This window comes from Rousettus aegyptiacus, unplaced genomic scaffold (genome assembly GCF_014176215.1).
Source record: "Rousettus aegyptiacus isolate mRouAeg1 unplaced genomic scaffold, mRouAeg1.p scaffold_m13_p_2, whole genome shotgun sequence".
Taxonomy (NCBI): Eukaryota; Metazoa; Chordata; class Mammalia; order Chiroptera; family Pteropodidae; genus Rousettus; species Rousettus aegyptiacus.
Genome location: NW_023416295.1, coordinates 129,024,946 through 129,095,579, shown reverse-complemented (window position 1 = coordinate 129,095,579; position 70,634 = coordinate 129,024,946). Strand labels below are relative to the sequence as shown.

General features: G+C 45.1%; 3 protein-coding genes and 1 pseudogene across 4 annotated transcripts; all 4 read right to left on the bottom strand.

The window, feature by feature from the left end:
• Positions 1-665: 665 nt before the first annotated feature.
• On the bottom strand, positions 666-12,833 carry KRT73 (keratin 73). The gene is made up of 9 exons (XM_016142674.2): positions 12,360-12,833; positions 10,621-10,835; positions 9,750-9,810; positions 9,006-9,101; positions 8,123-8,287; positions 5,163-5,288; positions 4,588-4,808; positions 3,271-3,305; positions 666-2,459 (listed from the first exon to the last, which is right to left on the bottom strand). The coding sequence occupies exons 1-9, from the start codon at positions 12,804-12,806 to the stop codon at positions 2,209-2,211; spliced, it is 1,617 nt and encodes a 538-aa protein (XP_015998160.2). The 5' UTR covers positions 12,807-12,833; the 3' UTR covers positions 666-2,208.
• A 19,106-nt stretch (positions 12,834-31,939) lies between these two features.
• On the bottom strand, positions 31,940-39,556 carry KRT2 (keratin 2). 2 transcript variants are annotated; one of them, XM_016142580.2, is made up of 11 exons: positions 39,208-39,556; positions 38,870-39,156; positions 37,713-37,927; positions 37,269-37,329; positions 36,341-36,436; positions 35,553-35,717; positions 35,125-35,250; positions 34,051-34,271; positions 32,883-32,917; positions 32,515-32,787; positions 31,940-32,478 (listed from the first exon to the last, which is right to left on the bottom strand). In XM_016142580.2, exons 1-11 carry the CDS (start codon positions 39,491-39,493, stop codon positions 32,345-32,347), a joined length of 1,899 nt encoding a protein of 632 aa, XP_015998066.2. In that variant the 5' UTR covers positions 39,494-39,556; the 3' UTR covers positions 31,940-32,344. The 2 variants fall into 2 exon arrangements, with proteins under 2 accessions (XP_015998066.2, XP_015998065.2); XM_016142579.2 differs by having other exon boundaries at positions 31,940-32,787; positions 38,870-39,493.
• Positions 39,557-58,459: 18,903 nt separating this feature from the next.
• Positions 58,460-63,707, bottom strand: KRT1 (keratin 1). Its single transcript, XM_016142581.2, has 9 exons — positions 63,061-63,707; positions 61,730-61,944; positions 61,361-61,421; positions 60,880-60,975; positions 60,514-60,678; positions 60,253-60,378; positions 59,459-59,679; positions 58,917-58,951; positions 58,460-58,818 (listed from the first exon to the last, which is right to left on the bottom strand). Exons 1-9 carry the CDS (start codon positions 63,649-63,651, stop codon positions 58,460-58,462), a joined length of 1,869 nt encoding a protein of 622 aa, XP_015998067.2. The 5' UTR covers positions 63,652-63,707.
• Positions 63,708-67,431: 3,724 nt separating this feature from the next.
• LOC118614352 lies at positions 67,432-67,550 on the bottom strand (annotated as a pseudogene).
• Positions 67,551-70,634: the final 3,084 nt, after the last annotated feature.

The window sequence follows — 70,634 nt, the reverse complement described above, 5'->3', positions numbered from 1 at the left end:
AGCTTCTCCCATGAGCCCTGTAGCATAAAATCCCAGCCCCTTAGCAGACTCGAAAGGGCCTCTCTGATGTGGCTGCTGCCTGCCTCCCCAGCTCCAGGTTCCACTGCACCCTCCTTCTCCACCCACTGAAACTCCTGGGCCTTCCACCTCACACCACAGCAGTCGTGACCTATGGTCGCCATGCCAGTGCCTCTGGCTACAATGTTCATTCTTTCCTCTTGTCTACCTGGTAAACTCCATCCTCTGAAAACTCTGCATATGTTATGTCCTCTGTCAGCCTTCCAGAACCTCCCTGAAGCTCCCCACTCTCTTCTGTGTTGCCAATATCTCACCGTGTGGCAGTTACATTTTTATGGTTATGTTTTCATTAAGGACATAGATGAGGTTTATACATCAGTAGAGCACTAATGCGTGCCAAGCACATGATAAGATAATAATAATAATAATGTTCGTTGAACCGACCACAAGAGTGTACTTCTCAAGAGTAGTTATTCTGCCAGCCAGTTCTTCTTTGGGCAATAAATAAATTTGCATACAAGTTATAGGATGGTCCCTTTAGAGTTTGAATTTTCTGAATTGCTTTGCCAGCAGCTAAATACCTCTTTCAGTGAGCTAACGAAGTCAAGCTTTTGAACCAAAAAGACTGAGGACAAGATTCTGTTTCCACTAATCTTTATTAAGTAAGAATTTTGACCAGGCATTGCACAAGACATCTTCATGTTGTCTCACTTCAGCATGACAACAATCCGAGGGTAGTATTCTATTTATCTAATAGCTAAAGAAATGAGGGTCGAAAGGGTTGAAAGCTGTGCTCATGATCCCCAGTTAGTTGCAGTCTGAATCTGAATTCAAAGCTATTGACTTGAACTCTAGGACTCTCTCTGGACCCACAGAGATCCTGTTCAGATGCCCCTGTGAGCCCCAACCTGAATGTGTGCCAGCCTCTCGCTTGCTCTTTGAAATTTGTTGCATTCTGACAGCATCATCATGGGCTGGGGACTTATGAGAAGTCTCTCAGCACAGACTGTTTGAAAGCTGAATAATGTGTGTAACAGAGATGGCTCCACGCTTAAACACAACTCATATATATTCACATCCAGACTCAACCCAGTGAAACTTCACCAAGGACCAAGAGAACATGGTCACTACTTAAAAGAGAATCTACCTTTCACCTTTCCTCAGAGAACAGGGAACAGCCATAACTCAAGCCCCAGGCTTTCTGGAATTGCCTTCTGCTGCCTCTTGACCCATTTTAAATCTTGCCACAAGACAAGTGTTGGCTCTCTCATCCTGCTGACAATCTGAATGTTCTTAAAGATTGGCCATTCACGGGAGCATTGACCTGAGAAAAGCATGACTTAGAAGGTGTATCTGCGGGGGATGAACCCTGAGTATCACAAGTCATTGGAGGTGAAGGTGGAATCCAGCAATTGTGCAAGGATCTCTTTCATTCAGATCTAAATATACTTTGTGGCTCTATGGAACACACAGGACCTTGGATACCCCAGGTTCCAGGTCACTGACCTCCACATATAGAGGAGATGTGGCCTGAGATGAAGATTCCCTTTGAAGATAGAAGTAGCCTGATCCTGCATGACTTTTACAAGTTTATTGATGAGATGCAGGAAGCAGGGAGGGGGGTCCTGAACAAGGACAAAGACTCATATATTGAGAGCACAAATCCCTTCACTGATAGGACCAGCTTGCAGGGGTGCTCCCAGCTATATAGTCTGTAGAACCATGGGAGGTACAACCTATGACCAGATGTTTTCACCTGAGCTGGTGTTGCTCTAACAGGAGAAATTCTTACTGGTCTATCAGTGGGTTTGTAAGCTCATGTACCCACGAAGAACCCATGGCCTAAAAACTCCCTAATCAGACCATGGAAAGCGCAGCAGGAGGACTAGGGTTACCTTTGAGAGCAAGCCTTCCTCTGCAAGAAGGCATGCGGGCCAGCAAAAAGGCCAACTCTTCACCTTTGGCAAGGCTTCAGGAAGGGGAGGCTGAGTTATGAGGTCTCTTACTATGGAAGCAGAAGAATGGGCTAGAATACTGATTTCACATTAAGAAACACTAAGTCAGAGAGATGGGAGAGAGGAGATGTCCATGGTAAAGAAAAGCAAGGAGACTATGATAAATGTGACAGAGGAATTTCCTGGAGAAGGGAGTCCAGAGGAGACCAGGGCAAGGTGGACAGCTGTTTTTCTCTTATCGTGTGGTTTTCTTCGCAGGTGAGCTCAGAACTGAGGTCTTCCCTGGGAGATCCTTGAATTCGCTTGTACTCCCCAGCCTGGTTTTGGCCTCCCCGCGAGGGCTGCAGTTCCCACTGCCGGTGACACAGCCTCCAGATAGCACGCTATAGCCCACGGCGCTGGGCCGATAGCCGTAGGTGCCGGTACCGCTGAACCCAAAGCCAGGCCCTGTGCCCGCAGTTCCAGCTGTGGAACTACTGATGACAGCTGTGGAGGATGGAGGGAGGAATGATAAGTGTGTGTTCCAGGACGGGGGTGGCCCTAAGTCCCTTCCGACCTCCCAACCCCAACTAACGTAAATGTCTCCTCCTTAAGCAGCCACTTCACATCAACCATGGACTTGAATTTGGTGACACACACTCAATGCTTGGACAGCTCGAGCACCAGGAAAAACAGCCCAGATCCCAGGGGACCCCCAAATCAAGCACCTTCTCATTCTTTGAATGAAAAGGGGTACCGAGGATTCCCCTGAAGAACAGATGGTACTCACACATCACATAAGCCAACAAGTCTTGCATTTAACTTTAGAACATATCCTTAACTTTTTTCAAACAATTGCCTGATCAGCTGATTTAGGGGAGTTTTTGCTCGCCTATCTTAGACAGAGACAGCGCTGAGCCATACCACGTGGGGCCAGAGTTAAAACCAGTCACGCACCACAGCGTCTGTGCTGGTCTCTACTCTCAATGAGCAGCAGGTGCGGTTCTTCCTGGTCACAGTTTCCCTCCTGGGGGAATGCCAGGTGAGGGTGACAGGAGAGGGTGGAGCTGAGAGTTTCATCCCAGCATGGGAGAGATTTCAAGGAAAGAGGCCAATGTGAAATGTGGGCATATGGTGGGGAGCTGACTCCATGAGAGAAGAGGCAGCAGTTGTCAACAAGGGAGCTGATGATGAAAACAGAGCTCCCCCAGGCAGAGCCCAGGCTGTGCCATGGAGGTCCTGGTGGCAGGTACCCGCTTACCTTGTGTTTGTTTGTTAATAGACTAAAAATATTCCCTCAGAGGTGTGAAATACTCACAAATGCTCACAGAGTTGGTGTATTCTCCAGACATCCTGCATGGAGAGAAAAGCACAGGTGAATCTCCTTCACACGGAATCCGCGTTACCCTCATCACAGCCTGAAGTCAGCCAGACGGGCTCATGCCCAGGAGGCACAAACTGCACCTGTGTGTCTCCAAGCATCTCCTCGTTTCTCCTCCGTCTACTCTCCCCACTTCAGAGATGTGTGAACTTTTAACCTTGGTGTCCCCGTAGCAACACCACCTCCCGGGTCCTTCCTGCTGAGTTCTTAGCCTGGTTCTTCATCCCTGAGAGGCTACCCCCAGAATAAGTACACTTGTGGAAATATGAGTATTAGGAGTTACTGCTAGTGTAACTGTGTGATTTTAGGAGCAATAATGTCTTCTTTCTGGGTCTCTCGTATAAAGTGGTGCTAGGTTAGAACAGAGTTTTTCAAATGTCAGTACTTCATGGACCACCCTCCCACATGTTGCTATGATCATATATAACTCATACAGTTAGTATTTTTCATTGTCTCTGACTTTTATTTTAAAAAATGTATTTCTCTTAAAAGGAAGTTTTTGTATCAGGATAAATAAAAAAAAACAGTACGATGTAACAAAAGAAAAAGATAACAATAAAAAGAAATATAATGAAAATAAAACAATTAAAAATATCATATGATTTTACTTACATGCAGAATCTAAGAAACAAAAAGAACAAACTAATCAAAAATAGACTTATAAATACAGAGGACAATCTGGTGATGGCTAGAGGGGAAGGGGGTTGGGAGGCCAGAAGAATGGGGTGAAGGGTTAAAGAAGCACAGATTAGTAGTTGCTAGACGGGCACGGGGATGGGGATCATGGCATAGGGAATACAGTTAGCAGTAATATATTGGCTAGGTGAAGAGCCAGAGGAGAGAAAGAGTGATTAGGAGAATCACGTAAATGTCTAACCAATGTACTCTATACTTGAAACTAATAAAATAATTTTTTAAATTTTTTTTTTACTAGATATTATTGTCTCCCCAGAGACTCTAACCCAGGATTTATATCTCCTTATCAATAGTAATACTTGCAGGTGTCAGGGCAGTGTTAGAGACGTAATATCACCACACTGCGACTTTTTCTCTGTCATAGTCTGAAGACTGGAAGGAGGAGGACCTTAAAGGAAATTTATGTCTCACCAGATGCTGTTTATGACTGTTTGTGGGTGACATGAAAAGCACCTTTGGCTCCTCCAGCAGTCTGTTCCTCATACTCGGGGAAAATGAGTCAGAGCATTCAAAAAGTTCTTCCAGCTCTAGCATTCGAAGACCCCTCCCATCACCTACCGGCACTCCTCTCCCTCCAGCAGCTTGCGGTAGGTGGCGATCTCGATGTCCAGGGCCAGCTTTGTGCTCATCAGCTCCTGGTACTCTCGCAGCATCCGGGCCAGCTCCTCCTTGGCCTGGTGCAGGGCAGCCTCCAGCTCATCCAGCTTGGCCCTGGCGTCCTTCAGGGCACAGTCTCCCCGCTGCTCAGCATCGGCGATGGCTGTCTCCAGGATGGAGCACTGAGGGCCAGGAGGTAGCATCCCCCTGAGTTCTAAGGCACCCTGAGCATCACTTCAGCCCCCATGTCCTGCCCGACTCCCTAGAGCAAAGCCACACCCCTGACGACAAAGTCCTGTCAACCTGGGACTAGGAGAGGTGTTATCCTCAGGTTCTTGGCTTTCTGAAAAGACCCTTCTGATTGTTCCAGATTTCAGATGGGAGCTAAGTGTGAAGGATCTGAAAGCAGTGGCTCCATTTGAAGAAGGTTCTGGGATGGAGGGCCAAGAGAAGAAGGAGGGCCATGGAGGAAAATGTGTGATGGGCAGTTCACCCCTCCCTTGGGAGTTAGCCAGGAACCTCCAAAGCCCCTTCACCTGCTTCTTCACACTCTCGATCTCTGAGCGCAGCCTTTGGGTGAGGCGGGTCAGCTCTGATATCTCATTCTTGGTATTTTTGAGGTCATCCCCATGCCGACCTGCAGCCAGCTGGAGCTCCTGGAACTAGGAGGAGAAGGGCCAAAGAAGGACCTCAACTTAGGGCCTGACTGACCTCAGCCTGACACACCGTGCCTTTGCCTAGGAAGTGTGGTCAAGGTAGGTAGAGGTCCCCAACTTTACTAAAGCCTGTCAATAGCCTCCCACTAAACCATTTGTTCATTGGATTTATTTATTTGCCTTAAGCATAGTTGATCTCACTGATGGTTAAATTTGACCACAAGGACTGTGGTCATACTCTACAGACTGCAACTTTATAACACACAACTCCAACTATGGTAATCCTCTGCCTATAGTCCTTTAAAGTCAAGATCAAATTCAAAGTCCTAATATGACATCAAGGTGCTTTTAGATTTGGCATCCAGCCTCTCCAGACTCATTTCTCATTGCCCCTGCTCATCACCTACTTGGCTCTCCACCTATGCCAAACAGTTGCATGATTCTTAAATGTCCCACATGCTCTCAAGTATCTGAGTCTTTGCATGACCCTCTCCCTCCACCTGGAAAATCCTTCCCTATCCATCCTCCTCTCTCCCCTAGCTGACTCCAACTCAGCCAGTGCAGAGTCACTTCCTCTAGGAGGCTTTCTCTGATGCCCTGGTGGGGTGCACTTCTGTTCCCATAGTCCCTTGCACACCAGTCCATAGGTCTCCCCACAGTGTACTGTGATCACATGTTTCTATATCTTTCCAATCAGACTCAGAATGACTGGATGGCAGGGACTTTTTTTTTATTCCTGAATTCCCACTACCTAGGACAGTAGCTGGCTGGTGCTCAGAAGAGATCTGATGAGATAGAAAAGGATAAGAACCAAATCACTTCACTCATTTGTGGGATATAAAAGAGAAAGTAACAAACAAACAAGCAAACAAAACACAACAAACAAACTCATAGACATGTACAACAGTATAGTGGATACCAGAGGGGAAGGACGGTGGGTGGAGGATGATGAGAGTAAAGGGAAACAAATATATGGTGATGGAAGGAGATTAAACTTGGGTGGTGAGTATACGATGCAATAAACAGATGATGTATTATAGAATTGTATACTTGAAACTTATATAATGTTACTAACCAATGTTATCCTAATAAACTTAACTTACATGATCAATAAATACAACTGACACAGGAAAAAAAATTCTAATGAATGAATGAACAAACTAGAGAGGGAGCTGATGAGCTAGCTGCCCATCTGTATTTTCTGTGACTTCCTTCCATTCACAGCTCAGCTTGGCCCCAGGCTCCCGGCAGCTGTGTTGACCGTGGAGGGACATTTTAAGTATATGTGGTGGAGATAGATTTGGCTACACCCCAACACCACTACTCATGAATTTTGGGTCATCTACTAGTTTGGGATGATTCCTGTCTTTGATGTCATCCATTGAATAGTTAACAGAGAATAGTCCATTTCTACCTCAGAATTCAGCTTAAGGGAACACAAAAATAGGTGACATTCAGAACGCTGGTGGCTGTGCTCTGCTATCTGGGTGCTCGGCCTTGCCGGTCGTCTCGCGGAGATCCTAGCATAGTCTTCTCTTGCTTCTCTGCAAAGCTGTGTGAGCATGACGGCCCTCCCCACACACTAGCTGGGGTGGAGGCACTGGTTCCCCAGTTCGGACACCAAACAGTCTCCTGAGGCAAATGTGGAAGCAAACTCCTGCCACTCAGCTCTATGCCCACCCCAAGCCCTTATCATAAATGCTTCTCAAGCAGAGTGGCCTCCTGATTTTCTGTCTAACCACCATGGAATTGGCAGTCAGTCATGTAGATTCAAGTCCAGCTCCATCACTTACCAACTAAATGACCTTGGCAAGTTCATTAAACTCTCTGAGCCCTGGCTTCTTCATCTTCAAAAGGGGAGTAATTGAAGTAGGCCCTCATAACAGTGTTGCTGCTACGCTAATACAATTTTGTTCAATGAGTGCTTACCCCTAACTGGGGAAGTGCAGGTGTAGATAACTCCAAAAAGCAAATGATCCCTAAGTCATGTCTGTACAGACCTGCCTAACTCTCCTGGAAGGAGACTGAGGTTAAACACTGGCCACTGACAATCCAGAGTGATTAGGCCACACAGCCGTAGCTTACAGCAGTAATGTGGAGGGATTTGGGGACTGGGGAACCTGAGCTGGAACATTTGCCAAGAAACCCTGGCCTGTGTTGTCTTCTAGGTTTTGAAAGCCTCCCATCTCCACCCCTGTAGGCAAAATCTTTCTGTCTAGAGTGGCAAGGAGGCAGAGGGATGGACAAGATAAGGTCTGAAGGGTGTGGATTTCCCTTGAGAAGTAGCCTGATAAACAGGAAGGACAATTAGGAAATTGTTATCTAGATGTGAGAAACCACATTGTCTAAAGAATCATCTCTCCACCCACAACCCATTAAAGGAGTTAAAAACTAAGGGACTCAAATGCTTTGGAGTCAGACTTGAATGAAAAGGTAGGAGTTACCTGATCTCAGATCACACTCAAGAGACCCCCTAATTTATTGTAATTAATGAGGGAGTTGAGATTCTAACTACCCATGTTTCCCACCTTCCCAGACTCAGTTCAAAACTCTGCCTCTAGAAGTTGTTCCTGACCTATCTCACCTGATCCTAGTTCCCTAACCTCTGTCTCCAGGCATTCTGTTTGTGCTGCATTCATTTGCACTCAGCTGTTATGTGTCCTCCCATGGTTGCCATGGTCTAGGTGGATTCTAAAGACAGAGCTGCATCTTCTCCTCCCTTCAGTCTTTCCCTAGTGCTGGGACAGTGCTGAGCTCCCAGCCAGTATGTGGGCCACAGTGGGTCATGGGACTGAACCAGAGGCCTCAGAACACATGACTCTGGGGGACATACAGCCTACCTTAGTCTGGTACAAGGCCTCAGCTTCAGCCTTGCTCTTCAGGGCAATATCTTCATACTGGGCCCGGACCTCAGTGATGATGCTGTCCAGGTCTAGGCTCCGGTTGTTGTCCATGGACAGGATGACAGATGTGTCACTGATGTGGGACTGGATCTGAGCAATCTCCTTCATGGGAAACAAGGAAGCATGAAATGTCTTTTGTTAGTAGAGGAAGGTGCCAAGATGATGGCTCTGTCCCAGCAGGGAAGCCCCCAACCCTCCCAAATCTAGGCGAGCTATATTCCCCAAAGTTTATAAGAATAGAGCTCACCATCCCAGAGGTTTCGATACCACACCTAACACTGCTAAGTAGGTTTGATATAGCCCAGGTCACCTGAGCTGCATCAGGAGTGACGAAAGTAGAAGAGGGAACAGCCTGGCCACCATGTAAGGAACACTAAGGACATGGGAACCCACAGATGTTTGACCAACAGGCTGAAACTTGAAGCCAGATGTTTGCAGAGGCAGTAGAGGGTTTGAGGATGCCCTACCTCCATCCCTGGGGATTCCTTCCCAAGACCTAAGGAAATACTCCCAGTAGCAGAGAAAAAATAGGCAGAAATGAGAATGAGCTCTGCTGAAGGTCAATAGGAACCCCCTAAAAACCCATGGCTTCCTAAAGGATATAACAGCAGAACATCCGAAGGCCAGACTGAGGCTGATGGCACACATCATTGGGTGGCACCAGGATAGATGTCACTCTCACCTTTGATCTACAAAGCTCCTAGCATCCAAATGCTGGAGATCCCTGGGCTCTTAAAGTTACTGATGAGTAAGTAACTGCTCATTCACATATCTATCCTTCCAGAAGACAGAGCTGGGGATGGAGCTGGGGGAGCCTTACCCCCTCATACAGACACTTGAAGAACTTGATCTCTCCATCCAGGGCGTCCACCTTGGCCTGCAGCTCCACCTTATTCATGTAAGCCGCATCCACATCCTAAGGGAATCCAGAGACCCCCTGACATCGTCCTTTTTCAACCACAGACAGGATTCTCCTGGGAACTGTCACCCCAATGCCAACTTTGTAGCTAGCTACTTCAGGGAATAGAGTCAAGACCAGAGGCAAAAAACCTGACCTCCACCCAGGACTCATTGAGATACCTTAAATAAGTTCCTCATACTTCTGGAACTCCTTCTGCCCCATTCCAAAATGGGATCTTCCTACTGACTTTATTTTTCAACAAGAAGGTACGGGAGAGAGCCCTATCCAGCCCCATCACCTGCCCAGTCGGTCATTCGGCAGTCAGAGCTGAGGGCAGCCATGGCGATTTACCAGACAGAGTTGGAAGGTAAACCTATAACCTCTTTTAAAGTATATGACCTGTTTCCCGAGCCAAAGTGGACATGACCTGGGGACTGACTAGCCACATCTGGGCTCCTGCCCGTTTACACACAACATAGAGACCGATAAAGTGATATGCTCTAAATAAATATCAAGGTGTCCCAAGCAGCAAATTCCTCCATCTTCTCTGTCACTTTAAGTCTAGGCCCTTCTATAGGGACCTCAGTCTCCTCTGATGTCACATTCCCACACCCTCCACACTCCACTCCCTGGGTGATTGAGGGACACACACCCCTTCCTCACCTTCTTAAGCACCACAAATTCATTCTCAGCAGTTGTCCGCTTGTTTACTTCCTCTTCATATCTGCAGGAAATGTGTCATAGTGAGCAGAGTGTTGTGTGTATGTGTGTGTTCTCATTGTGAAAAAAAAGAAAATAGGTGGCTATGTTATATATCTTTAATAAGTATTTCTACATCTATGCAAATCTGTCCAACTCACTCGGACTGTTCAGCATTGTGGGCAGGGTTTGAAGCAACTCCCTCCCGGGCCATGTGACCCGATAATTTTGGGTCTGGATTTTCTCTGCTGCCTTGAGTAAGTAGATCCTTCTTCCTACCACTTAATGTCTAAATCACAGGAACATGTTGCTGCCCCTCTTAGCCATGATTATTGTATCATCTAGCTGCCTGACACCCTTACCAATAACTCTACCCCACCACTAAGCATGACTCGAAAGAAGATAGAAATGTCCCCTGAGAAAGGAAAAAGGAGCACGGCCCAAATGTCTAAGACCTGAGGGAAATGAGAGTGGAAGCCCAACATAAATTCCAGATCCCTGCTGAAGGTTTTCCTTGGAACTTAGGGGAAAAGTGAGTGAGCTTAGGAACTAAGAGGCTATGGGGTACACACTTAAGCTCTCTTGAGTGGGGAGCGTGTCAAGGAGGTGGCCACCTGCCAGGAGAGCCCTGCCACTGCTCAAGAGGCTGGTTGTCCACTGTCTAGTCCTCCTGGTTGCCCAGAGAAGGCTCTTATCTTGCCTAGGCAAAAGAGCTCAGGATGGGTCACTTTCACATGAGCTCAGTTCTCCTGAGGCCAGAGACAAATGTCCCAGGGCCTGCTGGGAACACCAGCCCTAGAAGGCAGGTCAGCCTGGGTGCAGTGTCTCTGCTCACCTCATCTTGTAGTCCTCCACTACGTCCCTCATGTTCCTCAGCTCCGAGTCCAGCCTCACCCTGTCCCCAGACAGCGTCTCCAGCTGCTTCCGCAGGGTGCTGATGTAGCCCTCAAGGATGGGCTCCAGATTGTTCTTGCAGCTGTTCAGGTCCAGCTGCTGCAGCAGCTCCCACTTGGTCTCTAGCACCTGGTTCTGCTGCTCCAGGAACCGTACCTTGGAACCCAGATCACCAGACAGTTATGGGGAGAGGCTGTGGGGTTTCCTTCTCTGGATGGTAGCTGTGTTCTTTTATGCTGCATTAGCTTAAAGAGTAAGCTTCAGCCCTTAGAAAATGCCACTCATGGCCCTCCCTACCAGGACTCTGTCTGACTAAGGTTCTTCTTCTGGGAGCAGCCCCTAAGATCAAGAGGGGTCTCAACATCTTTGTTTCCCTCTAGTCAAGATCTGTCTCCTCTGCACATGTCTAAACCTGCCTGGATCAATATAAGTGGTCAGCCTGGGCCAGTTCTCTAAGGCAAGCCCTTAAATGTACAAACTGGCTAGCACTGGCCTTCACACTCTTGGGCAGCTCTGCTTGGGGCTAGTGGCCTGGCTTGTGCTCTGCCCACACTTTCCCCTCGGCCAAGGCCTCTCCCAGCCTAGCGAGAGGCTGGTGCTCAGCTGATCTGTGGTCCCCGGTCCTCCTATGTTGCTTTCATGTCCAACTCTCTATGATCTCAGAGCATTTTCCCAGGGGAGAGCTAGCATTCTCAAGTGGCAGCCTATGAATCTCATACCATCCCCTTGCTTAAAACCCTCACAAGGTTCCACACCACCTACAGGGTCAAATCCAAATTCCTTCTTGTGCTCTTCACAATGTGCCTAGCTGGTCTTCCACCATTTACCCAGCACCCACACAAGCCCAAGGTGTTTCCACTCTCCAGACAAGTCCTTCATGCTGCATGCAACTGCTTCCTCTCCCTGGGTTGCCTTTTCCCACCTCCATCTGACAAACTCCTACTCAGGCTTTACCATCCTACCTCACTGTCACCCCTGGTGAACTTCTTATGCTCCCCGAAGCTCAGGAAGTCTCTGCCTCCTAAGACATTCTTACCTCTTTGTTCCTTGGTGACTCTCAAACTTGAGTGTGCATCAGCATCACCCTGGGGCCTGGTTAGAAATGCACATTCTCAAGACCCACTCCAAGTCTGTGGTTCAGTAGGCATGAGGTGTGGCCTGAGAACATGCATTTTTAATGAATGCCCTGGTGATGTTGATGCTGCCAGTTCAGGGACCACCTTTGAGAACCATCACTTCAGTGTCTCGCCTTAAAGTCTGGGTGTATTATAGGCTGTGAGTCTGTCTTCCGACGAGAGTCTGAGCTGGCCTGTGTTTCATGAGAGGAGGAACTTGGTCTCATGGCATTCCGGACATCCTAGGCTGTCATCGGCCTCTCCTTTGTCTGCCTTCTAAGTTTCACGTGCCATCACTCTCCTTCTCGGCTCAGGCCCCTTTCCCTGTCTCCTGGAAATGCTCCCAGACTAAGCTCCCTAGGTCCTCCCACCCCTCTACCATCCCGATCCCTCAGCACTGATCCCTCAGTCCAGGTTTGTCCAGTTCCTCCCTGCTCTGTCCTCAGCTGTGTCTGCATCCTGGAGATGTGTCCTGCCTTCCTCTACCTCAGGCAGGGAGCCCCCAAAGCAGTGACGGTGGAAGAAAAGAGAGGCTCTACGTTTGTCTTTCTCTGGAAAGTCCCACCTTGTCGATGAAGGAGGCGAACTTGTTGTTGAGGGTCTTGATCTGCTCCCGCTCCTGGGCACGCACTCTCTGGATGTCAGGGTCCAGCTCCACATTGAGCGGAGCCAGGAGGCTCTTGTTGATGGTGACCTGGTGGATGCCCCCTGGAGGGCACACGGATGAACACACAGGCCCCAGGGCCACACTGCCAAACATGCTGCCAGCAAAACCGCTGGCCCGGCTTCGGCCAAACCCATAGCTCCCTGCCCGCCCGCTGCCACTGGCCATGTTGAAAGAGACGCTCCGAGCGCCCCCCAGGCTGTAGAGACTCCGACTGCCGAAGCCCCCGCTGAGACCTTTGCCTGCTGCCTGGTAGGAGGATGAACTGCATCCTGAAAGCACAGCAGAGCAGCCACTAAAACCCCCATTGGTGGCAAAGCCTGACTTGCAGGCAAATTGGCGGCTCATGCTGGGAAGGCCAGAGACCTGGAATAAGATGCTAACCCTTAGCTGAGAAGCAACTCATCAGCCTGTGATCTTGGGCACCCCTTTATAGGGCTCAGGAAGGAGCCACTGCCCTAACTTGTGGGTTTAGTTGGCCTGGAAGCAAGAAATCATTTTCTCCCAGCAAAATCAGAGATACCAGGTAAATAACTTGAAAACCTCCAAAGTGGTGGGCTTGCAAGCCTTGCTCGTGTAATTTGACTTTTATCTAATTAACATGAGGTAATTAGCCTGGTCAAATTATCCCTAGAAAGATCTTGGCTCAATTGCCCTTCCCCAGCGAGTGGGAATGTGGGGTGGAGTGAGAGGGGATTGCGGGGGTGCAGAGGAGAAACCTTTAATTGACAATGTCATCTGTGAGAGATCTCATAACTATATCGGAATCAGATGGGCTGCTTCAGAGACCCAGGCTAAGCCACTTTTATGTGGTTGGAAAGAGATTGTATGGCCTAGTTTCCCAGGGTTCCTGGAGACAATTCTCATGGTAGCCAGGACTGTGGAAGATGAACCTGCTAGGAGCCCAGCCCAACCCTCTTGCTGCCATGCCCTCTTCTGCCCTCCCAGGCAAGTTTCCTGCTCCTCTTTGCTGGCTAGTCTACCTTGCCCCCTCCTACCATTGCCACGCTTGACCCTGAAATAATGATATTGCCACCATTCCATTCACCGTGGCTGACATGGTACAGTGCTCTACAGCACTAAAAGAACTGGCACACAGAAGCTCATTTAGTCCACTTGGCCTGGGGAGGAGCTATGTGATCCAAGTTTTACAAATGGGAAAACCAAAGCTCAGATAGTTAAGAATCCCAGAGGATGCAAATATCCAACAAAAACTAGGCCCCAGCCTTGAGGACTCCCTTGGCTGGTCTTCTGACCCTACACTGAGAGCTTTGCAGGGCTTACTCATCTGACAGCCAGACAGTCAGCCATTCACCTGCTCATTCATTCATCCCTCCACTCATCTAACAAACTTTGTTGAGGGCTGACTGTATCCTGGGTACTGTGCTAGGCTCCAGGGTCATAAATTAATAAAACAGAAGCCTAGTTCATAATTCTAGGAGGAGGAAAGGCACTTGAATTTTATTAAACTCTTGACATCACCAAAGTATTTACAATTCCTAAATCCCAAATATATTCACAGTATATAATTCCCTCTATAAAATTTCAATCATTTCATTAAACAGAGTACTTGAATGAAAAGTTCGCCAATTCCTCTTTTCTATTTCTGTACAAAGATTATGGCTCTATTCTGTATTATGTATTACAACACATAATAAATAGTATTACTATTGTATCAAACGATTGCCATATTTAACCTTCCCTCTTTTTTTTATACAAAACTTTTATTTTCTAGTTAAGAATAATCATTTTCTTAGATGGTTTCAATTGTGCTACCAGCGATGGCACTTGGCAATCTTTTTGGTCTTTTGTCACCAGACACAAAGGATTTATTACTTTGCAATTTCTCCATAAAGCACGAGTGAAGACTAACAAGGCCATGCTGTTATGGGGATGCCGAGTGTTCCATCCAGAATCACTTCCCAGTTGACGTCTTTCAGCGCACCAGAGTCAGGGTAAACGTGTCTCAGACCTGTGTCTCTGCAAAACTACAAACTGCTGTCACAGGCCTTGAGATCACTCCCTAAGGGTTGAAAGCAGCTGTTCTTGCTGTGATCGCCAACTTGGCACTGTGGCTTGTGAGTGTTAATGTGCAGCTAGCCCCCACCCCACATGGCCTTCACTTCCCCTCTCCCACCCTGGCCTTCTCTCCTTGTGAACTTGCTGCAGGGAAGTTCCAGTCACATCTCAATTCAGCCACTCTTACCTGGCCAGCCTCCTTAAATTGTACTGCTTCTCTGATCTAATTTGGTGTCTCTATCTGTGTTTCAGGTGTGTGCCAATCTTCCCTGACAGCCTACAAGTTTCCTGAAGACAAGTCCCATCCTCTTTCCAGTCTTCTTTACTCACTACCCAGAACCACGGGAGTGAGGGATTCTCACGGAGGAGGCAAAAAGACTCTTAAGGGCCCCTGAAATCATTCCCCTTAAGGACAGGTCCTTAGCACCTGTCTTTAAAACTCCCTAGTGGGCTTCTTACATTTATATCCTGTCACTGCTCTTGACAGGGGAAACTCCATGCCAGCTGAACACTTATTAATCTTCATCTAATTTCTAGGTCAGCCTCACTTTCCACAGAGGGGCAGTGTTCTCATAAGCCTTTATCCAGGCCTCTAGGGCAGGTGTCTCTGATGGGTTTAACACAAAGTAGCCAGGAAATCAACCCCCACCATCCCCAGGAGCAATAAAATCATGTTGCAAAAGAACATTTAGTATTTCTCATCCTAGAAAGATGGAGCAGACATACTTTATCAGACCCTGCTCTCGTAGGGGAAATGGTATAAACACTATTCATCTGCTTACTACAACTAAAAACCTAGATATTATATATAAAACAGATGTTAGAAGACTAAAATGTGGACAGAAGAAGGCATATCAGCTAGAGACCTCAGGAGCCAAGAAGCGGCATGGTAGTAAATTCTCTGTTTTTCTGTTTGTTTCATATATTCCAGACTTGGAGCGGAAGAAAGCACCCTGGAAGGGCATAGCTTTTAAAAAGCCCTAATAAAAGCCTAATCTCTCTAGCCAAAACTAGAGGAATGGGGCAGTCCAGCAAGCCAGAAAACATAGACAGTAGACTCGACTCTGGCCAAACACCGCAGAATACAGTGCAGCCCCACCCATCCACTCCATCTAAAGCAGAGAGGGAACCCTGGACTTTACACTCACTAGTGCTGCAGAACATTTTCAGATGAAGGAAAACTAAGAGAATTTGTTGCCAGCAGACATGTCTTTTGAGAATGGATAAAGGAAGTTCTCTGAAGAGAAAGGAAATGATAAAAGAAAAGTTGGAACATCAGAAAGAAGGAAAAAACATGGTAATAAAAAATATAGGTAAATACAATAGACTTTCCTTCCCCTCTTGAATTTTCTAAATTATGTTTGATCATTGAAGCAAAAATTACAGCACTGTCTGATGTTGATGTAATTAGAAAATATATTTAAGAAATTATATTATAATTGAGAACAGGTAAAGGGATGTAAGAAAGTTAAGATTTTTTCATTTGAACTGGTCAAATGATGACAAATATAGACTATCATAAGTTTTATATATATAATATGTATATATAATATGTATGTATAACATGTATATACAAAATATAACACATACATTGTGTAATATCTAAAAGACGTGCAGCAAAAACTGAAAGAACTGAAAGAAGTAGTAGATAAAACCACAAGTAAAGTTAGAGATTTCATATTCCTCTCTCAACAATGAGTAGAACCACTAGTAATTTTTAACATAGGGTCAAAAGTAATTCAATGGAAGAAAGAGAGCCTTTTAACAAATGGTGTTAGAGCAATTGCACATCCATAAACCAAAATTAAATAAACGAAAGCTCAAACTAAGTCAGCTTTATACAAAAATTAACTCAAAATGGATGACTGACTTAAACTTAAAATCTAAACTAAAAACTTTTTGTAGATAATATTTAGGATCTAGGGCAGATAAAGAGCTCTTTGACTTGGTATTAAAAGCATTATCCATAAAAGAAAAATTCAATAAATTGGACTTCATCAAAATGAAAAACTTTGCTCTGCAAAATACTCTATTCAGAGGATAAAAAGACAAGCTACAGATAGGGAGAACTTATTTTCAAGCCACATATCCAACAAAGGACTTGTATCTATTATATATAATGAACATTCAAAATTCAACGATAAAAGAACAAGTAATCTCTTTAGAAAATGGGCAAAACACAATAAGAGACATTTCAATGAAGAGGACATACAGGTGGTAGCTAAGCACATGAAAAGGTTTTCAGCATCATTAGCCATTAGGGAAGTACGAGTTTAAACCACAATGAGAATCACTACACATCTATCAGAATGGCTAAAATAAAACTTAGTGACCTCTCCAAAGGCTAGTGAAGATTCAGAGAAACTGGATCACTCATACAGTGCTAGTGGGAATGTAAAATGGTACAGCTACTCTGGAAAACAGCTTGACAATTTCTTAAAAAAACTAAATATGCAACTGCCATACATCCCAGTAATTACATACCTGGACGTTTACCCAAGAGAAATAAACTTTATGTACACACAAAAACCTGTACGTAAATGTTTATAGCAGCTATATTCAAAATAGTCAAAAAGTGCAAATGCCCCAGATGCGTTTCGATGGATAACAAAGTGTGATACATCCATATCATGAAGTATCTTCATCAGTGAAAAGGAACGAGCTATTGATACCTGAAAGGACCTGAATGAATCTCCAGAGAATCATGCTGAGTGAGAAAAGCCAGTCGCAAAAGGCTCTATACTGTATGATTCCATTTATATAACATTCCTAAAATTTAAAAATGCAAAACAGATGAGTGGTTGTCAGAGGTAAAGAAAGGGTGTGACAGGAAGGAAGTAGGTATGAGGGATTCTTGTGGTGATAGAAATGTTCTGCATCTTAACCATATCCATGTCAATATCCTGATTGTGATATTGCACTATATAGTCTTACAAGTTGTCATCGTCTTACATTTATTGAACACTTACTATATGGCAGGTACAGTTCTGAGCACATTAATCCTCAAAATAACCTTCTCCAGGAGGTGGAATTAACATATACTTTTTATAGGTAAGGAAACAAAGGCACAAAGAGGTTAAAGTCACTGGGACGAGGTCACACAGATGGGAGCCGGGAACAGAAGCCAGACAGTCCACTGCAAGACCCATGCGTTTCACCACTACTGCCTGAAATCGTCTTAAAATGATCCATTTCCCTGACCCTGAGATTTTTATTCAAAAGGTCTAGGGCAGGGCCTGAGCGTGTAAAGTTTTTTATCCTTCCTCACACCTTTCATTCCAAGCTTGAACCCACTCTCGAGGGCTCTGCCTTTGAAGGTTACAATTGGCAGCAGGGTACAATTTCAGCTCATGTTCCATTGTCCAGAACTTAGTATCATGGTCACAATTATTTGTAAAGGAGGCTTGAAAATGTAGTCTTTTTGGTGGGTGGTCAGGTCTCATCTACAACTTCTATTTCTAGAAAAGAAGAGGAGAAAGGATATTGGAGAACAAACAGCAGGTTCGAGCACACTCTGTCTGCTGGATAAGTAAGCACCCTTGTCCCTGTATCACTCTGCCATTTAAAACTGCATGATAGGGTTCAAATCCCTTGAGGTTATGCAGCAGACAGATAACCAATCGTCCTGGCTTGCTGGAGATGAATGAGTTCTCAGGACATGGGACTTTCAGTTTTAAAACCAGAATGTCCCAGGAAAACAGAACAAGTTGGTCAGTCTAACCAGAAAGCCTGTCATGTCAGGATCTGGCCCCACTCACCTCTCCTACCACTCACTGCTCTCTCCAAGTTCCACTAGACCTCACTTTCTTGAAAGAGCCCAAAGAGCCATGCTCTTGTCAACCTTTTTTTTTCATTTATTCAACCTATTGGCCACCTACTGTGAGTTCGGCTTCCCACAGGAGATATAGCACCTCCATCTAAAACACTCCCTTACCCCTGCTAACTCCTCCTCATCTTTCAGTTTTCAGGTGTCAGCTTTTAGGGCTCTTCATCAAGGAAGTCTCTCCTTCCTTCTAGTCTGGTCCCTTGCTCCTGACATGTACTTCTTTGAAACAGCATTTATGTCACTGTCCTCTGATTGCACATTCACTTGCCTGCCTTCCCATTTTGTACCAGTGCCAAGAATAGAGTCTGGCACATAGTAGGTGCTCAATTAATAATTATTGGATGAATGCTGCCTCACGAGGAGCCTGCAGTTTGCCCATACAAGGAGCTATGCCCATCTTCTCCCTGGCCATCTTCCTTCCTCCAAGTGCTCATGACAGGGAACTGATGAGACCCCCCTCTCAATCCAACACTGCTGGAATCCACGGGGTGCTGAGCTGTTAACTGCTTTCTGGGCAAAGCAGAAGACAAAAGCAACAGTTTTCCTCTTGACCTGAGCCCCCAGGCTGCTGCTTCCCACTCCACATCCTCTGGCCATTTACCTGATAATAATCCTTATAACAATAATGATAGAAACACTATTACCACTTAAATAGGCAATAATGACACCAACTTGGCTACCAAGCCAGGCTCGAGGACCTGAAGTTCATTATTTTTTAAAAACAAAGCTTTCCCAATAAAGAGAAGTAAGAGTCATTTTTGCCCACCTTCCAAGACTAAATAGGAATAACATGCCCTTCTGTCAGCACAGATCATCGAGTAGGGAGAATAACCAGTGAACTTGTGTAGATGTGTATGGATGTGTATTGCAGGGCTGTAGGGCAGTGACTGGGGGTGAACAATATGCTCAGGGCCCATCTGGTCAGTACGTATTTTAAAAGTTCCCAACAGATGAGTTTCCCATAAAGTTTATTGGAAAGTGTAGTGGGGGCTGGGAGGAGGAATGAGCGGGGTGGAGGCAGAAGTAGGCAACTCTTTAAAAGGAAACAGGACACAAGATCTCCATGGAGAGTACCAGACATTTATTTCAAACTGGACTTCGTCTGGAGTGTGGTCCTAACACGTATTTGCTTCTCTTCCATTTTTATCCTCATTTCTGGAAAAGGCAAGACACGTGAACATGAACTCAGGCCCCTCTCACGTTGTCTCTGGGTGGATAATCCACTCTGGCTTTCTCAGGGAAAGGGGTGGCACACCTGTACCCACTAGGTCTCTATAGGTCTTCCTCTCCCTTTTTCCCTTTGGTGAGCACCCAGGGTCTATGAGTACAGTCTTCTGATGCCCCCAGAATGGGTCACGTGGAGCTTTAGAAAATAAAATCGGAACAAGTTCTTGATAAACCATGGTTGCAGATTACGAGTGCAATGACTGACACCCATTAAGGTGAATAACTGAGCATTGGTAGTTATCTCCGAAGAGGAGGTATGTGTTTCAAGACTGAAATAAAGGAGAGCTTTGCTTCTACCCCACAGGAGGGGACAACATGGACTAAGAGCACTACAGAAGTACAGGGCAAGGCAAGGAGGAGGTGACTGAGAGCCCCAGAGAGCCATTGAGACTGCATATGAAGGTTTTCTATGGGCCCCCAAACTTTGGATGCATAAAGGAAAAAAAAACCTTGTTTTGACCTAGAAGCCTCTCTCCAAACTGCCAAAGAAAAGAAAAGATGAGGGTAGAGCCAGAGCAAGTATATATACTGTGAAATACTCAGGTTCATGGACATCACTAGACCAGGGCCAGAGGATTCAACTTTACCTACAGGTTTCTGTGTCCTGAGCTGGAGCCCTGGTTTCTTATTGAACTTGACTCTTCATTTCCCACACAAGAACCAGTGTCTCCAGAATTCCCAACTTGAGGCCTGGATCTTTGGAAGCTCCCACTGTCCCCTGCAGACCCCACAGCCCTGGATGCAGACCCAGAAGATTCATCGGGTCCTCTGAGGGGGCTACCTCCCCTCAGGAAGACTGTGCCCCCTGAGCTTAAGCCCCTCGTGGCTGCACCAGAAGCGGAGACTGCATTTGTCACTACCACTGTGAAAAGAGAGAGAGAAAGGGTCAGAGCAGCTCCAGGCATCCACATATGCCTTCTAAGTCCCTGCGCACCCATCTCACACAAAGCACCAAGGAGCAACTTCCTGAAGTGTCCCATAAAGGAACGAAGGCTCTCACATCATCCATCTGTCTGGGCCATCTCTCCACCATGGGATTATGGGATTCAGGGGGTCTCGAAGGCCTAGGGGCGAGCATGGAATCCTAGAGCCTTGAAGTTTTCTACTCAAATCCCTTCCATGGGGCCACAAGCCAAGAAGCAACTTGTCTAAGACCATATAGTCAGAGCATACAGAGTGAGGCCGGGCCCTCAGCACCCCTGGCCTCCTGGCAGAGGGCTCCTCCCTCCTTATCTCAGGCAGGGGGAAAGGTGACTCCTATCTGGCCAGCAAGGGATAACCCCCCATTCCATTATTCATAGTAGCTCACATTGTTGGTGACTTCTACATATATCCTGTTAGCACAAAAACAATCAGAATAATCAGTAAATCTTTTGCCCAGGTCTCAGAGCAGAATAATTACCAGCATGAAGGATATCCTAGGTCTGATTCAAAACTTGTAATTCAATCTCCCTCTGGAAAATACCTGGTCCCAGAATTGCATCAATTTCCACTCGGAGTAACAAGGACAGCTGTCCTCATATCCTTTTTCCATAATCCCACCCTCAGTGGGCTCGTCACCATTGTTCCTGGACTCCCACAACTGCTCCTCGCACCCCAGGCCCCCTTGGCCCTCAAGTCCCTCTCCACCCTTTCCCCAGATGGGGCTTAGTCAGGCCATGCTGGACTGGGCAAAGCTAAGGAAAGTTATGCCTTTTTTTCTCCGTCTTTCTCAATGGTGGAGAGATCGCCCCAGTTTTCCTTTTGGTCCAGAAGTCTAGAAGGAATGTTTGAAGGTGTTAAGGACTCCAACATACAGGGCCAAGATCTGCACTAATCATATATAGTATACTCTGGACAAAGGCCCTGACTGAACACATATCCTACTGCCCCGATGAAGCACAGATACTGTTTCAAGAATGAGCAAGTTCATTAACTGTCCCATCATACAGATAGGAATGTTGATACAGGTTCACTACTGATGGACACTTGCTCATTCTCTCCTCTCTGGGTCACCCACCTGCTTTTTTCACCCTCCAGCAGACTGCAATAGGTGGCGATCTCCACATCCAGGGAAAGCTTGACTCTCAGCAGCCCATGGTAGTCACATAGCAGCCGGGCCAGGTGCTCCTTGGACTGCTGCAGGGCAGCCTCCGCCCTAGCCAGCTTGGCCTGGGCATCTTTGAGAGCTGCCTCCCCTTTCTGCTCTGCCTTCAGGGCAGTGTCTTGTAGGGCAGTGCTCTTCCAAGGGCTAATGGCGCAAGCAGTAAGGAAAACACAAGAGGCCAGGTATCTACCTGTATTTGGCTAGGCTTCGCTCTTGCCCACCTTCATAATTTATTGTGGAAAATGCGAGAATACAGAAAAGTAGGGGGAAAAAAATCTGTCAGAATCTTACCTCCCAAAGGCTACCATTGCCAAGTTGGTGCCCCACCTTGCTCTTGAGGGTGACGATTTCTACTTAAAGCCTCTGGATGGCTCAGTTCAGCTCACTGACCTCCATTTTAATCACTTTCAGGTCATGACACTTTCTCCCAGCAGTGACCTGGAGTTTCTGGTACTGAAACCAGGAAAAGGTGAAAGTAAAAAGGACTCCTCACCCCCAGACCTCTATGCCTCCTGCCCAGTCTGGTCTTTGTGGCCAAAACCAACTTATAGAGGAGACACAACTATCTGCTGAGAATGTGTAGTCTAGCTGAGGAAACAGCACATTCCTACACAGCACAGTCATGTGACTTTCAAAGACCACCTAGCCACATCCTAGACAGGAATATATCTGTGGTCTGACCTTCCCAACCAGACCTCGAAGGGAGAGATAACAACAGACAATCCATAGTAGCAGGCAAGCACCAACTATTTTGTATGTGAACCTGGAATCATTATTACTGTCAAAGAATCACCTTATATTGCACTCCACTCAGGCGAGTATTAGGAAATCAGTCTTCCTGAAGATGTGCTCCCACAGATGTGGGGTGGGAAGGCAGAGGGGAGCATGAGCAGGTAGAAGGAAGAAGGCCTGGTTAAAACATTGGCTGCCACAATATATAGAATTAAAAGCTGACTATACTGGTTAGAAAGCCATTTAGGTATCTCTAAATGCGACTGAGTCTACATAATTGGGTTGGCTTCCCCAGCACAGGATTGGCAAGGCCCCCAGAAGCCAGAGCCCTAGTAACTTCTGGTGGTGGCTGAGCCAGAGACTTTCACAGGTCCCTTGCCCACTCGTCTCAGAAAAGGACAGATGAGGTCAGGTGACCCTACCAACCACAAGGCCAATGGAGCAGGTCAATCCTTGTTGGCAAGGGTGGGATTCTTATATGCCCTCTGAGAATACCTCAGCTCAGGACACTTTTCCAGATGGGTACCTTGGTCAGGCACAGAGCTGTGGCCTCAGTTTTGCTTCTCTGAGCAATCTCCTCGTACTGGGCTTTGGCCTTGGAGAGGATGATGCTCAGATCCAGGTGCCAGTTGTTGTCAATGGAGAAGACCATGCTGGTGCCCTTGACTGGCTACTGCAATTGGGTCAGCTCCTGTGCAGCAGAGCAGGGATCTATCCTCAAGAAATGCCCAGCATCCACCTTTTGAAGTTCCCAATGTCAACTCGCTGCCAGCCATGTGGAAACTCAGGGGCAGCCCAGGGAAACTTTTTTCCTTCCTCAGTTTTCCAAGCATCACAGAGCCTCTCAGGGAGCTTAGACCTCAAACATACCGCCACATAGAAGACTTGATGTCCTGCTGCAGGGCATCCACTTTGGTCCTGAGGTCCACCTTGACCAAGTAGGCACTGTCAGCATCCTGAAAGAAAAGAAGCAGTGGGCCTCGTGGGCTGGAAGAGCTTTACCTGCGCTGTCAGGGTGCCAGAGGGAGAGTAGCATCAATAGCGTTACTCTGAAAACATCTAAAAACTAACAGAGTGGGGACAATGCCAAGTGGATTTATAACCTAGCAGCGATATCCTTAAGAAGTTGAAAACAAGATTTTTGAGCCAGAAATTAGATTTGCCTTCATTCTTAGAACTTTCTAGTAGACTTGCACTCAGCACAGTGCTGAGTCAGAGGTTAAGTGTGGGAAGGGATTATTTGCAGCTGAGAAAACTGACCCCAGCGCAGAGAAAGGTGAAGAATGCCAGAACTGAGACCTGGGAGAGAAAGCCAGCTGCCTCTCACCTTCTTCAGTACCATAAAGTCATTCTCAGCATTTGTCTTACTGTTGACTTCTGCTTCATATCTGGTGAGATTCAGCAGATAAGACCATTACATCTAAAGATATTTTATTTACTCTGCTCTCCTTTACCTCTGAACAGACATCCACAAACGGACTCACAAGAAGAAAACACACAAGGATTTCTGTAAAGAAAGGCCAGTTCTATGCCATGGCACTCTTTTTAGACCTAGGTATTTTGGTCGACTATCACCATCCCACCTTCACCTGCTCCCTCACTTCTTCCTATATTCCTCCATGGAATCCTGGGTGTTCATTAGCTCTGCTTGCTGCCTGGTCTTCTCTGCCATGTATTTGTCTACTGGCCTCCTGAAGTGGCTCCAAAAGAGGCTCCAGGCTGGTGGTGCAGGTGCTGATATCTAGCTGCTGCTGTAACCCCTACTTGGTTTGCAACATCTGGTTCGGTTGCTCTAGGAACTGCACCTGCAAACAGGAATTCTGAGGGCTCAGCCCCAGAGCACAGCCGCAGTGGGCTTGAGAAGTCCTTGCTCACCTTGAGAGAGGGGCAAGAGATTCCAGTTTGGCATTAATTCCTGACATGCTACGATTGAGGTTAATTAGCCCTATTATTTGGAGAAATTTCAGGTATGTGTTTATGGCCTATTGCTTAGAGCAGTGGTGCTCAAACTCTAGAGAGTATTCGAATCAATCACTTGGAAGATCATGAAGAACACAAAAGGCCAGGTTTCTTAATGTAGGACCGGGTCTAGGCCTTTGTCTGTTTACCAAATTCCCTAGTTGATTCTGATTCCCACCTAAGTTTGAGAATCACTGGCCAAGATCATTTGTTCAGATGTCAGGAAGAGACTCATCAATGGCCAGACATGTTCTTTTACAAATAACCACAACTATTCGATGTGGACAAAATATTCCCCTTCCCTATCCTCATTGTTTCATGGCATTGCAGGTAACAGCAGCAATACAGAGCAAAAGAGAAGAATTAACACAATGCACACCTTGAATCTGTTGAGCCCCTTCCTGGTAGAGATAATGAGACATTTATTCCTACAGCAAATCTCCCTCCACATCTACCCCTCCATCTCACAGCACAGCAGCCCTCTGAAGCCCACAAAAGAACACAGTTTAGTTTCCCCTCCCCCCAAACCAAGCTTTAATCAAGCAGGAACCCCTATACAATTTCGCACTTCTTCTTTTTTCAGTTTTATCGAGGTATAATAAACAAATAAAATTATGAAATATTTAAACTACACAACATTGTGAAACAACCCCCACAATCAAATTAATTAACACATCCATCACCTCACATAGTTATCCTTTGTTTTTTTAGTGAGAACCCTGAAGTTCTACTCTTTTAGCAAATTTCAATTATGAATACAGTATATTCAACTTCGGTCACCATGGAAGAACACAGTTCCTCAATGCACTATCTATTTTGGTGAGACTGTTCCAAACCCAGAGCCAATTCTACTTTACTTCTTACCGGCTTCTCCTTATTTTTGCCCTCCTCCAAATCCACGTAGTAGTGTTAATCCATAGCTCTCCTCCGTAAAGAAGAGCACCCTGCGAAAGATGAGGCTGGGCAGAACTAGAGTAATTCCTCTCAGACAATCCTGACGTCCCATTGGCACGAACTCAAGATGCAGTCTTTCTGCTTCCTCATCTTCCCCAGGGCTATTCAGAGTAAACCTTAGTTCAAGGCTGGTCCAAGAGCAGATTGTTGGTGTAGCTATAAGAAGTCTGACTGCCTTTTGGTGCTAAGACCAGATGAGATCTAAAGTTAGGATTTCTCAAGGCTATGAACCGGGCTCACCACTCACAGCCTGACCAACAGAATTTAAAAATCAACTGGCCAAATCATTTGCTTTGGCTCCACATGCCTTTTTCAGAGCCCATTAACTGGATACCAGCTGATTCTGGTCATCTCCAGTAGCTGGCTTTGAGAATGGAAATGTCCATTTGCTCAGAGATTAACTCCTAGACTCAGAATCACATGGCAACTTACAGGGAAGAAACCATTTGCCAATATCTTAATGTGTCCACTTATAAGATATCCACTGGTAAGTATATGTTGAACTTTATAACAAAATGCCAAATTGTTTTCCAATACATCTATACAATTTTGCATTTTCAAGAGCAATACAAGAGTTCCAGTTGCTTCACATTCTCTCCAGCACTTGGTATTGTTTGTTTGTTTTAGACATTCTAATAGGTTGCAGTAGTATCTCATTGTGGCTTCAATTTGCACTTCTCTAGTGATTTATGTGTTTATTCATCATCTCTGTCTCCTCTCTGAAGAAGTGTCTGTTTAAATCTTTTGCCCATTTTTATTGATTTATTTTTCTTACTAGTGAGTTTTGAGAATTCTTTATATGTTCTAGATACAAGTCCTTTGTCAGATATGTGTTTTGCAAAAATTTTCTCGTTTGCTGTGGCATTTTTTCATTCCCTTTACAATGTCTTCCACAGAGGAGAGGTTTTTAATCTTGATGAAATTTAGTGTTTTAATCTTTTTCTCTCATGGCTCATGATTTGGGTGTTTTGTATTTAAGAAATTTTTGCCTAAGCCAAGTTCACAAAGAATTTCCCTTATTTTTTCTTCTAGAATGTTTATAGTCTATTTATAACTCTGTATTCTGTTTCATTAACCTATGTGTCTATCCTTTAACCCAGGTGTCCCCAACCCATGGGCTGCAGACTAGTACCAGTCCATGGTCTACTAGGAACCAGGCTGCACGACATGAGATGAGCGATGGACAAGTTGAGTGAAGCTTCATCTGTATTTTCAGCTGCTCCCCAGTGCTAACATCACTGCCTCAGCTCCATCTTCAATCATCAGGCATTATATTCTTATAGGAGCACCAGCTTCTGGTGCCAAAAAGTTTGAGGATCACTGCTTTAACCAATACCACACTATCTTGATTACTATAGTAAGTTTGAAATCAAATAGTCTGAGTCTTTCAATATTCTTTTCAAAATTATTTTGGTTAGTCCAGGCACTTTACATTTCCATGTACATTTTGAATAATCTTATCAATTTCTATGGAAAAATCTTGCTGTAATTTAGATTCGAATTTTATCAAACATATAAATTAATTTTGGAAGAATTGACTTCTTAACAATGTGAGTATTCCAGTCCATGAACATGGACTCTATCTCTTTAGGTCTTGAATTTCTTTCATTATTATTTTTTAAGTTTTGAACATACAGATGATGCACAAATTTTTTTACCTGTATATTTAAGTGTGTTATGCTTTCTTGGTGCTATTGGACATGAGGCTGCCTTATTAATTTTAATTTCCAATTGTTTATTGCTAGTTTGTAGCCTGGAACCTTGCTAAGCTCACATGTTAGTTCTAGTAGTTTTTGTGCAGAATCTTTAGGATCTTTTGCATTGGCAACCACATTATATGAATAAAGACAGTCTTATTTCTTCCTTTCAATCTGTATTTTTTTTTTTTTTGTATTCTTGCACTACTTAGGAATTTCAGTATGAGGCCAAATAAGAGTCATAACAGCAGATGTCCTTGCCTGTTCCCAATCTTAAGGGAAAAAAATATTAAGGCTTTCACCATTATGTTAGCTGTTGATTTTCGTAGATATCCTTTATCAGTCTAAGACAGTTCCTGTCGACTCCTAGTTTGCTGAGCATTTTTTAAAATCCTGAATGGATGTTAAATTTTGTCAATATTTTTTTGCATCTATTGAGATTATATGTTTTTTTCTTCTATAATATGTCAATATGGTGAATATATTAATTGACTCAATGACTGTTGAACTAGGCTTTCATTTCTGGGATAAATTTCACCCAACCACGATGTATTATTTTTTTTTATAATTTGTTCATATTTTGTTGAGAATTTTCAAATCTATATCCATGAAGGATTTGGTCTTTAGTTTCTTTTCTTATAATATCTCAGATTTTGGTATCAGGGTAATGCTGACTTGATAAGATAAGACAAAAAGTGTCCCTTCCTATTTTATCTTCTGGAAAAGTTTATGTAAAATTATTATTATTTCTTAATTAAACCCACATATGGTAAAATCATCCCATCCACAAAGCCTTCCACAGTCTCATAGTACTGTCTATAACTCTAATAATGGAAAGGAAAAGGAGGAGGAGGAAGATGAGGAGGAGGAGGAGAACAAGGAAGGAGGAGGAGGAGGAGATGAGGGAAGAGGGGGAGGAGGGGGAAAGAGGAGGAGAGGGAGGGGAACAGGGGAGGCAGACAGGGGAGAAGGAGAAAAAAAGGCCTACAGTACTGCATGCTTCTAATGGCACAGGTCCTATATAATAAACATTTATTATTTATTATTGTATATAACATTTCCAGAAACCCTATGAGGCAGATATATTACTGCTACTTCTTTACAAACAGATAAATCAAGGCTCAGAGTTGCTAAAAAAATAATAATAATAATAATGCTCAAGGTCACACATTCTTCATCTGATCATCAATATTTTACTGAGTGCCTACTAAACTTTAAAATGCCCAGAATTGAACCCACAAAAGAGCCTGCCCCTTATTCTCCCTAGTACTTTTGAAAACATGACCCTTGCATCACCAGCAACAGAGTCACCTAGAAGCTTCACTTCAATCATCTATAATGGAAATTCAAGGGAGGAGGCTATTGGAACCAGGAAGGTGCATTTTGAATGAAGTCCCAGGCGATTTCAATGTACTATCTCCACTCCCAAAGGAGCTCTTAATTACATGAAGTCTTGTATTAACAGCAATCTGTAAATTTCTTATCCATCCCTCAACTGGACTGTAAGCTCCCTCAGGGATGCAGTGTGTTAGGAGCATTGGTATTCTCAAAATAGCCAAGTCCAGTACCTTGCTTACAGTCATTGTTTTACAGACAATCACTGAACTAAAGTGAAATAGGATGAGGAGCTCCTCTCTACTTGCTGGATGGGATGCTGCCCAGTTCACAAATCATTTAATAAAGCCAATTAGATCTCCAAATTTAAATATTTATTTATTTAATAGGATGAAAACGACACAGACCTTCAGGTGCTCCTGGCTGTCCACACACAGTGCCTCTAAACCTCTTTCCTGATTTTGTGTCCCAAACTCCCCCTTAGGCTGGGAAGCTTAAGAAATGAGCCTGGCCCACCCAGCAGCATCTACAGGATTCCTTTCATCAGAGCTGAAGGGATAGTAGAGATAATCTCATCCTACCTCCCTTAACTGATGCAGAAATCAGCCTTGGGAGGAAGAATGACTAGTCTAATGTCACACAATAATTCCCCTTATGACAAAGATCAGCATTTAAATGTCCTAACGCCTGGTGCAAGGCCTTCCCACTTCACAAGTAGAAGAAGCATAAGTGGTGCATTCAAGGGGGGTTCCTGGAACAGGCAAGCTAGCCAAGGACATTCATTTGAATTGACAGGAAAAAAAGGGTTTGGTGGAGGGGAGGAAAGAGGCTCATTTGAATTCAGACTAGGCAGAGAAAGAGAGGGAACCACAAGAAGGAGGGTGTCCCGAATATTCAGCAGCAGCATCAGGATATAAACATTTAGCCCAGTTGTCTATGGAAATAGAGCTCATAAAACCCTCTATTTGTGTGCATCTCCCTTTTGAAGCCCAGGACCTGACAAGTCAATTGGCAGAAGAAAGGCAGGAGACACTGAGGGGAGGAACGTGACCCAGATTCGGAACTAGTGTCCTGAGACTCCTAGGAGGGAGAGAAGAATCTCTCCCCTAAGCTGGCCCCTCATTCCATTACCTGCTTACAGCCAGATTTCTTTCAAGCCTCAGGCCTATATCCATGAGTTAATCTATAAGCCTAATTTTGCTTGAACTCCAACATAGAAGTAATATGTGTCTGAGTAGATCTGAAAAGAAGCATTGCGCCTCAGGTGAGATGGGAGGAAGGAGCTATGAGCCATAGAAGGAAACTCACACCACTGATAGTCTCAGAAATTAAGGTAGTTGATAATAAATGCTGTCACCTTACCTGCTTCACCTTCTTTCCTCTCAGAAAGTCATCAAATGGCTCGCCATTCCTATAGACTTAGAACAGTGCATGAATGTGGGTGAAGACCTGGGGTTTTATGCCTTACCTGTTTTATGCCTTACCTGGGCCTTACCTGTTTCCTAACATAAACTGGAGGTTCAAATTCACTGACAGTTCAAGCTTCCTTCCAGCCCCAGAAGTCTGGAACACTAGTCCCTGTTCAAGGTCATGTTCATGTTTGCACAGTATGCACACAGTAAAATAGCCAGGCCCCTTACACTTCTTCCTAGCCTGCATCCTCACCTCCACAGACCTCTCCCACGTGACAGAGGCCTGGGAAGCTGTCGGGGCCATTCTCTGAGCACCAGATCACCCTAGAACACTCAGCCTGATGTATTGTCACCTTGCCACCTGCAACCTTCAGGGCTCTTCCTGCCTGGCATCCTCAAACTTGGGGCTAACTGGTTGAGGGACAAGTAAGCCACCTACTCTCTATTACTGCCTCCCCTACTGCATTTCTCAAAGCCATCTCCACAACCTCTAGGAACAGTAAGAATCTCTAAGACCCTACAAAAGCCTTACCAAGGTTTCAAAGCTAGAATAGAATGAAACAGAAAAGAATCCCTCAGTATTTTTTTCTGAGTTGTTTATTTCAGGTTGGGTTTGACCTAACCCAACCTGAAATATTAACTGCCGTTTGTGCATCTCTGGCCAGTCTAATATCAACCCCAAAAGCCAATCCCACCTGCTCAACCATTTCTGAGGTCCCTGGAAGCCCAGGCAGTGATAAGACATTTTGGGGAAAGGGGCTGCAATCATCTTCACACCCACAGGAGAAAGACTCTAGGATTGGGATCTCCAGAGGTACGGGCTCCCAGAGGGCTGCTGGATGAGGCAAGAAAAGAAAGGTCTATTACCCGCTGAATGCATTGGGGAACTCCTCTGATGTAAGGGGAGGAATATTCTGTGAAAATGGTAGTCATTTATTGTGGAGGTCACTTTTTAGTCCCAGAGACTTCCTCAGATACTCTCATTCAGCCCTGTTTAGAGCCCCAGCGGAGACTTAAGACTGCAGGTAATGCAGGACTGGGCGAATCCCTCCTCCTCTACCCCAGCCCAGGGGGACTCAGGTCCTGCACCAAAGAGGGAGGGTACTTGACAGGGTACAGGGAAGAATTCAAGCTCATGCCAGAGTTAGAGACAAAAGGAAAAGTTGATTAGTGAAGGAATAATGCTCCATAGACAGAGCATGGTCTCCTCTCAGACAGAGAATGAGACAGACAGAGAGACCGAAGGAAAGATTATTAGAGATGAAATAGCACTCCACAGACATATCGGAGAATGAGAGAGACAGATCCCAAGTGTTCGAGGAATTCTATATGTCAGTCTATATGTCATTCTTGGTTTCTATGAATTGCTGCTTTAAGACTTTGTTCTCCTGTTTTCTTTTCATGGTATAGTATGGGTATGCAGCGTTAAAGGCATGTTAGCAACCTCAGCCTTTGTTCTATAGGTCCCCAGAGGGAATCAGTCGTTGAGTTTGTTTTTGTAGCTTAGGACTTAAAAATTCTGTTTTCCTGTCCACCTTTTATAGCATGAGTAAATAGTTTATTAGTAATCTCAGCAGGAATCTTCCTCTGTTCTGTAGGTTTCCCATGGTCTGGTAATGGCTCTTTGTAGGCTCTGAATACGACTTGTCAGTTTATGTAGTTTTCATTCCTCTTCCCTATAATCCCAGGGACATAGAAAGCCTAGGCTAGGCTGAGGGAATTCTGTCCTGGAAGCTCAGAGTTGAGACAGCCTAGATGTGAGGCTCGGCTAGTCTGTCCTAAGGAGAAGGGGCTCTCAGATCAGAGCTTTTGTTAGAAAGGGCAGAAGTGTGGGGCAGTCTGTGGGAAAACGTTAAGAAAAATGGCTTTTTCTGGGAAAGAGAATTTTCCACAGAGTTGCCTGTTGACCTCCTGGCAATATCATGGTCCCCAGGTCTGGCAAGTACTTTCTGAGAACATCACACCCACCCCTGGACTCCAGAGCTAGCCCCTCATCATGGTTCTTAAAGACTTACAGAAGAAAAAAAAAACAAAACACCTTGGCTTCTCCCAACCTTGCTGCCTCAGGGTGACACCTCCCTCCTCTAGGAAGCTTCTCTTTCATCCTTTCCAAATCCCTCCATTTTCTGGTGTCTTAAGTTAGCAGCAGTGAGTAATAGCTCCTGGCTACCCACTTCTGCCAAGGCTTGACATTAAACACACATAACACGCTATGAATTGCAAATGAAGTTTATTGTGCAGACACCAAGACCACAGCGCTTTATATGCAGAGCCAGCAAGACAGGCTATATACACAGAAACATGTTTCCCCTGGGGCACTGCCAGGGGAAAGGCATGGGCTTTGAAATGGGGTCCTTGAGGGAATACTTGTCAGGAAAAAGGACCACCAAATGGGCAATGCAAAGAGGGGCTGGGAATGGGGGCATGGCTGGAAGCGCAAACCTAGACAATGCAGATTCTTCCCCAGGGGACAGAGGCTGTCACCTGCTCCAACTAATTTGTTTGGAGAGGAGATTTCAAAAACTGTATGTCGGCATCCCTTTCCCCAAATGGATGACAAGTTTTGATTTGCTGTCTGTCAGATGTGCAGAGACAAGCTTCTACATTCTGGAGTGGGAGTCAAGGGAGGGACTACATCTTTATCTAAAAGAGAAGCTCACGCTGGAACCGTAACCTTCACCTGAGCCAGAAACACCTGATTTAGAGCCACCTCCAGAGCCATATCCCCCTCCAGAGCCTCCTCTGGAGCCTCCTCCAGAACCGTATCCTCCTCCTTTGGAGCCGCCTCCAGAGCCTCCTCTGGAGCCACCTCCAGAGCCATATCCACCTCCAGAGCCGCCTCTGGAGCCTCCTCCAGAACCGTATCCTCCTCCGGAGCCAGAGCCTCCTCTGGAGCCACCAGAGCCATAGCCCCCTCCACCTCCACCTCCACTTCTGGAGCCTGATCCTTTGCTTCCAGAGCCATAACTGCTTCCAGAGCTGAATCCTCCTCCTCCTCCAGAACCAGATCCTCTACCTCCGGAACCAGATCCAAAACCAGCCTTGGATGCCACATTTGAAGACATAATGGTGCTTGTCACGGCTGCAGAGAGAGGGAGTGTTACCACAGTTCTGACTTCCTCTGCCTGCCTCCACCCAACACACCACCCATAGGACAGGACCACATCCTTCACTTACACACAGTCACGTTGCTGCTGAGGTCTCCAGACATCCTGTCAGGGAGAGAGAGAAAAGAACTCATGGCAGAGCACTTGGTTCAGCACATGCGTTGTTCTACAACTGCCACCTACACGTGCAGGTTAACCTTTAACATCAGCCACCAGCGCCTTACAGAGCCCACTCTCTTCTGGACACCGGATCACAGAGGTAGGGCTGGCCCCACATTTCTACACAGCCTGGCATCCCAATCCATCTCAATTTTTTGCTCATAAAAATGATGAAAACGCAAATTCACTTCTGACTTTGCACCCCATTTTTGTATTTAAATCCATCTTAAGGAGTCCGATATTCAGAATCCAAGGCATACGGGAATTTTTAAATAAGACCGCACTGTATAAACATTCGGTTCAGAAAGAACTGCATATCTGTACAGCCTCCCTGTCCCACCCTCCTGCCCCACCCTTCTCATCTCCATCTGAAATCATTCCCATTGCCTCTTGCAAGCTGGGGTAGGAGAGGCCTGACCTCAAAGACAGGTACAGAGTAACAGCCTGAGCCAAGTGACTCCCTCTCCGTCATACTGGCTTGCTGGTGGCCCAGGGCAGCTTTTCCCCTCCAGCATATTTAGCCAGAATAAATCACCAGGGTGCTAATAACACTGACAAAGCTTTCAGACCACAGAGGAAAGAGTCCCGTTTATGAGGTTAGCAAATGGTTCTGTTTGTCCCTCCAGAAACCTGCAAGGAACTAGGGCTGGCACCTGCTCCAGGTGAGCATGCCCCAGCCAGTCCACACATTACAACACACCATCTCCCCTTTCTAGGTCACAAAGTGGAGAGTGAAGAAGCTGCATACTCCACAGACCCAGAGACCAAGATTTCTCACTGTCTAGAACGAACTCGTTTTCAAAACATTTGATTTCTCTTCCAAAAAAGACCAAGATTAATTTTTTGCTAAGCTTAATTTAGTTAATTCAATTTACTCTACCTTGTTAGTTATTCCATATTGATAAATCTACCCCTGTACAATAATGCATTTTATCCTGAATCTCTGCTTCAGATTATGGGGAACAGCCATCAGAATGCCTTGCCCCACCCCTGCTTTCCTTGACTTTGCCTCCAGCCCTGGTTCTAGGAGACAGGGGAGGGTGGACCAAGGTACCTTCTGCCCTCCCATTGTCCCTCACCTGCACTCCTCGCCCTCCAGCAGCTTGCGGTAGGTGGCGATCTCAACGTCCAGGGCCAGCTTGGTGTTCATGAGCTCCTGGTAGTCACGCAGCAGCCGGGCCAGGTCCTCCCGGGCCTGCTGCAAGGCGTCCTCCAGGTCAGTGAGCTTGTTGCTGGCATCTTTGATAGCATGCTCTCCCCTCTGCTCAGCATCTGCAATGCTGTCTTGTACATTCTTATTCTAAGAGGGAAGGAGAAAAGGTTTCTTTTGTACAGAGAAGTCTGCCTGGCAGAGAGAGAGAGAGGGAGCAGTGGTGTTTAGGGTGTGGGAAGCCAGAAGCACTGGATCTGGAAGAGTTGGGCCCCCTCGAGTTAATACAAGTCACGAACAGCTGTGCTAAGACTTGCTGCTGACTCTGGGCATCTTCTTCCGAAGCTTCCTTTGACTGGACCCCTTATGTGTCCCCATAAAGACCTTTGATCCTCACAACAGAGAGCCAGAATCATTATCCCATTTTATAGTTGTAAATGAAAACATCTGATGTAGACTGCTTCACAAAATTCTGTTTGTAGAGTAGATTCTGTGCCCAACATTATGTTTTCCAAAGCTAATACCTAGCCCCAAGCCACCTCCCTGTGACACTCACTGCCCCTTCATTACACAGCTGGCTATGCTCAGGGTCGTGCCAACCACAAGTGGGAAGCTATGGCTGCAATCCATGGCAAGTCCAATGACCTCTTTCTTTATTTGTTCCTTTCACTGGTGTAAGCAATCAAAAAGTGAACACAATTCTTTTCCTGCACTACTTCTTGCTTTACAATGTCCCTTAGGCCACTCTAAAAATTGTTATAAGCTTTAAATTGTGCTAAATTCAAAGCATTTGGTATTAATACATGCTAGATTAGAATTTCTCAGTTTCTCCTCTCTCTCTCTCTCTCTCTCTCTCTCTCTCTCTCTCTCTCTCTCTCTCTCACACACACACACACACACACACACACACACACACACACCTATACACAACTTCTCACTCTCCCACCTCACCCTGACCCCCTCAATCAGTGGAGCTGCACCAGTCCTTAGGGCCACACCCCACCTGCTTCTTCACGTGGTCAATCTCCCCTTTCAGTCTCTGGATCACACGGTTCATCTCGTTGATCTCCATCTTGATCTCTTTCACGCTGTCTCCATGTTTCCCAGCAGTGATCTGGAGCTCCTCATACTGTAAGGAAGAGGAGGACAGTTGCAGGTAGGAGGAAGCTTGAGCCAAGGGATATCTAATACTGGTCCAGGGAGGGTCAACTAAGCCAAATGTCATGGCTGCATTCGTGAAAGGTGGGGGACCATCTCACACCCGCAAAAGGACTTGGTGCCATTCTTGACTGAGGGCATTTGGGGTAGTGTGGACACTTTTTCTGGGGAATAACGCCTAACTTCCATTAGATAAAAACAACAACAATCTTACTGTACACTTTCTGACTGGTTAGAAGAAACTATGGCTCTCCCTTCACTTTCAATACTTGCCTTGCTCTGGTATAGGGCCTCGGCCTCAGTCTTGCTCTTCTGGGCAATCTCTTCATATTGGCTCTGGACCTCAGCTATGATGCCATTCAGGTCCAGGTCGCGGTTGTTGTCCATGGACAGAACGACGTTGGTGTCGGTGACATGACTCTGCATCTGAGACACCTCCTGCAACACATGGGAGTCTAATCATGTCTTCCCTGTCCAGGGAGGAGGCTCCCCCTCCCCAGACTCACATGCACTGTGTGACATTTAAAGTGCTATTACCACCGTTCCTAGGCCCCTGCCAAGGTTGCTGTGAGAATTATGGGAGAGGAGTCTGTATTTCTACAGTTAACAGCCTTAGTTAACAGACTTCATGATTTATCCAATTTTGATAAGTCCCCCCAGAAAGAAGCAGGTTGGTGGAAAATGCCTTAAATTTTACTTCCTGTTTCATAAGTCATGTGAGTGCACTTGGGTAGGAAGCAGAGAGTTATGTTACATTTGACCTCCAAAGTGTGTTAGACATAAGGATGGGAACAAGACAAGTCTCTTCCTAAGGAGAGCTGGACGTTTGGGAAATAGAGTGAAGGGAGGTTGTCCTAATGTTTCCTGAGCCTTGCTTCCTGTGACATCAGAGGAGAAAGTTTCTCTCCTCCAAGACCTATACCATAGAAGCCCTCCCTAATGGCAAGCTGAAGTCAGTCAGTCCATAAACCCCACTCATACCACATTTTACCAATTGGGAAGAACTTTCCTTTGGTGGGAAGGGTGGGCAGCAAGGTTCTATCCAGAAGCAGCCTCCTTACCGCATCAAAGAGAACTTTCAGGAACTCAACCTCGTGGTTCAGCGTATCCACCTTGGCTTGCAGCTCCACCTTGGCCATGTAGGCATTGTCCACATCCTACAAGAAAGATCAGGGGACACTGGTAAAACTCATGCCCTCCACCCATCTTGCAGCTTTCTGTGTGTAAGTCCCACTCTCTCTGTGTCACTCTATTTCACCCAGTCCCGTTAGCTGCTCTCCAATATCCTAGGCACCTCCAATTGGCCATGTCCCCAATGGGACCTCATTGGACATTGAGTCCTTATGGGGGCTCCATGTTTCAATTCATGATCATGCCCCTCTAGACCATCAGAGGTCTGATGGGCCCAACCATTCTCCCCTTCCTATCTGAGACACTGTGTGTTCCCACTATGAGACATAATGGCCTCAGTGACTTTTAACAGTCCTCAACTCTCCCATCTTATCTGTCCCTCCCACTTTTGAAAATCTCCTGGTTTTGATTCCAAAACCTCTGCAGGAACCAGGCGAAGAACCCACACTTTTGCCTTCTAGCTCAAATCTTCGTCAGCACAAGCGACAGCCTCTTTCAGTAGACATTCTAAGGGAAGTCCCATTTCTTCTCCAGCTCTTTAGAAGAATTAAGTGTTCTCTGTGTTTGCGTCTTTTATGATCCAATATAGATTGTGAGCAGGTTATCAGTAGGAAAATCTCTATCAAATTGCACAATATCTTTGAAAATTATCTCCAGAAGTTTGAACTACAGAAACGTTTTGGTTTTTTTTTTAAAAAAAAAAAAAAAAAAAAAAAAAAACAGCCACAGACATGCCTCACCCTTTTCCCTGACAACTGCTCTTTTCACTCAGAATTGTTCTCCAGCCTGTCTATTTGGACACGATTAATTTCTGAAGCAGCCTAATTCCCACCCCAGCCATGACATTTTCTTGCTCACCTTTTTAAGAGTCACAAAATCATTCTCAGCAGCTGTGCGCTTGTTGATTTCATCCTCATACCTGTTGGAACCCAAAAGACACAGCTGTTAGATTAGTTCTACGTTTACTTTTTTTCTTTTCTTTTTTCTATTGGATTCGCCAGAAATATCCTATTCTCTTGGCATATTAAGCACTCTTTAACTGTCTACATTGAAACTATGATATCCCAAATGAGAACCATTTTTTAGAAATTAACTCTCAAACGTGCAAAAAAAAAAAAAAAAAAAAAAAAAAGATCCCTAAAACCCTAAATGTCTTCCTCACAAAAAAAATGACAAAGATTCAAATGCCTCTCCCCTTTATCACCACAAATGCAATTGGGAGATGAGTAGCTTTTGCTGGAGGAATGGTTAGATGGTTCAGGTTAATATTTATCTCCACACAGTGTTTACTCTGCCACCTACTTCTTCTTAAATTCCTCAACGAGATCCTGCATACTGTTCAGCTCTAAATCTTGTGTTGTTCTTTCTGCAGAGAGCGAATCCAAATATTTCTTCAGCTGGCCAATGTATGCTTGAAAGATGGGGTCCAGGTTGGTGGTACGGCTGCTGACATCTATTTGCTGCAGCAGATCCCATTTGGTCTGCAATACTTGGTTCTGCTGCTCCAGGAACCGCACCTGCAGTGACCAGAAGGAGTGTACATGAGCTCCGGATTGCCCTGCTTCAGGATATGCAGAAGTCTATGCAGCTTCATCCTCCCCCGCTGAATGGCCCATAATGCCCAGCAGAGCTTCTGAGCTCTCTGCCTCCACAGTGGAAAAGTCCTACAGACTCCTGAATGTTGCATGCAGCACTCTCCTGCGCAGAACCCTTTTCTGCTTCACCACCCACTATTTTGTTTGCAGCTGCTCCCAAGACTCCAGGCCATTTCCCTCCCCGATCTTAGTTGAATTTCCGGCAAAGGTCCCATAAATTCTGGGGAAAACCAAAAGCAGGAAGGAATCCACTAACACTACCCCTAAGGGTGAAGAACAAATGCACTGGAAGGCAGGGCTCCTCAGCCTGGTTTTTAAGAGCCTTGTAAATTCCTGAGACAAGTTCAACTGAAATAGAAGAAAACCCTATAAAACTCCAAAGTGACACTAATAAAGATTTTATGGGTCACAAAACTGAGAATGCTTCTCTTCAAGGTAAGAATTTCATTTATCTCCAAGAAGATATGTCAGATTCGGCTTCCCAGAATTTTATAGAGTAATAACTTCTAGGGAAGGAAGGATGATCACAGAAGATGCCTTACCAATCCCTTCTAGAACTTGCCATCACATGGCTTGAACGATTTGTCTATATCACTTGTTCTAGGATTTTCAGAACTTTTCATAAATATTATTTATTTAGGCAAAAACAATAAAGCCAAGGGCACAAATAATTCCTAACTGCAGATGGTTATGGAAGGTGTAGCCCATGAAGCCAGCACCTTTACCATTGGGATATTGCCAATAATCCAGGCTCATATGACTACACCGATGGCTCCTAAAAGAAATCCCTGTCATTTGCTTTTCAATTAGCACTGAAAGTAGGGCATCCTGAGCATCAGACGGAGCCAGCTTCTCATGACTCACCTTGTCAATGAAGGTGGCAAATTTGTTGTTGAGAACTTTGATCTGCTCTCGCTCCTGCGACTTCACATTCTGGATTTCAGGGTCAATCTTCACGTTGAGAGGCTGCAGGAGGCTCTGGTTGACAGAGACTTCATGGATGCCTCCACCAGGGAAGCTTCCAGGCACGAAGCTACCAGGACCCCCAAAACCTCCAAAGCCACCGCCACCTCCTAAGCGGCCTCCACCAAAGCCGCCACCTCCAAAACCGCCGCCTCCGAAGCCGCTGCCGCCTCCGAAGCCGCTGCCACCTCCAAAGCCACCGCCACCACCTCCGAAGCCACTGCCACCTCCGAAGCCACCTCCGAAGCCACCTCCTCTGCCACCAAATCCACCACCGGAACCAAAGCTTCCACCTCCTCCAGCCACACTAATGGAGATGCTCTTGGTCCCTCCAAGGCCAACAAGGCTCCGACTGCCAAAGCCGCCTCCAAAGCCTGCTCCGCCACCGCCATGGCGGCTAATGCAGGAGAAGCTGGTGCCTGATCTCCGGCTCCCACCAGAGACCACAGCAGAACCGCTGCTGAAGCCCCGGAATCCGCCACCTCCTCCTCTTCCTCGAGATTTGCTCGTCATCTGACAACTCATGATGCCTTTGCCCAGCAAGGAAAGTTGAAGGTTCCTGAGAAGAGTTAAGACTGGAGATTCAACTCTGCTGTTGGGAGACTGTCAGGGTCCCTTTTTATACTCTCTCAACTAGGTGTTGGTGTGTATGGGTGTGGACCCACTTATGCATGGGTTTGGCCTACCTGGAAGCTATTCCTGGTGTGTGATTATCAAGCTAATAGCCATTAAAAATCTATAACCATCCCAGGACTTGCCATGATTGCAAACTTCTATTTATCTAGGCATCTGTCATGCAATTTGATTTTTGTAAAATCATCAAAAGAGGAGATCAGAATGTGGGTTTCTCAATCTGAAAAGGGACCTTCTGCAGAATGCTGCTCCCTGCCCTGGACCAACCCAAAGGAGGCCAGCTACCACTCGGGCCTGTGCAGGCTCGTCACCCCGGTTCAGCTGATAAAAGAGATGACAGGTTTAGAGACTGTAGGTGCCCCTCAACACCAGCCTTAGAGTTCTCTTCGCTTTTCCCTTTACGCCAGAAGAGTTTTAACAAGTGCTTTTGCATATGCTATGGGGAAATAGACATCCTCTTACAGAAAGAAATTAGCCTAGGATACTGCACGAGAGTTGTCATTCTTCAAAATATCTTAACTCTTTCCTTCCCATGTCAGACTAGGAATACACAATAGCCAGGCATGGAGGAGAAGAGAATTTTCTTTTCTGTAATCAGAAATTTTTATAATTATCAACTCTGTCATTTTTCTACATGAAAACCCAGAAGATGAGGTGCTTAAGGAAAGTGCCTGTATTCTTAGGCCTGTCTCACTCTGAGCACTCAACAAAAGGTTGCAATAAAAGGCTTTCCACAACTCCAAGATCCAAGTGTACATTGATTTAGTCAGTCAGTAATCATGTATTGCCCAGTGATTCTGCTAAATAATTAGGAAGTCGGGTACCTCAATGATACCCAGGAATGAGTGAATATCAGAAGGCCCATTAAGTAACCAAATGCCCAGAGCACTGGCACCTAAACTTAAGCACAGTCCTTTCTTTGTCCGCGTGGCCAAGTATATAGGAGAGGCACTGTGGAGTACTAGAATTAAATTTAAAGTCAGGGGTTCTGGGTTTGAGTCTCAGTTTTGCCTTTTAATATCTCTGTGACATTGAACTAAACTCTGAGTCCTGTATTTTTAGCTATAAATTGGGAAATTCATCTGAACTGTTTTAATAACTGTGAGGCATAATACAAACGTTAGCTATCAATGTTGTTTGAGGTGAAGCAAAGATTTCTCCTTTTCCTTCCATATGTCATGGCCATGCACTCCACACAGTTGGCTAAGTTACGGAACCAGGATTTCTCAGATCCTAGGACAGAGTTAGCATACAACCATGTAAAAAACATAATCTTTGAGTTTAAGTCCCAGCTTCATCATATTTTAGTTGAATGACCTTGGATAAATTCATAGCCCTCTTTTAGCTTCAGTTTCCTCATCTATGAAAAGTGATTAAGAAGAAGAACATGGCTGTTGTAAAAAACAGAACAAAATGGTAAACATATGTGCTAAGTGCAGTTCTAGTTAATAAGAAATTCCAGTGTTATTTGCCTTCTCACACCACCATCCTCAAATCTCCAAACCTATGTAATAACTATGTGGCTGAGGTGGGATAACAGTGAAGAACAGAGATTCAAGAGATTTGATTTGCAATGAGAGAATACTGAAGGAAACAAATCCGTGTGTCTCCTTAATTTATTTTCCCAGTCAAGCTTATATAATTATAATTATGCAAATAAATGATAAAGCTAAAAGCTTTGGAGAGAGCCTCAAGCCTTGTTATCTGTGGATATCTGAACCACGCCTTAATTGTCCATTACTCCACCATGACTGTGCCGAAGCCACGCCAGCTTCAGGGGGTCTTACTCTTTCTGAGACAGAAAGGAACAAATATGAATTGAGCATCTACCAGGCACCAGGCTTCTGCCAGACACACAATCTGCATGTTTTATTGCTCTGTAATTCTGCTTTCACACCGATTCGCGCTTCCCAGTCTCTCTGCTGGGCACCTTCCCTTTCTAGACCCGTTCACAGTTTTTGAAAGTCAAGTTAAAAAGGAAGAGTCCTTTTCTTCTGTTGAAATATGAAGGGTAAAACAATGCAACAGAGATATTACATAACATATTTTATTTCCACATTTTTTAACTTTACCTTTAACATAATCTCAATGTGTTTATCTCGATAACATGTTCTATACTCTTTAAGGGAGCAAATGGGAGTTAAGACACTTGGTTCCAGCTGTGATTTTGCAGCTGACTTCGATTTCTTTGCAGCAGTCCTTGATTTCTTCATCTATAAAATGGTAACATTCATTCTGGATCCCTACTGTCTCCCAAGGATATTGATCTGTTGGTGTAATGGGTTTTAGCTTTGCCAGCTCTGAGAGCAGAACAGGGATCCTGCAGGACAAAATGCTTCTTTCAACAAGCTGCCGGCAAGCCCAGGGCCCTGAATGCTTTTCCCTATAGGTTTTCCAAAGCACATCCCTTGGCTGGTGGAACAGAAAAGCAAGTTTCCAATGTTAAGCAGAGAAGGGGTGAACTGTTTAGCCAGTGGGAAATAAATGTGGATGCTAACACCAGATTCTGCTGGTAGAAATTGGTTTTACCCTCCCAACTACTCCCTTACAGTTGTCACAGTACTCCTTGTGTTACAATGAGCCATGTCCCTCAATTTCTCCAGGGCAGAACCAAGACTATATTTATCTTGACCGCAAACTTCCATCTCCTCAGCTCAGAGCAGCCACTCAGGGAATAAGCATACAATCCAAAAATCTTCTTTAAAGCTTTAGGTTTGGAGTTGTAGCATTTCCCTAATGTGGAAATGTAATGTTGGCAAGGCTTAAGTCTTCACAGTCTGTCACGTACCTGTTCCCTAAAGATCCCACCTGGACCTTGTCTCGGGTTTCTGTCCCGCCCACCCCACATTGAGGCTTCGCTCCACAGACTAGTAAGATGAGTCTCTCCAAAGACCCAAAGCATCAGTGGAACAGAGCTGCTGAGCCCTCAAGCCATCTGTTCACACAGCCCCAGAATGGAAACCAAGTGTTTAGATTTAAAACAACAACAACAACAAACCCTCCTCTTCCAGGCCCCACTGCTGAGTTCAGGCTGCTCAAGGGGCAATACCCAAGCGTCCAAGAACACCAAGAAAGAAGTTCAAGAAGCAGAGAGGAACAGTAGGCTAGAAACAAGCAAGCCGGCCTGCAGCAGAAACCTTGCAAGGCGTCTGCACCCAGTTACTGCACTGCTTGCTAAGCCCTGTGCATTCCCCAGAACCGCTCCAGCGGCTCTAAGAGAAGGTGGGACAGGAGACTTCTAGGCTCCCAACAGGAGTCACTTGCTCAATATCTCCTCCAGGGCATTTCTTTGTAAGCAATCTGTGAAAACTGCTCACTCATCTACAGTCCCAGTCCCTGACCCAGTTAGTTCTCTGTTGCAGCCCTGGACCTCCTTTTCCTTCTCGCCTAATGTCATTTTTAGTTTCATTTTCAATCTATCCCTTTTCTTACTACCAACCCTGTGACTATCGATTTCGAGGTGCCCTTGGGCAAACGGATTTTAACTGAGAAGCCGGGCTGGTGGGCAGCCAGTCCCGCCCGCCACCACATCAAGTGCCCAAAGCCCTCCCGGGTAGAAAAGTCTATTTTGGAATGCAGAGACTCCCAGACTCATCAGGAAAGCAGGATGTGCTCACCACTCTGAAACAATGCAGACCCCAGAAACAGAGGAGGAATGAGGACAGGGACACTGCCCAGGGTACAGCAGGGGCCTGTCACATGCCGGGTGAACTAAGGAAGCAATCCAGCTATCAACAAAGGAAGCTTCCAACATCATGCCTGGCAGGTACTCGACAAATGTCACTTCCTTTCCCATTGTTGTGACCAAAATGTCACGTGTAGTTCTAATTTTCCAATGAGACCCCAGCAGCTCTGGCCCAGGCGATGGAAAGTCACACGTACTAGCTTAGGTCTCCATGGAATCAATCCGTAGCTGAATGAACTCAGCTCCTGACATGGCTATTGACAAAGCACTGGGGCACGTGCCTTGTCCGCTGAAATGCTGTCTAGCTGCTGAAATTACTCTGACACGTGTGCATGCGTGTTCTCACCTACATGCCTTTATTCACAATGAGAGAGACAAAAAAAAGGGGGGTCTTCCTATGAAAAGCTCTTGCCATTCCCAGCCCCAACCCGCGTTCTAGGCATCAACATTCTTATTCTTGCCCATTATCATATAGCCACCCCAACATGAAAAGACGGGACAACCATCAAATAATTCATATCATCCTAGTTGTGATTTCTTAAAAGTGGGGTCATCGTAATATACCACTCACACCTTCCTTGCAGTTCAAAGAGCCCTCCAAGTTTCCCCAGATTTAATGTTGCCCCCTTTTTATCCAACCCCTCGTTCTTGGGGAGGCTTCCTGCTAATTCTATATTGCCCTGCTGCCATGTACAGCTGTAATTCACCACCAGCACCTCTATCTGAACACTTGCTATTTATTCAGCAGCATCTCCATGCCAAGTGCCCACCTGACCCCTCAACCAGGAGACTCATCAGATGCTTTCAGTCCACACTTTCCCTCATACCTTCAGCCCCCGTCTCCTCCTACTCCATCACTTAAGGCTACCCACCATGTGATCTCTCCTATTGCTTCAAAGCTTCCTGTGTTGAGTTGGCTGGGCATAATGGTAGAAAGAGGCAGACCGAGAAAATCCACCCCATCCCACCCCCCAAAAAATGAGAAAGAGAGAGAAAATACTGAAAACAAATAGAGTTGTAAAAATCAAATAAATAGTTTCTTATCTCAAGAGACTCCTGCTCCTTAGTAGAGTGACAAAGCTTTCAAGATGTCTTCACATCTGTGGGCACGAGAATGCCTCATTTTGGAAGGAATGGCCAAAGGTGTTGATTCTGGTTGTCTTGCTTGATACAGGGATTTTTATCAAAAGAAAAAAAATAACTGTTTAAAACTCTCTGAACAACTTTTTTAACATCAAAAATCACAGGTTTTCCATGTCTAGCTGCTGAAATTACTCTGACATGTGTGCATGTCAAAAATAAAAATAAAAACAAGTGAAATCATCGCTAATTAGGTAGCGAATGTTTAATAGAGCTAGTAGAGTCATTCAATTCGAATGTGTCAAATTTATGACACCAATTGTATTTTTATGAGCCATAGGCACATTTCATAGACTACATTGAAAGCAATTTATTTGTCCTCATTTAACAGTACTTTCAAAAGGGATGCCGTGTGATAGACTTTGTAGCATTGAGCTACAAAGGTCAAGTCCCTCTGCCGGAAACTAATCGTGTAACCATAGCATGTCACCCCTCTTGCCGGGCCTAACTTTCCTCACCTGTTGGCTGAGGGATTTGGAAACCGACAGAATAGGAAGAACATCAGATGAGGGAGGGGGTCAGAGAACAGACATTGTGCTTGCAGCTCTGTGACCACTGCCTTCAGCTCTGTGACCACTGCCTTCAGCTCTGTGACCACTGCCTTCAGAACCCAGAAGCAGCCTGCAGCCTTTTGGAGCCTTCATTTCTTCATCTGCAAAATGGAGGCATTGAACTTACGGATCAGTTCAGAAGTCCTGAGAGCTGAAGCAAACTCTGGGAGAAGCTTGGAAAGCACAACATGTAGACCCAGACCCTGCTTTCATTTACCTTCCCCCTGAGGTACAAAGGAGGAAATGGAAGCCGCAAGGCAGACAGGTCCCAAATCTTCTGCTTTTCCTGTTATTCTGTCTTTCTCCTTGGCATAGTTTCCCAGCAGACCTGGGAGCAGGCAGAGAACTTCGCCCCTTCTTCTGGGGCTCCACATTAGCCACTCAGAAAAATTTTAACGGACGTTCGTCTGCCTGAGTTTTGGGGTCTCTGTGATATAAAATCTCCAGGCTCTCTCTCCTCTCTGGATCAGAAACCCTTTTTGCTGTTTCTGGCATTTATCTAAACACCCTGACTTGTTTGGTGTTGTATGCTTTGGAGTTGTGTCTCTACCACACAGAGTTAGATCCAAAAATGGAAATGTCCAGAAGCCTCTCAACAAAGATCCTGGGGGGCAGGGGTAGAGGTGGAGGATCTATGTGAACCCCACCTTCCCCACCAGCTCCTCTAATCAGCATTTCAGCTGGCACCTAAAAACTAGAGCATAATATGCTGAGGGCTTCCCGTGCCTCCATCTGTCAAGGCGGACCCCACACAGCCACACCCTCTGGTCAGGGCCTGTCCTCTAGAGACCCATACGTCCACACATTGGAAGTCCCTAGACGGCCAGAATGGTGCCTGCTCTTTTCTCTGTAGGTTTAACTCCACTCCATTCACTATTAAGCAGAAACAATTGTTTCCCTGATAAGAAAGAGAAAAGTGATAGTGAGAGAATTTTACAAAGGGGAGGTTGTGCTAGGGTTGTCTAGGAAAGTTCATGGTTGACATTCTCCATCGCCCTGTTTTGTAGATACTATCCAGGCACAAGTCTGCCATTCATAGCCAGCAGAAAGGAGTATCAGGTTTGACCAAGCAGGTCTCCCTCAGGACCCCCTCCCACTTGGGCAGTGAACACAGCATCTGGAGTTACTGACCCTGGAATAGTTTGTACACTTGTTTGGCCTCCTTGGCAGGACCTCGAATATCTCTCATTTGCACAGCACTTTGTCCTTCACTAGGTGTTTGGGTTTTTTTTTTTTTTTTAGTATATATTTCTGGTCTCATTTTTAATCTACTGACAAACTCGTGAGGTGAGAATTATTACAGATGAGGAAATGAAGACATCAAAGGGTTTGCTATTGTGACCAGGGCTTGTGTTCAGGACGTCTGTTGTTTTGTTGGCTGCAGAAATTCTTAGCAACTCTTGAGGGCCAATGTTTTGGACCGATCACCCCCCCCCCCCGCCGCCTCCCCTTCACCCCTCCTTCTCATTTCCATACATCCTGTCTCTCGTCATTTCTCCAAATCTCTCCCGCTCAGAATTCCCCTTTGCTAGGAAGCTTTTGCTGATCAACCCCACGGAGTGCCCGCTCCCCTCTAACTCTGTGCTCCCTCACTCTATCACATCCATGCCTTTGTTTCTTCTTATTTATCTGACCTAGTACTCCACTTTCTCAAGTGGGCAAGCCATGTCTGTGGGTCTCAGCTCACACACTGCCAAGATGGTCTCTTAAACAGGAGTCCATGGAGAGCCCCTGGCTGGGTTCCGGGCAGTTCTTACAAAATTGGATGCTTGCACAGGAGTTGTGCAGTTTCTCTGAGGAGAGAGAGTAAAGCTCTTCTGTATTCTCACTGGGGCCCAAGACCCTCATAGGTTTACACAGCCCTGTCCTAAATGATCTCGCTTCTTGCTATTTCTTGCCACCGGACTCCCAGAACGGCTTACCACGTTGCCACGAATATGATTGCTGACTCTGTATCTCTGGCCACTGTTTTTTGGCCATACAAGGGAGCTCACAGGAAGAGGCCTTTGCAGGATGCTCCAGGTTTCTGCTCACGCCCAAGAGGGTGGAGATGGTGGGCGGGGAGCACAGAGGAGGGGAGGCTACTGTGGGTGTGGGCCCAGCAGGAGTATGATAGATTATTAGATTGAGTGTGAGAAAGAGGGGTAGTCCCCTGCCTCCTCCAATGTCTCAGGACATCTGTATGTCACAAACTAGAAAAGACAAGATGAATCTTGGCATTCTTCCCCTCCATGCAAGATGTGAATTCAGCTGGCAGTGGACACAATGCGGGAGACAGCAGGGAGGTGCCGAGGGCCTTGGCACAGAGGTGCCGGCACAGCAGTGCTCAGGACTGAGCCCAAGTGCACCTTGACAGGAACAGTAGCAAGAGAGGCAGCCACCCTGCCCCATACCGGGAGTCTGTTCCAAGGGCAGTGGGAAGTGAGTAGTAAAAAAATCAAAGGTATCAGTTGAAAAGTCGCCACCCACACTGTACATGAGTCACTAACTTCTGGGGAGAGAGGCGGTCTCAGCAGTTGCGAGAAGGCTGGGAGCTAGAGAGTGTCCTGGGGGGACTGGAGAGCTATCCAGAGGCAGACACTGAACTAGGTGAAAGCCCCTGAGAAGAGCAGAGCAGAGTGAAAAAGCAGAGGGAGTGAGGAGCTTGTCCTGCTACTCATCTCGGCGCTGTCGAAAGAAGGGCCAGGCTGTCTGCACAGTATTTCCACAGCTCCCACACCCATGAGGTTTGATCTCTACTCACCAGCCACCCGCCTCCTGTTATTTTCCACCTCCACTTTCCTTCTTCTCAGATTAGCAGCTGGGAGCTTGAGCTCAGCTGGATCCCCAGAATTATGCTGCCTCCTCCTATCCATGTTTCTGCAGGAGGTCCTACAATGCCAGTTCCCCTCCCAAACCCTGGTGAGGGCCTGGTGTCCTATCCTTCTAGAGACAACTTCTTCCCAGATAGCAAATTGGGAACATCACACCAGAGGAGGCTGGCTGCTTAGATGATCTTGGAAAAGTGCACTTTGCCATTGCTCTAAAACTCGGACAACCATCTGCCAGGGGTGAGCAGTCTCCCCTGCTTCCCCTGAGATCTGGGGAAGGAACAGTGCTGCCCGTGGAGGGGGAAGGAATCAGGTTATCTTTGTGATGAGGCTGGGAGATGCCAGGCCAGGTTTCCTCATCAGCGTCTTAGCAGCAGCACTGGAGTCTCTTCCTGACATTGGGGGAAGTGCCCCCCGCCCCTGTGCCAGGGCAGACCAGGGGCCCATCCACGGACCAAGAGGGTAGGGCTCCATGTCCTCCCCTGAGAGCACCCTTGAGAGGAAAGTTGTGAGAAGGAAGCTTCTGAAGCTAAGTCCAAGGCTGAGCTGCCTCAGTGACAGAGACCGCAGGCGCAAATACTGAGTCTTTGGGGCTTCTTCCTGTCTATCCGGCCTTTCCCTTGCCCTTTGTCCCAACACGAAAAGCGACTACAATATCCCGAAAGAAAAGATCCTGAGGGATTCTCTGTTTAGGAGGAGAATAGTTATAATGATAAAATACCCTTGCTGGGTGCCTTGTAATAAACAAAGGCTGTGCTGTGTGCTGGTTAAGGATGTGGATTTGTGTCCCACACCTGGGTGGAATCCCGGCTCACCGCTTAGCTTCTCGACCTTAGAAGAGTAACCTACCTTTCTGTGGCCTCTATTTCTTTATCTGTGAAGTGACTAGAATAGTGGTATTCACTTCAGAGAGTTGACAGGAAAATAAATGAAATCATACATGCAGCACTTAGCACAACTTCCAGCAGAAAGCACACTTGTCTGCTTTCCCATTGTCCCAGTTGCAGAAAATGTTTAGAGATTCCAACACTGTGGTAATAGAATAAAGATGACGTCAGCTCCTAGGCTGCCACCTGACTGCGCACTCCTACCCAAGGCTCATAAGTCCACTTCTCCGTCTCCCTACTCCCTAGAGCTCTGGTCGCTTCTTCATCCCAGGTTCCAGAGGAAGGTCCACTCAGCCTTACTCAGATAGTAACCAGCTACTCATTGCAAAGCTTGTGGTAATGGTTCTAGTATATGAGCCTTCCCCCCATGAATGAGTATTTCTGTTAAAAAGAGGACTCTTTTAAAAGGAGGACCCCACCTGTGCCTCAGCTCATTGGCCCTGCCCCACACTCCAGTACCTTCTCAAGGAAGAACGATGGTGGTAATGAGGGCTCCCTTCATGTCACACTTCAGATCACCATCGCAGATGTCATTTCATTTTGACCATCTCCTTCTGAAATAAGTTGGGCAGATGTTACTATGTCAATTTCACACATGAGCAAACTGGGCCTCTAAGAGAGTGAGAGACCCACCTAAGATCAACAGCTGAGTACGAGGCCGACCTAGGATCTGACCTATGTCTTTGGGCTCTATGTTTTCTTTGTGAGACCCACTTCCACTCACACGATGTCACTGAATGCAGAGTCGAGAGGAGACGCACTGTCGCACACCATCACACAGCAAAGCAGTTCCACCCAAGTTATGGGAGATAGAAATCACAAGAGCACAGAGCACAGGGCATGATGTGTTCTGCGTATTTGTCACCATTGTTTTTAATACGATGCATTTTATTCTAAATTTATGCCATATCTAATAACTGACTTGCAAAAATCCTAAAAATGTAACAATTGGCTCTTGGGAACTGACATGGGCTGATGTCAACACTGAGATTTAATGAGTGATCTGCCCCTCTGAAAGGCTCTCCACCCCATTCCGGTATCTGTACTAAAATTACAGCTCAGAAACATGCTAGACACCACCCTGACTAACACCTTCATTTTTAAGATAAAGAGGCTAAGTTCAGTGATTTGTCAAGGTCTCGCGACTGAAGGATGAAAAGAGCAGGAACCCAGCCCGGCAGCTCTGCCACCAAACCACACTGCCCCGACAGCACGGAATTTCAGAGCCAGAAAAGGCTTCAGGCGGACCAACCACAGGGGCTTAATAAATACCACAGTAACACCCAAGTACCCACAGTGATGGAAGAGGGGAGGTAAACAGGAGCTGTGCCTTTTACAGGCTTCTAAATCTTACACTGCAACACTTTCTCTGGCCTGTTAGTGTCACACTATTTCTTCCTAGTCACACACCAGTGGGTGGCTAGAGAAGGAGTTAATAGGTTAGGTCCAGAAACAAGATAAAACCAACTCTTGCTCCATCAGACTTTCAGTAACCTCGCGCTGATGATTGTTCTGCCATGGGATAGGCTGCATTTCTTCCCCTGGTCCATGCTGGCACATGGCAGGTCACATGTGCCAATGAGGTGGCATGAGGCTCTTGCTACACCACTTTGCCTCATAGCCTGACGTTCTCACCATGGAAACCTTGTTGATGTATTATCGAACCAAGAAAGAAAATTACTGAAGAGAAAAGAGCCAAAAACAGGGCTTTTCCCCTGGATCCCAAGCACACCCTAGCTGTTAGCATGGTATAATTGAAGACTCTCAAATATTAACCTATTGGCAAGGGATGGTTTCAATTGCAGAACCATCTCATGCTTCCTTCAGAGACACAGGGATAGTGCAATATGTTCTCCACTTGCCCAGAATGTTCTTCTAGCTCCACTGGATGTAGGGCAAAAGGAAATCAACTGTGCTGACCACAGTAGAAACTTAAGGCTGATAACAAAAAGGACTAATCGACTGCTCATTGCATATAAAGTAGGAATGTGGAGAGTAGGAATGTATAAGCTGTTGGCTCCAGAAAGCTAAGCTAGGGACCTGCCCCTCCCCATACTCATTCTCACCTTCCAAGTAATTTTAATTAATTAAAGACCTAGATCTGGAGGTGGGGCAAGAGGGCCTCACATCAGTCTTTGTCTCATGCACACCTTGCCACTAACAACTCATGCTCAAGGACTGAATTCTGGCATTTTCTTAACTGAACAGACAAAAATGGTCTCCAAATAACCTATCAAATCAACTCAAACCAAGACCACACTTTTAAACTTTTAAATAACTAGTCAAAATATTCTGGAAGTTGAATCTGAGACTTGGGACAGGAAAAGAGAGAAAGAAGAATAGGGAGGATTTGGGAAGATTATAGGAAAAGAGGCAGCCATAGGGTCTCAAGTTGGAAGTGGTTCCATCCAGTATTCAAGTGTCTTCTGAATCACCCTTGCCTCAGGAAAGACCAGTCTACTTGCATGTCTCCAATGGAGACTCACACATCATCTCACAGGGCAGCCCCTACCACTGCCAGACACTGGACCTGAATGAAAGTTCTTCAGAGTGACCCTCATCACTGCCAAGCAAGAACAGGCCTAACCTTCTTCCTACAACAATGGTGTAGTCCATCTGCAATGAACATGACTGCCACATCCACCCTCAGTCATCTTTGATCTCCTCCTAAGACTCTTCTCTGTCCCAGTTCTTGCCCCTGAGTTCACACTAGCTTTTCAGTGGGTTACTCAGAACTTTCCTAATGCTCAGGATTGAGATCAACACCCAGGAGGGGAGCTCTCTCTTCCACGGTCAGAGACCAAGAAGATTTAGCTGCTTCTCTATGTCTCTATGACCAACAGAACCAAGAAAAAGTCTTTTTAAAAATGTATTCTCAAAAAGTTTTCTAAAATATCCATATTACATCATCTTCACCACCCCTGGGAGCCCCTACACCCTTGCGGTGACCAGTTGCATTGTTGTGTGTAAAGGAGCCTTTGTACCAGCAGAGGACACTACATACTGTCTAGGCTCAACTAACAGGGCCCGTTAACAGATTGGAAACTGTGCGCAGGCATCAGGGAGTGGTGGGAATAACCCTACATGAACCTAGGAAGGTCACAAGTTGACTAAGACTGTGCCATTTTTCTGATAATGGATTGGCAAAGAGTGCCACGTTCCCTCCAGCAGAAATGGGAGAGGCAAACACAGTGACACAACGCATCTTAAGACATCTTAGGTATCCATACCTCCAACGAACAACTGAAAACTTCCGGCACCACTCAAATGTCTCTTGGGCATCTTTATCCTCCTTTTTGTCTGGCACAAGACTCCAGCCAACTGCAGCTCCAGGAAGCAACTTTATAGACCACATCTTTGGCCTCCAATTGTAATCAGTCTATTAGCCACACTCTCTTCACAAAGAAGGGTGCCTATAGTACCCACTACATCTCTTCCACCTGCTAAAATTCCTGACCATATATCTAGGCTCTTCTCTATGTAGCTCCTACAGGAAACTTCTGCACACAATTGACTTCTTTTCCCAGCTGCTTTCCAGATGTGCTTCCCTCTTGGTTTCCATGACATCATGCTCTCTCTTCTCCCATCCTTTGTGACTACTCTTCTACACTCTTTACTGATTTCTCTGTCTTTGTTTGGTCCTTAGGCAGAGTAGTCTTGGGATTCTGCTCTTGCTGCTGCTGCTGCTGCTGCTTCTTCTTCTTCTTCTTCTTCTTCTTCTTCTTCTTCTTCTTCTTCTTCTTCTTCTTCTTCTTCTTCTTCTTCTTCTCTCTCTCTCTCTCTCTCTCTCTCTCTCTCTCTCTCTCTCTCTCTCTCTCTCGTAAATTTATTTAATGAAATATGAAACAGACACTAATGGAAATAGTTATGCTATTCAGGAGTCTGCATAATATTTTCTCAGATGGAGATATGGCCTTTCCACAGCCTCTCCATCTCAGCACACACATATGCACATGTGTACGCACGCACAGAAAAGCATACACCTGAAAATATGTGCCTCATAGTCTCCCCAGCCACAAAATATCCCGAAGCATCAGTACTGCCAAAGGGATCTTTTGGAATTCTATGGAGACATTTCTTGCTTGTCTCTGTGACATGGTGGGGTGGGGCAGGCAGTGGCATTTACTGATATTTGGTAAGCAGGATCCAGATTTTGCTCAACCTCCTGCACAACTTTTGAAACCTCCATCATTTATAATGGTTCAATCCAGAACCCAATTTCATATTAGATACACACACAAGTATTTTTGCTCAGTTTTCAGACATACAGAGTTGTTGAGAAATGCAACTACTGTGAACATCAAGAGAAGGCTATACTTCTTTTCATTAGAAAGCTTACAAGGATTTTTATCTTTTTGGAACATTGTGTTGTCAAAGGCAAAGTTTCTCATTGTATTTAAGTTGCCAATACAGCATACCTGCATCAGCCTGCTTTTGTAGCTAATTAAACTCATGGTAATTCCTCCTGTCTGTGCAAATAACCGATGCTTCATTATGTCTTCTAATACAGTCCTGCCTGAGAGCTGACAAAGTGAAATCTGTATAATGTTATTACCAGTTTTTTCCCTTTTGTGTCTCCTTAATATTGCAGTTAAGGCATTGTGTTGACATTTTTCAATCATAAGTGATTATAAGGGACATCATCTGTTTTTTTTTCTTGAAAGTAAAAAGATATTATTACTTCAATTTTTATTATTAAACAAAATTCAATGAGACTCATACCTTTACAATTACTGACCTAAAGAAAGAATATTCTTTTTCAAAAGAAACCTTCATTAATGACCATAAACTCTTTGTTAAGATTTATACACATATTTTTGATAGAACCAGGAAGTTATATGAGACTTCCTCATAGTCCCTCCGAAGACAAAAAGAAGGTCCCCATTCCAGTCAAGTCTGTCCTGGGGATTTAGTTTCTAAAATTTCCTGCAAAACCATAGGGTCCTGTTCAAAACTGCCTTTTGGAATTCTCTCTCCTATGAGCTAGTGAACAGCCTCTGAGACTAATGAAAACCCTTCCCCAAGGGAAGGAGTGGAGTGGTGGTATTAAACTAAACTGAATGAGGATCTAAGAAGCAAGGGTTGCAAAAAGAGTTGCTGAATTCTGCTGTTTTCCTAGGGGCACTAAGTGATTGTCTTGATCTTGGAATTATGAAAGAGGAGACAATTAGTGTGGGGGAGGGGAGAAAGTGGAAAGTTTGTTCTTCTCTAGAGTTAGATCAATCCCAGAGCTCTATTCGAGAGGTGGCTGCGTAGAGCCATACAGCTATGGAAAAAAACGTTGGCCAGTTATGGAAGGAAGACTGGCCACCAAACTAACACTGCAACCATTCAGAGAAGAAAGGCCCAAAGAGAGCCCCAAGTCTCTGTTAGCCAATGAATTTAGGGACAACTTCTGTCCTTCCAGCTGAGACTCGAAGAGGGATACACAAGGATTTAGACCCAGGGAGAAAAGGTGTGTGCAGGTATTTTAAGGTTTAAAAAGACTGAGATTTAGTCATAGGCTGTGGCATACAAGCAGAAACCACAGCCAGATTCCAAAAGGCGTATCTGCTGAAGAACATGCAATTCAAATCCCAATGGAGAAGAAATAGTCAAGTCTTCTAAGGTGGGAAGGCCAGGGTGGCAGGACATCTGAGAAAGGAGAACAAATATATATGTACAGTTTTGCTTACACATGCATAGATACCAAGAAAGCATGGCTGCCACAGAGATAGGGATCTCAGTGGAGGAGGATAGGGGAATTCTTATCTCACAGTTGTACTTGTGGATTTCCCTCCTTCTGAATATTATTACTTGGATAAGCACCAAGCCTCACATCTACATCAGACAGCCCAGGGTGAAATACTGGAGTCTAAGATTTTGAGAGGTCATCACCAGATCTGGGGGGATCTCAGTATCTTGGTTGAATGGTCTCTGAAGAATTATCACTGGCCTCATGTCTTCCAAATTTTTTTTATTGGAGCAAGCTGCTCCATGTATTTCTGACTTTCCCACTGGAAATTCTCTGCAATCCCCTCTCAGCCTCTTCTTCCTGAGTAATCTGTTGGCTTACTCTAACTTTCAAATTTTGGTGACTCTTCACTTTATACCTCTAGCCCCAATAGTTACATGGATAGAGCACAGGAACCTCAAAAGAACTAACTCATCATTTCTCTCCCTCTCCGCAAGCCCTCTTGCTGTATTCTCTGTTATTACCCAAGCCAGGAACATGGAGCCGCCCTTGACTCTTTCCTTTACTTACCACCCCCCCACCCCCACCACCACCCCCACCTCCACTCTAGAAAAAAACAAACTTTCCACTTTCTCCCCTCCCCCACACTAATTGCCTCCTCTTTCATAATTCCAAGATCAAGACAATCACTTAGTGCCCCTAGGAAAACAGCAGAATTCAGCATTCAATCCATCACCAACTCCTGATGATTTGACTCCTAACTACCTCTAGAATGTATATCCTCAGCCTCATTTCTGGCCACTACCACCACTAAGGACTTGAACTAAAGTGCAAGCTTTGATTATCTTTTACCTGAATTTTTGTAATAATCCCTTAACAAATCTTCCTAACTCCAACATGGGCCCCTCCAATCTGGCCTGAATGAGCCCTCTAAAAGATCAATCTGACCATGTCACTCTCTTATTAAATCCCTTTACTGGCTCTTCCTCACCTATCACAATTGTTTCAGCCATAAAATACCTTAAAAAATGGTATTTCCATAAGTATATGTCCCACAAGCAGGCCGGATTTCTTAGGAGATACTCAAGTACAAGATGAATTGTGGTGCATGCTCGATTCTTATTCCACTAACTGTAAGGCAACCCTTCTGTCTCCCATTGGCCCAGTATACAGCAAGTTGAGGTTATAATAAGCCAATAGGTCCCCAAACCTCATATGAGGACTTCTGACTCACAAACTACAGTCCAGACTCCACTGAGTAGTATACTACAAGGCACTTCTTGATTGGATCCGACTAACTCTTTACTCTTATTTCTTGTCACTAACTTCACGTTCCTTCAGATAATCAAATGCTTTGTGAATTTCACTCATCCAAGTCTTTATCCATATTATTCTTTCTACCTGTAATGCCCTTGTCTGCCTGTAAAACTCTTATTTATCCCCTAAAACCCTGCCAAGCATCAGTTTTAATAACCCTCATATATATATGTATCATTTCTATGCCTCATATGTATTTTTATCATTGTGTGGGTCATGCGCCTTATAACAATGTGTTTACATACTCCCCATCATCCTAATCTCTAAACTCTTTGAGAATAAATCCATGTCATACTCATCATAGTACCTCAGTGTTTGGCCTCATCTCTGACACATGGTATGTGTGCAGGAAATATTTGTTGAACTGAACCGAATCCAGATTTTCCCTTTACTGTCTTTCTAATACTAACTCATTTGAATTTATTCAATTTAAGTTATATATGACTTACACAGTGCTTTCATTTAGTCCTTATGACCTTATAAGTTTTGATAAGTTTCACTTTAAATTCTACTGTTCTCTGTTTCCTGTCTGACCTTACCAAGAAAACCCAAATCCAAACAAGATGAACAGCTTTCCCAATACTGAAATGTGGCAGTAAAGAACGTTGTACTATAAGAAAGAACTTAGAAAATGTATGTCGAAGTACTAGAATACATCACTCTTCGTTCAATACTGTCCCAGGTGCTGTATCTGGCAGCCCCAGAGGTCAGCTCTCCCACAGAGCAGGTAAACCATCTCCCCCCTCAAGGTCACCCAACTCCCACCCTTCTAAATCTGCCTTTTTTGACTAATTCAGTTTCTCAGATACCTTGACAACAGGATGACATTTCAGTCTCTGCAAGTACAGGTTTCCCCACCAGAAAACACATGAACATTCTATTTAACACATTTATTTCTTATGTTTTTGGTTCACAAATATCTGTCTTCCAGAGCAGATTCAACTTGAGTACATTAAGAAAATCAATTTCATGTCCCGACAGAGTTGGCCCTGGGCCACAGGGACCATGTCAAGTTACTTCCCTCCTTGGCAGCCCTGAAAGCCAGCCACTGCTTTCTGCTTCTTTGTTACTCCCTTTTAGTTTCACTTAACTACTTCTGCATAACACATTTATAGTTCACAAAACATTCTCGTATTATTTATTTTTATCTTCTTGCTAGCTAAAGATAAATATTCTTATCCCCATTTCGCCCTCAAGAAAACTGAATGGTCAAGTTATTTGTCAAAGGATCCACAGATCCTCTAAGTTGTGGATTATTTTCCTTTGCCAATTCCTTAAACCACAGTAGATTAAACTGTGGATCAAGTACGTGGGAAGAAGTTTGGCAGTGAGAAGAGAAGAAAGTATTGCATGGAAAAGTAATTGTTCACGTGGAATGGCCAGTGATGAGAGGGGTGTGGGTAACACGGGGGCAGCTACTACAGTCAGAATACGGACTTTGGCCCTGGGAGTTCAAGAATGGAAAGTTGTAATGGAGTGCTAGATATCCATTTCTCCTATTTTTCAGGCCACTATCCAAGGCTCTGCTTAATCTAAGAAGTTCATTTGTGGACATGTAGCCTCTACTTGAGAAGTAGTACAATGGGATAGCACAGTGGCCAGAAGCATGGATATTTGGATTCGGATATACCTGACTTTGGATCTTACTACCTCCGTTTACTAGCTCTGTGATAATATACAAGTTACAGACCTCTCTGGCCTCAGTTTCATTTTCTCTAAAATGAGGATAATAATGCCTTCCCCGTGGGAATTATTACAAAAATTATATAAGATGATTAGCACATCATAAGCATCTGGTAAGTGCTAATTTTAATGATAATGGTGGTGGTGATGATGAGGATGATGACCTGGCTGTTGTAGCACTGCTTCTTGGTCTCCAGGCCACTCAGTAGATACTTGCTCTAAGGAACAAATGAACATCAGCTTCCTAGTGGTTCTATGACCATGAAAAAGTCAGTCAGCTTCTCTGAGGGTCAGTTTTTTTAGCTTCCAATTGAGAAAAATATTCCTAGCTCCATTGTCAACCAGAGCTGAGGGAACAGAGAGCATAGATCGACCAGAGTATTATGTAAGTACAACTTGGCATATTCTATCCCTCTTCCCCAGTCACCCCTTCACCAGAGCTGCTTCCTGTCTGGACCGATATGAGAGTCTGGACAGCATTATGGTGGATAGAAAGAACAAGAATAAGAATTTCATATACCGTGTCTCAACTCCCCCATATGCCTTGTGGCTCTAGGGTCTTCTTTCCCTCCCACAAAGCACCCATCCAGGATAGACAATGCCATGTACAAAGGAGTTTGAGACTCATAGAGAATTTCAAATGCAGTTTATTGCAGAAAAACAAGGAAATGGAAATTTAAGACCTCTCCACAAAAGACAATGAACTTGCTTACACCATTTGTACAAAACCAAAACAGCACAGAGCTGGTTGCAAGACACAGAATATTAAGGAGCTGTCCAGAGCATGTGCACTCCGTGCATGAAAGAAGACCTGGGTCTAACCAGCCCTCTTCTGGCTGACTTAGGAGATGCTTTGAAATGTAATGTGTGTAGTGGTGATGGCTGAACTGTTTCTGAGGCAAAGCACAAAGCAGGGTCATAGCAGGGGACCAATGATTTAAAAACTACTTTGGGAAGCAAAACAGAAAAGAAAGAGCTGGGGAGATAAGAGGAACCAATATAAGTAATGGCAGCTTTTTTCTTCAGTAAGGCTGGGGCAATTGACCTTGGTCTTGCCAAACATATTTGGTAGAAATGGAGAGGAAGCGCTAACAGGATACAGAGCACCTCTTTATCTGGAGCCTCGGGAATAGCTGGTGGAAATAAACTTCACGCTGGAACTGCCACCAGAGGTCTTGGTGCCCCCAGAGCTGGAGCCCCAGCCTCCCGAGGAGCCACCAAAGCTGCCTCCGGAACTCGCGCCGCCGCCAGAACCCCTGCCGCCGGAGCTGCCGCCGCCCCCTGCAGAGCCACTCCTGTGTCCCGCGCTGCCGCCGCCGCCGCCACCTCCTGAGCCGTAGCTGCCGCCTCCTGAGCCGTAGCTACCACCGCCTGAGCCGTAGCTGCCGCCTCCTGAGCCGTAGCTACCACCGCCTGAGCCAAAACCTCGGCTGCCACCTCCACTGATGCTCGTGTGGCTGGTGCTCACAGCTGCAAAGGGACAAGGACGCTCCGTTATCTTCAACCACAGCTCCCTTTCCAACCCAGCAAAACCTGCACAGGCCCCTGAGAAATAGGCTTGTACTTACATACACTCACGTTGGGAGCATACTCTCCAGACATCCTGTAGAAGAAGAAAAAGCCAATCCATCATCACTCTCCAGCCTCACGAACCAACTCCCCAGGCTCTCTCAGCCATCCCATGGCTCCTTGTCTGCAGCTCCTCCTTGATCTGAAACCTAAACCAGTCCCTTCTGACTTCCCAAATCTCTGTCATTTTTTCTCACGATCAGGAAGCCTCTGTATAAATTAGACAAGAGTCTTGCAGCTAATGTGGGTTACCTCTAAAAGCATTGACTTTAGGCCAGAAGACATCTGAGCCAGCCTAGATAAAGAATAAATTGCTCCATCTCAAAGCACTTCATAGAGACACTATAGCCCATAATAAAGAAAAGTGGGGGCTCTAGCTTCCAAAGTGAAGCGAAGTCTTTCCTCCTGTACCATGTAGCTTTCCTTTCCCCATACACAGGATAAGCAGCAGTCACACATCTCTGTACCTTCAACAGCAGTCAGCTCGCAATGGAAAGAAGCACATAAGAAGTGGACAAAGAGCCCAGGGTCCCTTTCTCACCTGCACTCCTCTCCTTCCAGGAGGGTCCGGTAGGTGGCAATCTCCATATCCAGGGCCAGCTTGGTGTTCATCAGCTCCTGGTAGTCACGCAGCAGGCGGGCCAGGTCCTCCTTGGCTTTCTGCAGGGCGTCCTCCAGCTCATTCAGCTTGCCCCGGGCATCTTTGAGGGCCTTCTCACCACGCTGCTCAGCATCATTGATGGACTGCTGCAGCCCAGCAATCTGAGAAAGGAGAATCCAGCACATCACATATTCTCTTATTATCTAATCCCACCTTGACCTTCTTATTTCAAATTGATCTCTCCACCCCAGTGAGGCCAGTACTCCACCAAGAGAGCTTAAGTCATCTCATGCATTCACCTGACTCCGGATAATATATCACCATATTGTCTTCCTCAAAATCTCTTGAAGGTGATGCAGCAGCCTCTCTTGGCCATGAGTCAAGTCTCCTCCACTCCTTGACGTTTTTCTAAAGGCCTACACTGAAACTTCCTGACTGCATTTCCTCTCACTCACCACATCTTAAGTCTCACTTTGGGTCATAGGCTAGATCACTTATGACCATCTCTCTTCTATTTCTTTACAAGGTCATTTTTACAAGTTTCCTTAAAGAGAACCCAGCATGATGGCTGAATTCTGGAAACCAATATAGTCACCAAAAGAACTAGAGATAATAAGATAACCATGGTATGGACTATAATATTCAAAAGTAGAAAAATGTCCTCCAATTAATTACCTGTGGGTCCCTTCTTTCCCATCCCATAGAGCTAAGCAGTAGAAAGAGGAAGCAAATACCTGTTTCTTGACACTGTCGATTTCAGATCTAAGTCTCTGGATAATCCGATTCAGCTCAGAAATCTCCATCTTTGAAGTTTTCAAATTATCCCCATGTTCGCCAGCAGTGACTTGGAGCTCTTCATACTAAAGATGGTGGATCAAGTCATTTAGATATGGCAGAGTACACTGTGGCTCATGCACACAAATATTAGAAAAAAAAACACAGAATAGAAAGACAAGACGTTTTAGGAAACGTGGCCAGACAAACAGCCCATTCACCTTGGTCTGGTACAGGGCCTCAGCCTCGGCCTTGCTCTTCTGGGCGATCTCCTCGTACTGGGCCTTGACCTCAGCAATGATGCTGTCCAGGTCCAGGTTGCGGTTGTTGTCCATGGACAGGACGACATTGGTTTCACTGATATGAGTCTGCATCTGAGACAGCTCCTGCAAGACAAATTACTTCAGCCACACTTTAAAAAAAATAAAATAAAATAAAATAAATAAAACATTAAATAAAAACGCCTTAGACAGGAGCGGCAGGGAGAGTCAGGCGATGGAAGGTCTATCTCTATTCCTCTAGATAGTGGTGGATTCAGGCTTTAAAGTTCTCCATTTGGTAAAAGTGGATGAAATTAAAGAACTTACCGCTTGGTAGAGTGTTGTGAGAAAATCAATTTCCTGAAGCAAATTGTCCACTTTGGCTTGAAGGTCCACCTTGGTCATATAAGCAGCATCCACATCCTAGGGTAATAAGAGACATCATGAAGTCATAGTCTTTCCAGGACAAGTCCCTCTCAACAGCTGTGAGGGGATTTTCCAAGTAAAAAACTGTCTGGGATCTACTCCACACCTTTATACTACAGATGGATCACCCCACCCCTGGGATCAAAATCACAAAGAAGCTTGCCTGACTTGCTGAGAATTTGCCTCCTGCTTACTGCATGAAATGCTAAGGAATCTGGAGAAGCAGAGTGCCTAGATAAGTCCAGGTCCATAATAATGTAGGGAAAAAACTACTTCAGCTATTCACAGGCCCTGGTTCTCCACATCATGACTTATTTCTGCTTAGTGATTGGAGATCCTCTGTTATTATTTATTTCAGGTCCAACCTACAGAATTTACTCACCTTCTTGATGGTCACGAATTCATTCTCTGCCTTTGTCCGCTTGTTGATCTCTTCCTCATACCTGAAAAGAAATCAGAAGTGAATTCAGAGAAGGTGAGGCCTGAAGTTCCGCTTTCTAGACTAAAATTGGCATGGCCTGTCATTGCTTTTCTACTACTAGCCTAGGACACCTTGACCGCCCCTTTCTTCTAAGCAATAAAACCATTAAACTGTTTCCAGCTTCTAAGATGAAGATTTCTGAAAATGCCAGATTCATTTGCCTATAACCTAAGACAAACCATTGTTACACATTGTTTATAGTCTTTGCTTGCCACTTTCTGGAAATATTTTAGAACAAAAGTTGGGAATTGCCCAGCCCGTTTTCCTTACTTGTTTCGGTAATCTTCCACCAAGTCTTGCATGTTCTTCAATTCCGAATCCATCCGAGATTGGTCACCTTTCAGTTGGTCCAATCTCTTTCTAAGACTGTTGATGTATGACTCAAAGTAGGAGTCTAAGTTGTGGGTCCTGGTGGAGGTGTCCATCTGCTGCAGCAGCTCCCATTTTGTTTGCAGCACCTGGTTCTGCTGCTCCAGGAACCTCACCTAAAAACATGAGACTCATCATTCACTGGTGCAGAAGTGCAGTTCTTCGTCCACTGAGCACCAGGGTTACCACACTGCAAGGCCCCTATCTCACTTCGAAAAGAAGTTCGATTCCTGTTTTTCTTGCCATAACAAACAGAAAAATAGGAAGAAGACAATCAAGTTAACATCATCTTCAAAACAAAAACAACTCACTGTTAATTCAGTAAAGTTTTACTTTCCCTGTGAATGGCAATTGTAGTACTATTTCAGTTAGAAATTTAGGAGGGTAGCTACACAATAACTAAATAGCAAAGCACACAAAAAAAATTAGCGCAATTACACTTTGAAAAAGATACATGACACTTAAGAGATTTGTTTTCCTTTTTTTTTTTTTAGGTAGATTACCATAAAAATTAGTTTGCATTCTGCAAGCATACACACAGTTCAAAAGTATATTGGGGAAATCCAAAATTGAATTCCAAATCTATTGTGAATAACTCAAGTTGACATGATTTATGATTAAGCAAAAAGTAAAAAATGGTTTACATATTTTTCTAGAGCTGATACTTCGCAATCCAAGTATAAAAAAATTTCAACACTGATCTGGTAACAATGTAAAATTCTCAGAGGGCAGGCAAAAGATGTTTGGCACTGACTGCATACTTTCCACTACAACATCCATTGTAGTCTGTTTGCACTCAACTCCCTTTTTACAGTTAGAAAGACCTTCCCAGGGCTCTCATTTGCACCCTAGAAGGTTGAGTTAGCCTCATTTCTGATATGTTCATTCAACATATGTGAGTCCTAATTCAGCTCAAGAGCTGAATTAAAAAAAAAAAACACATCAAGGTTTTAAACTAATAATAAAATAAAATGCTTAGCAGAAAAACACATCAAGGTGATGTCAAATTAGCGCATTTTTATAGACTACAGACCTCTTTGCTCAAGAAATTTCAGTCATTAGCATCACTTACAAACATACTTTTAACATATCTTGTATAAGACAATTCCACAAAATCCCCTTTTAATCATCTGAACACCAAAAGTTGAGACACAAACTCAAAATGTCTTGGTTGTGTCAATCTCAAGTGGACCAGGGGAAACTCTCCCGGCGCACTGAGTAGATAAACTCACCTTGTCAATGAAGGAGGCAAATTGGTTGTTGAGTGATTTGATCTGCTCCCTTTCTTGAGACTTTATTTTTTGGATCTCAGGGTCAATCTCCACATTAAGGGGTTGCAGAAGGCTCTGGTTGATGGTGACTTCCTGTATGCCACCAGGGGGGCAAACAGGCCCAAAACCACCCCCAAAACCACCTCCACCAAAACCACCTTTACTTCCAAAGCCACCACCCAAACCACCACTGCCAAAACCACCCCCAAAGCCTCCACCACCAAAACCACCACCCCCAAAGCCACCACCACCGAAACTACCACCCCCGAAGCCACCGGCGTAATAACCACCACCAAAACCACTCTGTCCACCTCCTCTAGCCACACTGATGGAAATGCTTTTACTGCCACCAAGGTTGACAAGACTCCGACTTCCAAAGCCACCACCAGCACCCCTACCACATCCTCCACCTGAAAATCTCCCACCACCTCCTCCGCTACGGCGCACACTGCTACCAGTAGTCCTGCGCTGTAAGCTGACCACCCCAGCAGATCCAGAGCTGAAGCCTCCTCCACTCCGGTACCCAGACCTGGAACTAAAGTGTCGACTCATGTTGACTTAGAAAGAATAGGAGCAAAGTAGAGAAAGAAAGGAGCTAACACTCCTCTACCCCAAGCACAGAGACTTCCCCTTATATAAAGGGAGGAATTGGGCTTGGTCCCCAAGTCAGCGGGTGCAGGTTTGGCTTGCCTGCAGGCATACAAGATTTTCATGAGCCTCAACAATACAATAAACACTACACACCTTGCTGCCAGGATGGTTCTAAAATTGCTGTGCATACAAAATCGTTAGTGTGGTAATCATATTATCAGACAAAATCTCTCTTCAAGTGCTTGCAACTTTGGGAAAGTAGGACCCCACATCTATCACCTGGTGCTTCTTGATACGATTTCATAACCACTTGTCACAAAGATATGCAAGTTTCCATTCTTGCCTTGCCCTTGTAAGCTACTAAGACTCTCTCTCCTCAGGCATGGCAGGTGCAGGTCCCCAAGCTTGACTCTCAGGAGCTCTTAGCCCATTTCTGAGATCAGCCCTCCAAACTCCAGAGCTCATCAAGTTTTACCTCCTGACATGAAGTCAGAGCTTTAATACATGAACAACCAAAAGAAGTTATTTTTATTAAATGTTAGCTTATAAATGCTCTGCATTACTATTAGAGGAGGAGAAGCTGTTCTCAAACAGGATAGATTGATAAGTGATCTGGAAGGACCAGAAGAGAAAGACATGTTCTTTTCTAAGTTTTCCAGTTCCTCCTTTTCCTCTAAGATAGACCAGGGCAGAAGACGGAGACACCAGCAACAGAAAACAGGTGCAAACAGAAGCATGCAAATGCCAGTTGAAAAAGCTCATAGAGAATTGGGATGAACAGATGGAAGCTATTTCATACATTTTGTAAAGCAAAGGGGTGAAGGTAGGACTTGACAGGTGGTTCAAGACTCATACTAGACAATTAAGAGAGATGAATGTAGATTTGGGAGGAAGCCTGGAAAGCCTGATCTGAGAAGCTAAGACAAGAGTAATGGCAATAGTAATAGTAATAGTAATAGTAATAGTAATAGTAATAGCAATAGTAATAGTAATAGTAATAGTAAAATAATAATAATAATAGCTAACATATCAAAAACTGACCATGTACTACCCATTTTTTAAATGAGGAAACTGACACAAGGAGTTCAAATAGCCTGCTCATTTTTGCCTAGATGGTGAGTGGTGTGGCTAGGATTTAAACCATGGATGCTGAGCTACAGTGTGCAAAATCCAAACTAGCATGTTGCATATGACAGTACAGCAACTAAATTCTGGGTGTGCTTCCCACTCTGTGTAAAGCCAAACAGCATAAGAAGCTGTCCCACTGCAGAGAGCTCAAAGGCAGAAGGTCCATGTTATCCTTTTGAATCCTTGGCTCCAGACACATGCAAGTACTTGGAAAATGTTTCTTTGATTTGCTCTTAGAGGGGAGATTGGAGGTGCAGAGTTCATGGGTAGATTATGCTTCCATTCAGGTGCAAAATCACACAGCATGTAATGTGGAAGGCCAGGAAACCCCAGGAGCCTTCCTGGAGAATAGCGCTTGATCAATCTTAATGTGAAGTTGTGGCATTGAGATGTTTATTCTGAGACTTCTTAGAAGCCTGGCACACTCCCCACACTTGCATATAAACACAGAATTGAAGACTCAATGAGGAGAAGCCAGAGCTGACTTCAGCTAGCTCCAAGCATCTTTAAGTTGTAAATCATAGTCCTGTGTGGGCGGTCTCCACTGTGGAATACAAAATATGCGGGAGAAGGAAAGTCTGTGGCGACCATCTGTTCCCGTCGCCCGGCTTCTGAACCAAGACAGATAAGCGTTAGCCCTCTCCAACCACTGAGACTTGTCCCTCTTCTTCTCTCAGTTTTTGCCCTACACCCTCTTTCAGAAAGTGCTCCTCACTTCTCCACCACTCCTCTCCTTCCCTACCATCTCCATGGCATTGTTGTCTGAAACTGTCTTAACACCAACATCCTTGGGCTGCTAAACCAACCATCTCTATAGGGAATGAGTAATTCAGATCTTGTTTCTGACTAGGAACAATAGGATCTGGGATGGTCTTGGTGTGGTAATGACTATTGCCAAATCATCTTCTAGATCAGCATACACCCTCATGAGAAATATCACTCTTTCCATTTCCAATTGATTCCTTCTAGCTTTTTGGACAGGTGTGCTTGTGTGTGTGTGTGTGTGTGTGTGTGTGTGTGTGTGTGTGTGTTCATTCTCTCACCTCTGCCAACCAACAACAGATCTTTGCAGTGATTTGTGCTCCCATCCTCAAACTAAAAAATTGATCAAGAGAAAAATCAAAGAGGTGGATGGTCAAGTAATAAATAGACAATTTGCAGAGCTGCAAGACTTACTCTAGTTACTACCACGAAGAGGAAGAGACACAGGAACGAGAAGGAACAAGAAGGCATACATTTGCATAGTTCATCTCACCAAAAACATGCGCAAACACTATCCTGACAAGAGCCCTGAGAACTAAGCAGTCAAGCTGTTTTCAACCTATTTTATAAAACAGAAAACTGAGGATCAGAGAGATTAAACGACTTGCTTAGATACTTCAGCTAGGAAAGTACTCGTCTGGGACTAAAACCTGAGTTTTCTGCTTTCAAGTCAAGTGTTCTTCCTCCTGAACTGGAGAAGAGGCTCAAAGACAGGCAACTGGAACTGGTCGCCATAAATAGGTACACAGAGAATCACAGAAAATTCCCATCTGCAGGAACTCAGATCCTCTAACCTGCCTATCAAAGAAGTGAGATGGCAGACCAAAGGTAGTCAAAAAATGTCTTCAAATCACACAATCAATGCTTGGGAATCCTCTAATTCCTGAATCAAACTTCTATTCTCATTCCACTAGTTACTTTTGAGGCAACCTAATAGGCCTGGAAAAACCAAGCTGGTCACATCCTGTGCTGTCCCCAGGACATGCAGGGTGTGTGGTGAGATTAAAGTGGGAGAAAGGTGTTAACCACATACTCTTATTCTTGGCTTATTTGTGTACTCTGAATTTATAAAATAAAGGCAAAATGCATGCAAAATAAAAGAGCGAGAGGTATTATCTATAGGCAACAACCATGTTCAAGGAGCTAAAAGTCATTTAAACATCACAAAAAGTTAACAAAGTGGTAGTTATTAACCCCATTTAAAAAAAGAAAGCCATCTAAGGTTTATAAATAGGTGCCCAGTTTCCCCCAGGTGGTAACTGACAAGCCAGGCTTGTCGAACTCCGAGTGCATGCCTGTCTTCCTCCCATGCGCATTCTCTTGTCATCGGCCTGTTCCACTACCTGCATCACTTACGTCTTTCATGATCACCCTCTCACCAAGCCTTACACCTTGACTTTTTTACTCCCATGCTTGCTGAGACTATTCGGCCCTCTTCCCTTTTAATCTGTTCCTCTCCAAGCAAACTTCTACTCTTCTATTCTCTGAAAGGCCTTCCAGTTGCCTGGGCAACTGTCTCCAAACTCTTACCTAGGTTATAATCTAGCTCTGGGGCACCTAAAGTTTCAATTCCTGAGCATTCGGGCCAGAATCTGGTTTTGGTCTGTCAGGCATTGAGGGCAAATACCTACATCTCTGCTCTACATCTCAGGCAGTGAACAGGCTGTCTCCCCCAGGGAGTTTTCCTTGATTAACACCAATCAGTTGTTCTATTGGTTTCTTTTTCTAAGCTCAGTTGTGCCAGATTCAAGTGCATTCTTATATATCAATCGGCTCATTTTTATATGTGTACACATGTGTGTGTGTGTGTTTGCCAGTTCCTCAATTGCTCTGTAAGTTTTTTTTTTTTAACACCTACAGCACCTGGTATTCCCAGGTGGTCTCCCATCCATATACTAACCAGGCCTGACCCTGCTTAGCTTCTGAGATCGGACGAGATCGGGCACGTTCAGGGTGGCATGGCTGTAGACGCACTGTAAGTTTTTAAAAGCAAGACAAAGTCTTCCATATCTTTGAGTGCTCTTCCAGCACCCCATCTTTCCCCAGCCTTCCACATGGTCCCCTGCACTTGAGAGGTATCCCTATCAGTGAGGGATAACAGAGAGCCAGTGTACCTACACACACACCTCCAGAACTGATCACAGAGATGAGGCTGCCACAGTCAGGCCACAGCAGGGACAAGGGCAGGTGTGGCGAGGTTTTGAGAGCTTTTTGAGGGACGGTACTGAGAAAAGAATTAAAGAAAATCATGCAATGACAAGCCACCCAGCCCTGCGGGACTCCACCAAGAACGTGGGAGAAGGAAATTTCAGGGGAGTGAGGAGAGCTGAAACCTTGGAGGCGTAAAGGAGAATCACAAACAATGGGGAGGCGGGGTAAGATCTTCAAAGCTGGCAGCCAGCAGAGGAGAAAGGGAGAGGTGCAGAGCTAGGGGTAGCTTATTCAGGACAGATAGCAAAGAAGGCAGCCTCCAGAAGTCACTCACTAGCAGTGCTAGAGCAGAGTAGAGGCCAGAAAGGAGGAAGCCACAGATAAGCATGTAGAAAACGGAGGTACAGGTTGTCTTACTTTGAGGTATGGCGTCATCCAGCCCGGATCCCACTCCTGACGGCAAATTTGTAGCTGTGCAACCCTAGGCAGACCATTTACCCTCTCTGAGCCTAAGTTTCCTCATCTATAAAATAAGGACATTATCTACCTTACAGGGAAACTGAAGTGTGATAGATAATAGAGAGAGGAGGAGGGAATCTTTTTTACCCTCACACTTGGATAGACCCGGAGATGATTTAACAATCAGAAGAAGTTTTAGAAGAAACCCCTGTTTCACTAGAAACAGTGGAAAGACCCAGAGATGAAGTTTAGGATCTTGAAAGGAGACCATCTTATGGGAGAAAGCCTTAGGAGGCTCCATAAATCTGTACCAGGGAAGCTAGGGGCCCATCTTATAAAGGAAGGAATGCTGAGCTCACCTGAAGCAGAAGGAAGTAAGGCTAGAATGGAAACTACTCCCACTATGGAATGCCTGCTCTGCAGGTTGGGGATTATCCCCAGGACTAAGCACACTGGGACAAGTGTGGAAGCTCGGCCACAGACTTAGAGCCCCCAACAAGTCTTTGAGACCTGGCCCTGGCATATTCAGAATTGACCGTCCATGCTCGAGAACCTCCCAATATCCCAAGTTCCCAGCTCAGTCTCGTAACAGAGCATAGATCAACCCAAAGACATACAGTTCTCTGAACTGATCAGAAAGCTGATAAAACCAGGGCGTCAGATACAACAAAATCATGGGGGCTACACTGAGCTTGACTGTCGAAGCACACAACTCGTAATTTGAAGACACATCCTGGGCCAATTGGCTGGTAATTGAGGATGAGGCAACATTCTTGAGAGACTTCCTTAGACCAAGGACTTTCCCAGCCCAGAAAAGCACACTTTGTCCTAGGTCAGACAGAGTTGGAATTTTATTAAGCCAATCGTTGCTCTTCCTGTTCACCATGTCCCCAGATCGAAATCTATATAGATGAAAAGCCGGTGGAATTAAATTTAGATTCCCAGAGCACCCCGCCCTGCCATGCCTCTCAGAGGGAGAGGCAGCTGACTAACTTTCCCTGGGAGTCCTGATGCCTGAGTGCCATGTCCCCTCCTGCTGCCCCTCTGTTGATTAATGGATGGACCTGCTTGGTCTCCCTCTGAGTATCTGCCTTGTGGAAATAGCATTGACCAGAAGCAGGTATGGAGTGCTCCATAGTCCCTAGAAGGACCATAGAACCCCCACATATTGTCTCCCCAGTCCTCTCCCAGGGCCAATGAGAATACACGTATTGTGAGATAATGCATGTGAGAGCATTTTATATATGGTTAAGGACTAGAGAATTAATTGCTCTTTGCTCCCAATGGGATTGCTCCTTGTCTGTAACAGAATACTGTTTATCCCAGAAATTCTTCTGCTGTCTTTTAGTGCTGGTCCCCATTGCTCACATTCAGAATGTCACATCAAGACTTCTCATTTAGATTCCGAGATCCTCCTTGATTAATTCCTCTTTCCTTGGCCTTCATTTCTCTTGCCCCTGCACTGTAGAATCTCTGTTCCAATATTCCTAGAATTCAGACACATGATTCCCTCCTTCTTGATCATGACTGAGATGGTCAAGTCTTCTGAAGAGAAAAGGCAGGTCCATGTTTTCTAGAACAATCCCAGTTCCTACTCAGAAGAAGGTTGGGGAAAATGACCTCCGGCTGGCCTTGCCCTTATGTTTTTTCCCAGAGCCAACTTGGATTCCCTAAAAATATCATACACACAGATATGATCCAGGGATAATCAAATCCACACCCTTTAATAGTTCTAGTGGTGCCAGAAAATGTGGGTTCATTTTACTATTCTGACTAGAGCCTTTGGCCTTTCCATGACTTGATCCTTCCCTGGCATATGATCTTAATCTTCCCAAATATAAAATAGAGAGTAGAATTCCTGTTTATCCTTTTTTTTCTCAGGCTTCATCATATGAATTCTTAAGGCATCAAAGATGTGAAATGCTGCCTTATATACTCCCACCCATCCTTCACTTTCTCCCACAGCCTCTTGCCAAATGGTTAGCCAACCTCTGCTCAAAATGTGCTAACCCCTTGCATGGCCTCTCCCATCTCAGGACCAATAAAAGGTTCTTCTTATATTGCACCAAATCTTTTGTAGTTCCCATCTGTCCATCTGGATCATCAGCTGGGGTCAATCCCTCTTTCCTAGAGAAGCTCTTCATATCTTGGCTGTTAACCATTTCATCTCCCCCAAAGACTGCTCTTCTTCTCTAGGGCCTTCCACCGACTTCATGTAGCCTAATTCACCACCACCACCATCCGGGCTACCATCCTGAGCACCTAGTTAGTAATGCCCTCAGAGTGTCTTAACTACAGAAGAGCCAAAGCAGTCTCTGTACTCTCTTCCTGATCCCCATGCCTGTTCCCAGCAGCCACCACACCCCTTTGGCTCATGTGTTGTCACTGTCAGCCGAACACTTTGAATCATGTTTACACCTACTGCTGTTTATCCCTGTCTTCCC

Bases quoted from the DNA above. Each gene is read 5' to 3' on its own strand.
- KRT73 (XM_016142674.2), bottom strand. From the start codon at position 12,806: ATGAGCCGCCAATTTGCCTGCAAGTCAGGCTTTGCCACCAATGGGGGT. The intron at 10,836-12,359 runs GTGGGACTTTCC...CTGGGTTCCAAG, and splicing joins TCGCCTCCTTCATCGACAAG to GTACGGTTCCTGGAGCAGCA. The intron at 9,102-9,749 runs GTGAGGAAGGGG...GGATTCCCTTAG, and splicing joins AATTTGTGGTGCTTAAGAAG to GATGTGGATGCGGCTTACAT.
- KRT2 (XM_016142579.2), bottom strand. From the start codon at position 39,493: ATGAGTTGTCAGATGACGAGCAAATCTCGAGGAAGAGGAGGAGGTGGC. The intron at 35,718-36,340 runs GTAAGGAGGCTG...CATGTGTTGCAG, and splicing joins TGAAAGTTCTCTTTGATGCG to GAGGTGTCTCAGATGCAGAG. The intron at 34,272-35,124 runs GTGGGGTGTGGC...CTTCCCTCTTAG, and splicing joins TTGACCACGTGAAGAAGCAG to AATAAGAATGTACAAGACAG.
- KRT1 (XM_016142581.2), bottom strand. From the start codon at position 63,651: ATGAGTCGACACTTTAGTTCCAGGTCTGGGTACCGGAGTGGAGGAGGC. The intron at 59,680-60,252 runs GTATTTGCTTCC...CTCCTTTCTCAG, and splicing joins TCGACAGTGTCAAGAAACAG to ATTGCTGGGCTGCAGCAGTC. The intron at 58,952-59,458 runs GTGAGAAAGGGA...CTTCTTCTACAG, and splicing joins CTGGAAGGAGAGGAGTGCAG to GATGTCTGGAGAGTATGCTC.